At 50.7% G+C, this 67,948-nt stretch overlaps 5 protein-coding genes across 6 annotated transcripts in view; all 5 read left to right on the top strand.

The window, feature by feature from the left end:
- The window catches only part of LOC140606730 (keratin, type I cytoskeletal 42), an 11,441-nt gene extending 7,311 nt beyond the window's left edge, over nucleotides 1-4,130 (top strand). For both annotated transcript variants that reach the window (XM_072780514.1, XM_072780515.1), the window contains exons 5-10: nucleotides 1-82; nucleotides 1,216-1,377; nucleotides 1,977-2,102; nucleotides 2,363-2,583; nucleotides 3,648-3,697; nucleotides 3,821-4,130. The exon at nucleotides 1-82 is cut by the window's left edge and continues 75 nt beyond it. In XM_072780514.1, the coding sequence (XP_072636615.1) occupies nucleotides 1-82; nucleotides 1,216-1,377; nucleotides 1,977-2,102; nucleotides 2,363-2,583; nucleotides 3,648-3,697; nucleotides 3,821-3,918 (739 nt within the window). In that variant the 3' untranslated portion in view covers nucleotides 3,919-4,130. The remainder of the gene's footprint in view (nucleotides 83-1,215; nucleotides 1,378-1,976; nucleotides 2,103-2,362; nucleotides 2,584-3,647; nucleotides 3,698-3,820) is intronic.
- Nucleotides 4,131-5,944: 1,814 nt separating this feature from the next.
- On the top strand, nucleotides 5,945-11,060 carry KRT17 (keratin 17). Its single transcript, XM_072780517.1, has 8 exons — nucleotides 5,945-6,493; nucleotides 7,526-7,608; nucleotides 7,990-8,146; nucleotides 8,770-8,931; nucleotides 9,517-9,642; nucleotides 9,735-9,955; nucleotides 10,052-10,077; nucleotides 10,856-11,060. The coding sequence occupies exons 1-8, from the start codon at nucleotides 6,062-6,064 to the stop codon at nucleotides 10,948-10,950; spliced, it is 1,302 nt and encodes a 433-aa protein (XP_072636618.1). The 5' UTR covers nucleotides 5,945-6,061; the 3' UTR covers nucleotides 10,951-11,060.
- Nucleotides 11,061-17,395: 6,335 nt separating this feature from the next.
- KRT16 (keratin 16) lies at nucleotides 17,396-20,340 on the top strand. The gene is made up of 8 exons (XM_072782232.1): nucleotides 17,396-18,020; nucleotides 18,484-18,566; nucleotides 18,689-18,845; nucleotides 18,939-19,100; nucleotides 19,192-19,317; nucleotides 19,618-19,838; nucleotides 19,934-19,980; nucleotides 20,085-20,340. Exons 1-8 carry the CDS (start codon nucleotides 17,487-17,489, stop codon nucleotides 20,186-20,188), a joined length of 1,434 nt encoding a protein of 477 aa, XP_072638333.1. The 5' UTR covers nucleotides 17,396-17,486; the 3' UTR covers nucleotides 20,189-20,340.
- A 19,960-nt stretch (nucleotides 20,341-40,300) lies between these two features.
- KRT14 (keratin 14) lies at nucleotides 40,301-44,709 on the top strand. Its single transcript, XM_072780513.1, has 8 exons — nucleotides 40,301-40,934; nucleotides 42,168-42,250; nucleotides 42,804-42,960; nucleotides 43,112-43,273; nucleotides 43,369-43,494; nucleotides 43,586-43,806; nucleotides 43,902-43,948; nucleotides 44,453-44,709. Exons 1-8 carry the CDS (start codon nucleotides 40,380-40,382, stop codon nucleotides 44,548-44,550), a joined length of 1,449 nt encoding a protein of 482 aa, XP_072636614.1. The 5' UTR covers nucleotides 40,301-40,379; the 3' UTR covers nucleotides 44,551-44,709.
- Nucleotides 44,710-53,853: 9,144 nt separating this feature from the next.
- On the top strand, nucleotides 53,854-60,636 carry KRT9 (keratin 9). The gene is made up of 8 exons (XM_072782231.1): nucleotides 53,854-54,447; nucleotides 55,985-56,067; nucleotides 56,186-56,342; nucleotides 56,619-56,780; nucleotides 57,547-57,672; nucleotides 57,797-58,020; nucleotides 58,383-59,377; nucleotides 60,482-60,636. The coding sequence occupies exons 1-8, from the start codon at nucleotides 53,854-53,856 to the stop codon at nucleotides 60,499-60,501; spliced, it is 2,361 nt and encodes a 786-aa protein (XP_072638332.1). The 3' UTR covers nucleotides 60,502-60,636.
- Nucleotides 60,637-67,948: the final 7,312 nt, after the last annotated feature.

Raw genomic sequence — 67,948 nt, 5'->3', positions numbered from 1 at the left:
GACCTTGGCCAGAGCTGATCTGGAGATGCAGATCGAGAGCCTCAAGGAGGAGCTGGCTTACCTGAAGAAGAACCACGAGGAGGTGAGGCTGACCCTGGGGAATGCAGGAGAAACTCCTACAAGGAGCAAGGCTGGGATCCTCAAATCTTCTTGGGCCAGGGCCATACTCTCAATCCAGTTCCCATCTCTGGTGCGTTCCTGGTTCTGATCCTGAGACACCCTTGGAGGGGCCTGCATGAAGCCTGGAGGGCTCTCTCCCCTCAGAGATATTTCCCTTGTCCCTTGAGGCACAGCCTCTTGAGTGGTGGCAGTTAACTATCTAATGAGCAAATCAGCCTAAGAACATGCATGCTAATTACTCTAATTAATTGTAATAGTGATAGTCATAACAACAACCAAAATCTGCTCAGCACATTACAAGTGATTCATGGCAATTATCTCAGCTGATCCAGTGGCGCTGGGGGTAGGGAGCACTGTCCTCCCTTTACTGGTGAAGAAACAAGCTCAGAGAGGTTCAGAGATTTATCCAAAGCCACACAGGTCTACCTGACCCATATCCACACCCAGGCCACCACTTTGCCCCCTCTCCCACCTCCCTTTTTCAGAGGGTCTTGGGGCCCTGGGGACCCTAAGACTCAACCCAAGGATGGGGATCCCAGGCCCTATAGGGGGACAGCAGCTTCCTTCTCAGCTGACCTTTGGGCTGGCCTGAGATTAGGGGAACCTAATCTTAGAGTAGCAGGAACCCAGAAGATATCTCCACTTGGCTTTGAGGCTGGTCATAGGGATTGCATCCCCCCAGCAGATTAACATTTCCTAATGAGGTTTGGCTCCTCGTTGATACCAACATGGGGCTGCTTCCCCTGTGCCCATACTGTGTGGTTGGTGGTGGGGGATAAAGCAGGCAGTCAGGGTGGTGAGCAAGGCTGTCCTGGCTCATCCCCTGACATGTTGCGGAGTTGCCATCTCTCTTTGCCTCGCATACATTGGAACTGGGCAAAGTCCATCCCCGAGGACACGTTGAGGGAGATGGTCCATATTCACAACCCTGTGTGTTTGAGACAAGATCACATCTGCCTCCATCTTCAAGGGGAGGAGCCATTGAGCTGTTTGTGTCTGTCTGCCATCTGTGCCTGTCTCCCTGAGGCTGAGAAGGCAGGCCCTGGGGTCTCTCCCCCAATGGCCTTGGTGAGCTCCTGCTCTCCTCTTACCTAGGAAATGAATGCCCTGCGAGGCCAGGTGGGTGGGGATGTCAGCGTGGAGATGGACGCCGCCCCTGGTGTGGACCTGAGCCGCATCCTGAATGAGATGCGCGACCAGTATGAGAAGATGGCAGAGAAGAACCGCAAGGATGCCGAGGACTGGTTCTTTAGCAAGGTGGGTGGCCGTGTGTGAGCAAGTGTGCACATGTGTGCATGCATGTGCTGGGTGTTGGGTATGGGCTGGAAAACTTGTAGATCTACAGGCAGTCCCAGCTGGAAGGACCTTTGGAAACCAGTTGGACCTACTGCTCATGTCTGATGCATGATGTGAGGCTCAGGGAGGCCTCAGGCTCACACAAGCCATACTGCAGCTGGGGGAACAGATCCAGATCTCGTCATCCCTGTGTAGGGCTTCTCCCAGCACATTTGTAGGTGTGTGTGTGTTTGGATGAATAATTCATGCCTGTAGTAGATTCACACTGAGTAGCTACAGCGCCCAGGATGGTGACAGGCACAAAGAGAATTGAACCTGTCTTTGAGCCGTGCTCGGTAGGAGTATGGGATGCAAAGCAAGGTGCATCTGCTAAGTTCTAGGGTGGGCAGAGAGGGTGTCTGTGTGCAGGTGAGTCTGTAGCCCCACAAAGGCCAGGGAGAGGCAGGGGGTGGAGTGGGGTGGGAATTGGATCCAGCAGGTCAGGGCTCAGGGGCAGACCCTGTCCTCTGCCGCACCTCTGCAAGCCTTCTCAAGCCCCTGTGGCCCACCCTGCTTTTCAGACGGAGGAGCTGAACCGGGAGGTGGCCACCAACACCGAGGCTCTGCAGAGCAGCAGGACGGAGATCACGGAGCTCCGCCGCTCTGTGCAGAATCTGGAGATTGAGCTGCAGTCTCAGCTCAGCATGGTAGGGCCTTGACCCAACCCCCAACCCCGGCCTGTACCTGTCACGCCAGGGGGGGCTCAGCCTAGCAGACTTCCACTTGGAAAACTCGAATTCCCACCCACCCCCAGCCTGTCATTCACACTCAGTGACACGGGCCTCACCCTGCCCCATGGCACCAGCAGTACCCATGACCCCACACCGGTGAGTCCTCCTTCTGGGTCCTTGCCCTGGAGAAGGGCCCCAGCTTGGTCTCACCCAGCCACCTCTACTCTGGCCCGCAGAAAGCCTCGCTGGAGGGCAGCCTGGCGGAGACCGAGGCCCGCTATGGGGCCCAGCTGGCCCAGTTGCAGGGGCTCATTAGCAGCATCGAGCAGCAGCTGGGTGAGCTCCGCTGTGACATGGAGCGCCAGAACCAAGAGTACCAGGTCCTGCTGGATGTGAAGACGCGGCTGGAGCAGGAGATTGCCACCTACCGCCGCCTGCTGGAGGGCGAGGATGCCCAGTGAGTGGGGGCACTGGGGCACATGCTTGGTTCCGCTGGAGCCACTGCATCCAGACAGGGACATTTGTACTGAGGGGACAGCACAAATGGTGTAGGAGGTGTAGGAGGACAGGAGGTGTAGAGGTTTGCAGGAGGTGGAACTGAGAACACTGGCTGGTCCCACTGCTGAGGAACACTGAAGGCCAAATTAAAGCATCTAGACTAGATTGTGTGGAAAGTGGGGAGCCACGGAGGGATTTTGCACAGAGGAGAGTTTCTATCATCAAGATGTCTTAGAACATTCACTCTGGCTGCATCAGAGGGGCTCCAGTGGGGTCAGGGAGACCTGTCAGGAGGCTGGAGGGGGGAGTCAGGCCAGAGCAGCCCTACTGTAAGGCAGGGGTGGAAGGCAGGGAAAGGAAGGTGGTGTGTGAAGAGGATGTGTTATAGTTAAAAACAGCAGGGCTAGCTGTCTGAGCGTGGGAGCAAGCGTGGCTCGCTGGCAGCATGCAATACATGTTGAGTGAGCACATGAAGTAGTGGAGAACGATGACCCTGGGTTTCTGGTTTTGATGACTGTGTGGTTGGTGATGCCATTATCCGGGATAAAGAGCAAGGTGGGTGGAGCTGGGCAGGTAGATCAGGGCCCTAGGGTAAAGTGGCTGAGAATGTCCTGGAGTCTCCATGCTAAGTCACCCACCCCAGCTTTTTGCTCCCTGACGATAGTGAGGTCCATGTATAGTCTAACCACAGTCCTTCCTGCTTTAATAGAGTCTATCTGTTGGGCCCTTTGGGATATGGAAAAACCACTTACTCAGCTTCTCCTTGTAAATCCATGGTTAGCCACAAAGTACCTCTGGGCCCTCTTTTGGGGTGTCCCCTTTCCTTAGTCCTGCCTACTGGGCCTTGACATTTGACCCTTGTGGTTGCTAATCTTTTCCATGTATTCTCAGCTGTGAGTTCTCTCTGGTTTGCTGGGGACCTCTCTCCCATGGTCCCAGGCCTCCCTAGCTGCTCCTCCCCCAGGGGGCCAGGCTCCGTGCCAGCACCCCTGAACTGACGGGTCCCCCTTTCCCTCCCTGCAGTCTGGCCACCCAGTACTCCTCTTCCCTGATTTCACAGCCCACCCGGGAAGGTAAGAGCCTGCCCCATCTGGCCCAGAGGGAATGGGGAGAGACTGAAGACCCTTCTGTGGTGGGGGGACTAGGGGAGGGGCTCCAGCCTGAGGTTCTCTGTGGCCCCCCTCGTCCTCCCACAGCCACAGTGACCACCCGCCAGGTGCGCACCATCATGGAAGAAGTTCAGGACGGCAAGGTGGTCTCCTCCCGCGAGCAGGTCCACCGCTCCACCCACTGAAGCCCCTTCTGACCTGTGACAGCCTGGCCTTGAGGGTCATGGGGCAGCCATCGCCTTGGGCTCCCAGCATGCTACTGCCGCACCCTGAGTGCCCATCTGGGCCACCACCCAAGAGCTGTTGCCTTTCTGTAACTGTTTCCTGCAGCCCCTCACTGAGGGGGCCTCCTGGAATTGCCCTAGTGACTGCTATTAAAGCTTTGCCTGAAGTTCAATGCCTTGTGTAATTTGGTCTGATCATTGGCTTAGGGCAGTGTGTGCTGAGGGATTGGGGAGGAGGACAGCTTGTTAAGTGTTTGGGTGCCACTTGTCAGCTGCCGGTCCATTCTGCCCACATCATCCAGGCCTGGGACTCCTGGGAAGGCAAAAGAGAAGGCAGCAGATCGAGGGCAGAGGGTTGGGAGAGCCCATCAAGCTGGGACAGTTTCCAAGAATCAGCCTGTGGGTCCCTGAGGGTCCCCATGGATTGGTCCCTAGGAGGGCCCCATAGACTTTCAGGGGAGCCACACCTGTTACAGGGAACTCCCTGCCTCAGCCTGGGGTAGGTCTGGGTTTAAGATCAGAGGGAGAGGGGCTGAAAAGGGGGTTTTCCAAAGGTGTGGTCCAAGGTGTTGATGGATGAGAGGGGGTGGCAGTGGCACAGCTGCCAGCCCCGGAAACCAGCTCGTCCCAGTCAGGATGTGTGTGGGGCGGGGTTGCTCCTGTGCATGTGAGCGTGGGGGGCGTCCTGTTTGCTTTGGTGGCTTGGCAGCTCCTGGGCTGTTGGGGAATCTCTCTCAGCTGCTGGCTGGGGCTGTCTGGGCCTGTCTGGGAAGTGGAAGCCATCCGCATTCTAAGACATGAGCACATTCTATCCAGCAGGCCTGTCGGGACCCTGGGACCCAGGTGGGCAGGGAAGGGTGGGGCTGTGGGTGGCACAGGGCCAGTCTTGAAGGGCCTCATCAGGGACCTGGTGTGGGCCTCTGCGGGAGATGGGGGATGGGGGGGAATGCTGGCTGGGGGTTCCCAGGAAGACCCTTAGACAGTGTCCTCTACATTTCCAGTGGGCTCAGACTTGAGGTATATGCCCCTCACCTCACCCTGAGGCCTCTTCTGGCATAGGAGGACTAAGACGGGTGGCGGGCGACATGGCCCTCCCCGTTTTTTCCAGTCCCCTTTTACCAGGATGCTCTCCTGCCAGGCTGTCATGTCCCATCTATAGCCAAGCTCTTCTTTGCCCACCCTGGTCCAGGATACTTCCCTACAGGAGGATGGTGGGGGGAGATTAGAGAGGAGCCTGGGTCACCAGGGTTTCCAGGGATGGGGGTCAGTGTCAGAAAACCGGCCAGGTGGAATCACAGCTCCTGGAGTACTTCCTTGGTATCAGGGTTCTGCAGAGAGTGGGAGCAGTGTGCTGGGGCCCTGGGAGGAGTGTGGGTGCTGTGGAATAATGGGGACAAAGGATGCAGGAACCCTGCCAGCCCAGTTCTGCAGTTAGGTGGGGCAGTGGGGCACTGTCCCTCTCTGAGCCTCAGTTTCCTTATCTGTAAAATGGGGTGGTAAATTGAGGGTCATTGTATTGTGTGATGAGCCCAGGGGATTTAGGTCCAGTTTCCAAGGTGGGACAGGGTCTCAGTCTGTGTGTGTGTGTGTGTGTGTGTATGTGTGGTGGAGGAGAGCACCCTCAGGCTGGGGGCTACCTGGTTCCCCAACCAGTTTCCCCACCAGACACAGGGGCCAGGTGGGCTGAGCTGGGGTGGCAGCTGCCTGGGAGGGCCTGGTGACGGTGACGTCCTATCTCTCCTCTTCTCCGTATTAGGTCATGGGAAAGCATAGCTGGAGGGCCTGCCTGAATCACAGATGACAGGCTTGAGACCAGAGACACGCACATGCGTCTGCAGACACCCAGCACGAGGGTTCGGAGAAGGGAGGCACAGCCCCGATGGTGGGAGGGGAGGGGGCCCACAGCCACCTGGGAGCTGGCTGGCGGCCAGCAGTGATGAAAGCTCAGGGGAATGGAAACAGAGGAGCGATCCTGTTGTAATCGCTACGCCCACTTGGCGGCCTATAAAGGACGCGGGCGAGCCCCGGCAGCAGCACGCACCTTGGGTCTCCCTCCTCACCAGCCCTCTCGCTCTGTGCCTGCCTGCTGCCCGCTGCTGCCACCATGACCACCACTATCCGCCAGTTCACCTCCTCCAGCTCCATCAAGGGCTCCTCGGGGCTGGGGGGCGGCTCGTCCCGCACCTCCTGCCGGCTGTCTGGCAGCCTGGGTGCCGGCTCCTGCAGGCTGGGGTCTGCTGGGGGCCTGGGCAGTGTCCTGGGGGGCAGTGGCTATTCTAGCTGCTACAACTTCGGCTCTGGCAGTGCTTACGGTGGCAGCTTTGGAGGTGTTGATGGGCTGCTGGCGGGCGGGGAGAAGGCCACCATGCAGAACCTCAATGACCGCCTGGCCTCCTACCTGGACAAGGTGCGCGCCCTGGAGGAGGCCAATACCGAGCTGGAGGTGAAGATCCGCGACTGGTACCAGAAGCAGGCCCCGGGGCCTGCCCGCGACTACAGCCACTACTACCAGACTATTGAGGACCTGAAGAACAAGGTAGGGCCTGCTTGTGGGGCAGGGCCTGTAGGGCGTATGACTTTTCCTTCTCCATCTCCTCCCCTTGACTGTGGCCCAGAGTCAGCCTGGATGGCTGTCACAGGGTCTCAGGGAGCCCACCTTGGAGCCACTGTGTGGCATGTTCCCCTTTAAGGGGCAGCAGCTGGACCAGGGAAAAGCAGGCCTCGTGGAACTGCTTTGAGCCTTGGTTTCCCCATTGTGGGGCTTACTGCCACCACCTCAGGTAATTGGATAAGATGCGTGGATGCATGTAGAGTCTGGGCTCCGGGGGCTGCTGGATACGTGGGTACTTCTCTTCTTGAAGCAAGGGGGGTATTTTGGGCCATGGTGGGGTGAAGGCAGCTAGTGAGTTCCTGATGGCACCTGCTGGAGGAGGAGGTGGAGAGAGGGGGCGGGACCTCGGAAATTCCTCTGTGTGCCTTATTTGGTGATTTTTCTGGCTTCCCCATCCCTCCCACTGCCCCCCTCAAGAATAGGACTCAGCAAACCTCCAAGGGCAGAGCTGCCTGCTGGAGTCTGGGGTTGAGGCCTAGCCAGGGTCATGACTTCTGATTTGGAACTCTTCTTTGGTGAGGGGTCCTGTAGGGCCCCTTCTGAGGGAGCCTCTTAGGCACCATCTCCCCAACTGTAAAATGAGGGGATTGTTTACCTCTCCTCCACTTTTTGGGATTCTGGGACATCTACTGCCCCAGGGACCATTCTTGTCTCCCTCGTTGGGCACTCCCGTCTGTCCACCTGTTCTGATTGAGGGCAAACCCCAGCAAGGGGGTCCATGTGGGGGGAGGCAGGGTCCGGGAGGAGGAGAGGCAAGTTTTCGCCTATCAGACTCCTGCTGGCCCCGCCTCTGCCAATAATTGCTGCCCAGTAAAGGTGAGAGGCTGGGCAGGAAAGAAGCCTTCCTGGAGAAGGCAGCCACATCCTGGCCTCCGGGCAAGAAGATCCATCTCATAACCCTGGTCCCGGCTGAGCTCCTCCCCACCAATGACCTTATCACTCTCCTGTTCTCCCCAGATCCTCACGGCCACTGTGGACAATGCCAATATCCTGCTGCAGATCGACAATGCCCGCCTGGCTGCTGATGACTTCCGTACCAAGTGAGCCCTAGCCAGTGGGCTGGGGGGAACTGGGGCACCCCTCCTCACACTAGGACCACAGTTGCTGTGGGAAGGGTCAGGAGCTGGGGGTGGAGGAGTCCACCTCTTAGTCACAGATGTGGCAAATGCAGTAAATTCTGAAGGTCACTGGGCTTAGGCAGGGAGAAGGAGGAGAGAGAGGCAGGGGGCATAAGAGAGAGAAGCAGGAAGCCAAGAGTGGTGGTGGGGCTTTGCCTTACATGGTCCTATGGCCCTGGGGCTACAGTTTGGTTCCACTCCACCCCTCTGCCCCTATCAACCCTCACAAGCTCTTAGAGCCTTGGCCAGGACATGGACCTGCACCACCAAGCATCAAGACTAAGTCTCTGGTTCCTTTTGCAGGTTTGAGACGGAGCAGGCTCTGCGGGTGAGCGTGGAGGCTGACACCAACGGCCTGCGCAGGGTGCTGGATGAGCTGACCCTGTCCAGAGCTGACCTGGAGATGCAGATTGAGAACCTCAAGGAGGAGCTGGCTTACCTGCGGAAGAACCATGAGGAGGTGAGGTGGTAGGGCAGCAGGTCATAGAGGCTGCAGGGGGTCACAGGACTCTGGGGCTTTGCCAAGCCTGAGACCATGGGAAGAGCACAGAGCAGGTGCTCCAGGGCTGTTGCCTTATGGGGCTGCCCTGTCTGCGGAGCCATGATCCCCATGTAAGGTAGCCTCCTCCAAGTACCATCTTGCTTACCTGCTTCTGGGGATCCTCCCAGCGTCTGCAGAGGCCTCTTCTGCCCATCCTGGCCTCCCTCATGAGGACAAGGGATAGGTGAGGAGGTCTCTTTGCTTCAACTCAAGCCTTTGAACCTGGACCCTATGTGGGAATTTGGGAATTAGAGGGGATATTTTAAGGGTACAGGCCTAAAAATTAGATTTTATCTTTGGAGAACCCTTGGTCTAATGGAGGAGACATAGAACCTGTCCTCAGGGAACCCCCAGTCTGATGGTAGGGACAGAGCCCATACAGAGCAGATGAACAAGAGTCAGCAGGAGGGGCAGAGGGTAGAGGATAGGCAGAATGAAGGAGAGCTCCTTGGGAGGGGTCTGGAGAGCTTGCCTGGGAAGGTTTGGAAGTAAGAGATCAGGACAGGCCGAGTGCCCACACCCACAACCCTCTCCCCCCACAGGAGATGAATGCCCTGCGAGGCCAGGTGGGTGGTGAGATCAACGTGGAGATGGATGCAGCCCCCGGTGTGGACCTGAGCCGCATCCTGTCTGAGATGCGTGACCAGTACGAGAAAATGGCAGAGAAGAACCGCAAGGACGCCGAGGACTGGTTCTTCAGCAAGGTAGAGGCTGCAGCAGGCCAGAGGCCTCTCCCAGGGGGTGGGGAGCAAAGACCGAGTCCTGGCTTATGCCTAGTACCTGGCATCTTGGGGTGCTCTATCCTCAGTGAGCCACATGGATCCCAGGGGACCAGGGTCACCCATTGCATCAATAGGCTAGGAGCTTGGCCAGAGTTGGGATCTAGGGGTGGGAGGAGAGCCCCCCGCAGGAATAAAGACCCCAAGAGCTTCCAACTTTTCACGAGGTCAGGAACTGGCAGCAGGGGACTGGTTGATATCTTGGCTGGTCCTCAAGTTGCCTATTTTAGGGCCTTCTACTTGGAGGGACTAAAGATAAAGCTTCACATCATTTCAAAGGTTTCTCTCATTTCTGGAAGTGGGATGCCGGTGAGAAGGCACTGCTCCTACAGTCAAGTTTGGGAAGGGGCCCAGGGGAGGTCAGGAAGGTGATCACATCCAGGGGAGTTATGTGGAGTGAGGAGAGACTGGGATGCCCATTTGGGCCGAGCATATGGAGACCATGGGGGTCATCTGACTCAGAGAAGAGATCCCAAGCTAATGCTGCACTGTCCTGTGTCCTGTCTGCAGACAGAGGAGCTGAACCGCGAGGTGGCCACCAACAGCGAGCTGGTACAGAGCGGTAAGAGTGAGATTTCCGAACTCCGGCGCACTGTGCAGGCCTTGGAGATTGAGCTGCAGTCCCAGCTCAGCATGGTAGGGGAGCTGCTAAGCCTGGGGCACATCTGGGACCCTGGAGGGGGCACTGAGTATCCTTGGTGACCCCTGGTCCTCCTGCCTTCCTGCAGAAAGCATCCCTGGAAGGTAGCCTGGCTGAGACAGAGAACCGCTACTGCGTGCAGCTGTCCCAGATCCAGGGGCTGATCGGCAGTGTGGAGGAGCAGCTGGCCCAACTGCGCTGTGAGATGGAGCAGCAGAACCAGGAGTACAAGATCCTGCTGGATGTGAAGACAAGACTGGAGCAGGAGATCGCCACCTACCGCCGCCTGCTGGAGGGCGAGGACGCCCAGTGAGTTGGGGGTCAGGAGCCAGGGCTGTGGACCTGGGGTAGGGGTGGAAATCTCAGACCCAAATCTAATCTCCTCTCTGTTTTTTTTCCCCCCAGCCTGACTCAGTACAAGCCCAAAGAACGTAAGGATCTCGGTAGCTGAGGGTGGGGGTGCATGGGGCTGGCAACCCATCTGCATATTGTTGGGGAGGATTCCCAGGAGCTCCAGGAAATGATGGTTGATCCTTAGCAGGGGTGGGGGAAAGGACCTGTTAGGGTCCAGGGGGTTGATATTCAGGGGAATCAGATGAGGGGGCAGGACAGAGAGATGGTCCTTACCTAGAGATCCTAATCTGATGTGGAAGATGTGGTCCTAGCTCTGGAGACTCTCTTCCGACGGGGAGATTAGGGATGTGGTCTCATGGTCTTTGTTCTTGAGACCCTACAGATGCACAAAGGCAGCCTTGTCCCTGGGGTCTCTAGTCTGATGGGAGAAAGGGACATGTTCCTTGTCCTCCAGACCCTGGTCTGATGGGGAAGATAAGATCCTGGCCCTGGGTATCTAATCTAATGAGGGTGATGTGGATCTGGTTCTTGTCTTGGAGATCCCAGTCTGGTGATGGGGGAGACCAGAGACAGACTCCATTGGGAAGTGTCCAACCTCACAGAGGGACACAGTGGGTCAGGATCATACCACCCATCTGGGCGGCTGGATTCACACAGGCGCAACAGCACAGGGATGGGATGGAAGAGGGAGTGGCAAGAGCAGGAGGGACACAGGTCTGGATGTGGTATTGAGAGGCGAGTAGAGGCATGGACAGCAAGCAGCGGCGGAGAAAACAGCTGGTTCCACCCGGGGGGCTGGGGGCTGAGCCAGGGTCTCCTGGCCCCTGCCCACCTCCAAGTGTCTGTCTCGTACAGCCGTGACCACCCGCCAGGTGCGCACCATCGTGGAAGAAGTCCAGGACGGCAAGGTCATCTCCTCCCGGGAGCAGGTGCACCAGACCACCCGCTGAGAGCTCTGCCTTCCTGGTCAGCCGCTCAGAGTTCCCCTGCAGCCTCAGCTCCTGGCTTCGGTCCCTTTCCCATACCCCTCCGCCTGACCAATAAAGCTTGTTGACTCAGATATGGAATGTGTCCTGATTATGGCCACTGAGGTGGGCCCTAGCGAGCAATGGGTGAACTGGGGGAAATGAGGGCAGGAGAGGAGTCTGTGGACACAGACTATTGTTGACTTGGAGGTTAAGCGTCATCTAGGATCGTGGTAAAGAGTAGGTCTGGGCAGAGCTTGGGGAACCATTTGTATCTCCTAAGGGTCAGTGATCCTTGGGACAGTGGTCCAGGCAATACCAGAACCAGGGTGGGGCCAGCATATCTGGGAAGGTCTCGGGTGACCTCTTCTTGCTCTTCTTCTTCAAGGTAAGGGGGTCCATTACCTTGGGCAGTGTGGCTTTGCCTTGCTGAACTTCATTTCCTCATCTATAAATGGCCGAGGAGATGTCAGGTGGGAGCCGGAGTCCTAAAGGATGACACATCCAGTCAATTGCTCTGAGAGGGGGCAGGGGATGGGCAAGGATGGGAGTCAGGATCCTCCTGGAAAAGGCACGAGCATAGGGAAGGTGAGGAGGCAGGCTGGGTGGTTAGGGCTCAAGTTCCTTTGTGAGTCTCAAGAATCCCCCCAAGGGAATTTGGGGGCTTCCAGGGGTACTTCTATTTCCTCACCCCAGGACTATGGGTTGCAGACTCTGCTTCTAGAGAAGGCTGTGGGCCTCGGCAGGTGTGGGAGAAAGGGTGGGACTTACCTCAGGGATATTTCCTCAAATGGTCAGCCCGTTGTTCAGGATGGGGTGGAAAGGGGGCTGTGCCAGGGTAGGGCAGGGAGAAGCACCGCCTCCCTGGTAGCCTGGGAGAGGGGAAGGTGGGAGGAGCAGTCCTGCCCTAGCCACTCCCAGGACCCTCTGGGCCCCAGCCCTTTTCACTCTGGTGTCAGGCAATGGGCCAGTTGAGGAGGAGCCCCAATACCTGGAAGTCTTCCTTTGAGTAAATCTGGAAGCCACAGAGCAGGGCGAGCCTTCCCGGTTTTCTTCAGGAAATGAGGGTGGGTGGAAGGGGTTAATGAGAGGAAGGGCGCTCCCACCCCAATTCACTGACAGGTCAGGCTTCTGTTGTGGAATCAGACCAGGGCCCTCCTGGTGCCGGAGACTGAAGGTGGGGATCAGACCCTCATATGGGCCAGAGCCGCGAGACCTGGCGGGGTGCAGGGCTCGGGACTAGTGGTGGTTAGAGCATGGTCTATGAGGTGTCCAGGTGGGTGTGGGACTTTGGACAGGTCCCAGGCCTGCTCTGGACCTCAGAGACTTCAGTAACTGGGGAGGGAGATGAGCCCAGCTGATGGTCCTTCCAGCCCTGATCCCGGCGCGATGAGGACAGTGAGTTCCTTGCCTTTGGCAGGGACTGCTGGCTGGAGTCCAGAGCCCGTGTCTCAGAGGCAGCTGCAGTCACTCAGGGCAGCCTGGGAGTGTGGACTCCACTCGGCCAGCAGCTGGCGTCTCCCACCTGCCTGAGCAGCAGTAAAGGATGGAGGGCAGGGGGAGGCACTGTACCCACCAGGCCCCACTGCATTTCCAGCTACAACCAGAAGAACCAGCCCTGGGTTGAGGATGGCTCATTGAGAGAGTGATCTCATTTGTCGGAATGACAGTCCCAGGAAGTGGGGAGGGCCTGGGAAGAGGTGCCCCATATCCAAGAGTGTGGATAGGGACACTGAGGTTCCAAGGAACAGTGACTCAGCCCTTGTCTGGGTTGTGCTGGGAAGAGGAGATGAGAGTCTCACCTCCTGCTCTGCCCCCGGCTCTTAGGCAGGGGCCTTCTCTCTCTGCGGATTCTGGGGGCCCACCCCTACTGATGGCGTTAGTGAGGAGGGGTCACAGCGTGGGCGTGGCCAAAGATAGCTGGGACTTGGCTCTTCTGCCCAGGAAGAAGGTCCTGCCCACAAAGTGAGTGGGTGGGTGGCTCAGGAGGCCAGATGGAGAGAAGGCAGGTGCGGAGAGCTGGGCCAGTAGAGGCAGAGGTTGCCTGCTAAGGATGGGAGTCCCCAGGGGGTGGTCCTGGGCCCAGAGAGGGGAAGCCCCACTCTTTCCAAGAGTGCTCAACCCACACCTGGGTAGGTAGAGCCACAGGATGGTGTAGTGACTGGGGGCTGAGACCTGTGGTCCCTTTGGGGATGGTGTAGGGGAATTTTGGTGGCTGGAATTTTTTTGTCCAGGCACCCCAAGCCAACCCAGGTTGCTGGGGATGTGTGCCTGTGGCCAGACTGGGGGACCCAGCTGTGGGACTCCACGGTTCATCCATATCCACCCATTAGCCTGCACAAAATATTTCACCTCCATCAGGGAACCGGTCTATAACCGCCCTTGGCACTGCTTTACCCGCTCTCATGTGATGGACACACACACCTGATTTCCAGGCCCAGGCCAGGCCCAGCAGTAGCCAGGCCCTGTGACTCTTTCTCTGCCATGCCCACACCCTGAAAGTGTGACCAGGCAGTGCTTTCCATAAGGAGACCATGCGGCGGTAACCCTCTGTCCATGACACGGCATCACTCTGCGCTTCTGCACTGGCCCTGGGGGGAAGGAGGAGACACATGCCCTGGCCTGGCGGGACCCTGCAGGACCCAGTTTAGAGGTGGTGGGCACAGTGCTGAAGCTGACAGTACTCCTTCAGTCCTTATGCAGTGCGGTGGGGGTGGGGGTAGGAGGTTGAGGAGAACAGGGGGACTGGAGCCACCAGGCGCAGAACAAGGCTCTAACTGAACTTGATCTGGTTCTGCTGAGGGCCCCTGGGTGGTGCAGACCAGCATGATGGGCTGTGATAGTCCCCACCCTTGGAAAGGGGGCAGGAAACACACGTGAAATGAGAGGACCACCTGCCATCTGGCACTCACAGATTCACCCAGAGCCTGGGACCAATAGTGGGGCCAGAGCCCGGGCTGGGGACACCTGTTCATCCCCAGGGAGCCTGCCCCCTCCCTGCAGGCCCCCCGCACTCCATAGTGGCTTGGCCACACAGCATTGGGGTGGTTTATAAGTATGCCCCGAGGGCTTCTCTGTCTGGTTCTTTGTATCTGAGTGTCCAGTCCAGATCTAGCTCCTGCTTGCCTGACCCCAGGCCACTCTGTCCTGGCTCCATCGGGGATCTTCTCTTTCTTTACCCTGCCCTGAAGCCTGTGGTTCGGACTGCCACTGGGGGCTGGGGCCCTGCAACAGCCCCCTCTCACCCTTCAGTCTCCTTAGGGTCTCCCTACCTTTCCTTCCTCCCCCAGGCTGCCTCCTGCCTCCCAGCCTGGCTGGTCACCAGAATTTCCTGGGAGCTCATAAAATGTCCCTACGACCAGGCTTGTCCTGGGCTATGCTGAGACTGTGGGTCAGAGCAGGTCGGGAATCTGTATGAAGATCCTGGTGATCAGTCAGGTTGGGGAATCACTGCAAGTTGAGGCATGCCAATAATATTTCCCAGCCAACTCAGGTATGAGATGACCTCATACCTGAGATGGGGCGGGTGAAGGAGCAAAGAAAGAGGCCCCGGGTTGGGGGAAGGAAGCCACTGCCTGGAGGGATGCCAGTTTGGTGGGACTCTGTGCCCTGTGCCCACAGACCTAGCGATCCCAACTCTCAGCAACCTTGGGCAGGTTTGCCTCGCTGGCATGGAATAAATGTCCCCTGCTCTTCTCTGTCGGTTCAGATCTTCTGAGGCCCAGCTGGAGCCTCTCCTGATTACTCCCTCCTTTACTGCTGAGGCTCAGGGTCGGGTAATGCTCACCCAGCTGCATTCCTTGGGCCAAGCACCCCAGGGTTTCTTGCCACGTGGTGCCATATTCCAGGCCTTAGCTTTCTCTCTGGGATCAAATGGTAGGTTCCAAGGTCAGAGACTGTGTCATCATCTTCCCCCATCTTGCTCAGGCTGGGTGCTGGGCACACGGTGGTGGGTGCTTGGTCTGCCGTATTGCCTGAGTGGTTGGATGGGTTGGTCGGCAACTTCCTGTAGCTTCTCAGCCTCAGAGATGTGCGGCCATCAGTGTGGGGCCTGTGCGTGAGGCCACTCCGACTCCAGGAATGATGGCAAGGGGCAGAGCTCCAGCCAGAAGGGAGGGAGGTGGAGAGCATGCCGAGGCAGGGGAAGAGGAGCTCCCAGAGACCCCTGGGAGAGTCTGTGTGAACCTCAGGAACTGCACTGGAGCTGGGTTCAAGTTTCTGCTCCTCTGTTTCTGTACTCATCAACCTGGGACAAGTCTTTCTCTATCTCTGCTTGGTGGCCTTTGGCGGCCTCAAATGTGATTTTTAGTTCTGATGAGTCAGTCTGTAGTTGGACTGAAATCCAGACCCATCTGGACACCAGAGATGGCAGGGGTTTTGTTCAAGATTCTAGGACCCATTTTTGGGGGTTAGGAGAGGGGAGCATTGGGTCCTGTCTCCCAAGCCTGGCCCTGAAGGTGTGTGTTGGGCGCCAGCTCTGCTCAGACCTCTGGGCCCTGTTCCTACAAGCTGAGTGACTGACAGGGTGCGATGTGGCAGCAATAAAGTTCTGGTTATGCTGAGACAGAATTTCCTGTCCCTAGGTTCCAGTAGTATCACCCAGCAGTGCTCAGGCTGGGACAAGCCCTCTCTGGGCTCCTCTCAGGGCCACAGAGACACTTCACAGCAAGGACCGTGGCCAGCTCAGGGCACCCCGAGGAAGCTCCTGTTTGGGGGTTTAGATCCCCTCTAGCCCTCAGGCCCAGGTCATGCCCACTGTGGACAGAGCTCATTTCAGGCACTGTGGGGAGGTAGAAGAGAAGAGACATACTGGTCCCAGCCTGCAAGGCATCATGGGAAAGTGGAGACGTCCTGAGCCCAGGGTTCCAGTCTTGCCTCCACAATTTGAAACTGAGTGACTTTGGGCAAATCACCCCCTCACTCTGGTTCTCCCTCTCTCCTTCCCAGTTCACAGGGTTTATTCAAGACAATTATGCATGTTGGTGATACATGGATAAGGTGGTTCAGGATGGTGGGAAGGGCTCCGACTGGGCCAGCAGATAGGAAGGGGTTCAAGCCTCATCTCGCTGCTTGGCTGGGGTCCCACTTAACCTACCAGTTCCCCTGTCTGTGAACCTGTAGCAGGAATATTGGCCCTCACAGAATTGTGTGGCACACATACAGCATTCTATCCAATACCCAAGCATGGCAGGTGACAAGAGAGGTCACCTTCCCCCCGCCCCTTGACTGAATGAATGAAGCTGCCAAGCGCAGTCCAGCATCTGGGGACACTCGAAAGAAAACTTGAGAACAGAGCCCTGGATACAATGTGGGAACTTAGAGGGCTGTGGTGGGGTCAGAGGTCACACATGGCAGTAGTGGCAGGATGGAGACTCCTTCCCACCCCAGTTTATGGTGGGTGTCCATGATTAGGTAGGGATATGCACTGGGGGTGGGCTGCTCAAAAGGCAGGAGTGTTGGGGTACAGAGGAAAGGGCAAGGTTGTGGGAGGGAAGTGCCAGAGTGCAGAGGTAGGTGTGGGGAGGCAGGTAAGGGGGCAGCTGGCTGCAGAGGAAGGATGAGGAAGCTGAGGGGTAGAGCCACCACTGGAGAGGCACAAATGGGGTCCTGTGTACATGTTCCTCTGTGGCATGTCCTCCCCTTTTACAGATGAGAAAACCGAGGCCCAGAGGGGCTAAAGGGCTGGCTGCTATGCTACATAGCTTATAAGGGGCAGCGTGGGGAGCTGTCACCTATCTGGCCCAATGGTACACGCCTGAGTGACTGACTGGTACACAACACTTCTGAGGACCTGGGGTCTCAAAGGCAGCCTCTGAAGCTGGGATTGGATCCAATTAGGGAAAGAGAATCAGAGGATTTTTAGAACAAGAAAGGATTCTAAGATCACCCAGTCCAACCTTTGTCACTTTGCCGAGGGAAATCAGAAGCCCAGAGAGGGGAAGCAAGGGGCCTCGGGTCACGCAGCGAGCAAAGCAGAGCGAGACCATGAATCCAGCTCTGCTGTCCTGAGTCGGGCAGGTAGGATCCCCACAGCACATCCCGAGACAGCCCCAGGCTGGCTGTCCCGTGGGGCAGGGAGTCCTTCATGGGCTGACTCACTGCCTGGGGACGCAGGCGCCACAGAGCTGCTGGTGCCAAGGCCCCGCTGGCCCCTGAGGCTCCAGGAACAAGAGCCCGATTCCTGCCGCCCAGCCTGAGTCATGACCGACTCGCGTTTGTGTGTTTTTCTCTCGGCCCCACACCCCCAGAGCTGGGTGGGAACTCCAAGCAGCACCCAGCAAAGTGAGTCGACCCCGGGCTGAATAATCCTGATCCGGAGTGGGGAGTTGGACGGGACCTGGCGTGATGAAATCCAGAGGGGAGCCCGCAAGTCAGCAGATGGGAGGCCCCGCCTGCCCTGGTGCATATAAAGGTTCCTGGGAGTTGAGCAGCCCCAGCATCCTCCCAGCCTTCCTGAGCACCTTTCTCTCCTCTCTGCTCGCTCGCTCACTCACTCACTCGCTCACCTCCTTCCCGGCACCATGACCTCCTGCAGCCGCCAGTTCACCTCCTCCAGCTCCATGAAGGGCTCCTGCGGCATCGGGGGCGGCTCCAGCCGCATGTCCTCTGTCCTGGCTGGAGGGGCCTGCCGGGCCCCCAGTGCCTACGGGGGCCTGTCGGTCTCCACCTCCCGCTACTCCTCCGGGGGGGCCTGCGGCCTGGGGGGCGGCTATGGCGGCGGCTTCAGCAGCAGCAGCAGCTTTGGTGGGGGCCTGGGTAGCGGCTTTGGTGGAGGATACGGTGGTGGCCTTGGTGCTGGCTTCGGTGCTGGCTTCGGTGCTGGCTTTGGTGCTGGATTTGGTGGTGGTGATGGCGGCCTCCTCTCTGGCAATGAGAAGATCACCATGCAGAACCTCAACGACCGCCTGGCCTCCTACCTGGACAAGGTGCGTGCCCTGGAGGAGGCCAACACTGAGCTGGAGGTGAAGATCCGCGACTGGTACCAGAGGCAGCGGCCCAGTGAGGCCAAGGACTACAGCCCCTACTTCAAGACCATTGAGGACCTGAGGAACAAGGTGTGTGGGCCAGGTGGGCGGCACTGGGGGGTGGAGCATGGAGAGGTCACGACTGCAGTGGCTCTTAGAGAACCACTTTCTAGCATCTTTATTTTACAAACAGGAAGATTGAGCCCACCTTGGGGAAGTGGCCAAAGGCAACTCAGAATTGGTGGCAGAGGGTCCCTTTTCAGCATCTAGGTTTCTGAGCTGGGACTGGAGCCCTGAGGCTCTTATTCCCTGCAAGTGTGCTTTGTACCCTCAGCTTCTCTCAGCCTGGGGTGGAGGATGGGGTGATAGGAGACTGGGGTGCGTCCCTCACATCTGGGTGGAAAAGACACCCAGGCTGGCTGGGGGAGCATAGGGCCTGACCTGCTAGCCAAGTGACCCTCCCATTTGGGGAGATACCTTTCTCCCCTCTCTGCTCTTCCCCCTTGAGCAGCTGTCTTGACTAACCAGGCCTGTCCTTCTACCCTCTCTGTAGATCATCACAGCCACCATCGAGAATGCTCAGCCCATTCTGCAGATTGACAATGCCAGGCTGGCAGCTGATGACTTTAGGACCAAGTGAGCAACTATGGTGGTGGGCTGAATGTGGCGTAAAGGGCGGGAGGCAAGCAGTGGGGTCGTTGGTCTTCCCTCAGAAGCCTCACAGATGGTACCTGATGCCTTGACTTCTGTCCTGCCAGGTATGAGCACGAGCTGACCCTGCGCCAGAGCGTGGAAGCCGACATCAACGGCCTGCGCCGGGTGCTGGACGAGCTGACCCTGTCCAGGACTGATTTGGAGATGCAGATCGAAGGCCTGAAGGAGGAGCTGGCTTACCTGAGGAAGAACCATGAGGAGGTGAGGTTGCTGCTGGCGTTGGCAGTGGGAAGCTGGTTCAGGGGCCAGGAAAAGGGTCCGCTGAGCTGACCACCTCCTGCCATCCCTTCCTAGGAGATGCTTGCTCTGCGGGGTCAGACTGGTGGGGACGTCAGCGTGGAGATGGACGCCGCCCCTGGCGTGGATCTGAGCCGCATCCTGAACGAGATGCGTGACCAGTACGAGCAGATGGCGGAGAAGAACCGCAGAGACGCGGAGGCCTGGTTCCTGAGCAAGGTGGGGCCCAGGTCCTCAGCCCTCCTGCAGGACTTCCCAGCTGGGGAGCAGCTCAGGAACGCCTCACACCTGCTCTTCTTTCCAATCGCAGACCGAGGAACTGAACAAAGAAGTGGTCTCTAATAGCGAATTGCTGCAGAGTGGCCGCAGTGAGGTGACTGAGCTCCGGAGGACGCTCCAGGGCCTGGAGATTGAACTGCAGTCCCAGCTCAGCATGGTACGAAGGACCCCACCCAGCCCCAGTCCCCAAGTCACCAGTAATGGCCACAGCCCTGTAACCCTGCTGCAATAAGTTCTGCCTCTCTTATCCCATAGCAGGATGGGAGGGATCATTATACCCATTACATAGACACAGAAATTAAGGCCCAGCACAGTAGAATAACTTTTTTCCACATTGTCTGGCTCATCAGTAGTCCAGCTGGGGTCAAAATCCATGTACCTCTCGGGAAAGATGCCCAGAGGTCTGAGGGGACAATAGCGACCACCTCTGTTGACTCTTTCTTTCTCCCACCCACAGAAAGCATCCCTGGAGAGCAGCCTGGAGGAGACCAAAGGCCGCTACTGCATGCAGCTGTCCCAGATCCAGGGGCTGATCGGCAACGTGGAGGAGCAGCTGGCCCAGCTGCGCTGTGAGATGGAACAGCAGAGCCAGGAGTACCAGGTGCTGCTGGATGTGAAGACAAGGCTGGAGCAGGAGATCGCCACCTACCGCCGCCTGCTGGAGGGCGAGGATGCCCAGTGCGTGCCCCCTCTTACCCTCCTGCCCCCACAGAACCTGCGGCCCCACCGTTGCTCCCAGCACATCTAACTGTTCTGCCTTTTCTCCCCCACAGCCTCTCCTCCCAGCAAGCATCCAGCCATTCCTATTCTTCCCACAATGGTAAGGCTCCTGAGGCTCTTCGGTGCCTCAGAGACCCCCAGCCCTCCCTCTGTGAGGCTTCTTAGCTCCAGAGCCCTTCTCATGCCCTCTCCTCTCTCCCACAGTCTTCTCCTCCTCCTCCTCATCCTCCTCTGGCCTCCAGACTCGGCCCATCCTCAAGGAGCAGGGCTCTTCCAGCTTCAGCCAGGGCCAGAGCTCCAAGCACTGAGCTGCCTGTTCCAGAGCCTCCTGCCCGCCTACCGGCCCCAACCTCCTGAAGGCCTGGGCCACGGCCCTGCTCTCCCAGCGCGGTTTCCAGCTGTCTCCCCTCCCCCTCCGCTGGTGGTGGGCTAATAAAGCTGACTTTCTGGTTGATGCAAACCTGTGCGATCTCTGTTTTTGAACTAGTGGGAGGGGGTTGAAGGTGTCTCCCAGGGACCCTCTGGGATGTCTCAGAAGCACTGGTAGGGTCTTCCTAGAAGAACCTTCTACTAGTGAGGGTGTGGGAGGTGGGACACAGGATGGGAAGGAGCTCCCTTGTGTCGACAACCACTCTGTGAGGAGGGTGTGGTCAGGCCTGTTTTGGAACAGAGACAACCCTGCCTTTCAGAGAGGTTAAGTAACTTGCATAAAGTCATGCAGATAGTAAGAGGTGTGACAATGGTTCACACTGGGTCTGTCTGGTTATGAAGACCATGACTTTTTTTTTTAATGCCACTCTCTCTTTTTAGGTATTTTAACCCTAAGACTCCAAGGCTTGAGCTCTTTACCCTTTGGCACCTTACACTTGCCCAAGTTCTGTGTTGGATGGTGGGAAAGAGAGCTTTCTGCCACGGGGATGGGCTCCATGGTTAGAACTGAAGTTTCTTCTCCAAACCTGCTCCTCATCACCCCTTAGTAGACCCTTCTTTCTCATCCCCCTTGGGCAGGGGACTGAGTACTGTGGAGTTCCCTAGGAAACATCTGTCTCTCATGTCCTCCTCTTTATCTCCACACAACCACCCCTGCATTCAAACTTGCTACCTCTCTCCCTACAACTGGGTACAGCCCCCTAGGTAGGCCTTTTGCTGTTCATTTCTCACATTTCTGCCTGATGGCCTTTCTAGCAATAATATGGTCAAGATCAAGAACAAGGACATCAATCAGGACTCCTCTGGTTAACTTTTCCATTTCTCCTCTGATGCTCAGCCCTCTGTCTCAACCTGCTTTGGTGCTTTCCCACCCTGCCCTCTTCTGCCCCCAAGAGCCAACCATCCTGTCCCACACCTCTCACTTGCTATGGGTGCCTTCTATATTAAAAAAAATTAATTAACAGAAGTTATTCATGTATCATATTCATGTATCAGCCTTTTTATGAAAAAGAGCTATCCCCAGGCTGTGTCACATGCCTCTCTTCCCATCTCCCATTTTCAGCTCTTAGCTGTTACTTTTGGCATTTGCCTTATTTCTAAATCATAGGCTTATACTACCATTTCTTAATTGTTTTTTTCAATTTTAGTTTTTTTTAAGATTTTATTATTTATTTTGGGAGAGAGAGAGAGAATTATGAGAGCGTCTTGGGGTGGAAGAGGTAGAGGGAGAGTGAGAGAGTGAATCTCAAACAGACTCCACACTGAGCCCAGAGCCCAATTCGGGGATTGATCCCATGATACTGGGATCATGACTTGAGCTGAAAACCAAGATGCTCAGCCATCAGAGCCACCCAGGTGTCCTTCTATTTTAATTTTTAATTGCTTGACTTCCTGCTGTGGAGGAGGGAGGGTCAGCTCTTTTTTACAGTATTACCCCTCCCTTCTTCTTCCTATCCTCTCAATGTATCCATATTTCACTAGTTACTTTTACATCATGACAATTTAACTATTCTTTATAGTCAAAAATATTTTATACTGTATTATATTTCTTGGGAATAAATATCTTTTTGAATTTGTTGAGGTTTTCTATGTACCTCTCCTAAATGTATTCCCTCGTTCAGTGCCAGAAGTATAGATCTCCTAAAATGTTAAATCACTGAGTATTCCATTAGTTTTATCTTCTTGAGAATATTTCTCTGGAGCCCATTGTCCTGCTCCAGCATGTTCTTGGTGCTATCTGTGCCACCTGTCATCCTGAATCTTCCTTTACTCTCCTCTTGGATATCCCTTCTTTCTGCATTGCTTCCATCTTTCTGGATCCCATGTCTCCCCTTTTCTTTTTCTTCTTTCTTCATTTTAGTGAAAAACATCCTCTGGCAGTTTCCTGAGACAGGATTCATAGACTTTTCATATCTGAAAACATCATTAGTCTACTCTCATTCTTGACTGATAGTTTGGCTGGGTATGCAATTCCAGGGTGCAAATAATTTTCCCTCAGCACTTTGAAGGTATTGTGTCACTATTTTCTGGCTTCCAGTTTTGCTACTGAGAAGTCTAATGTTGCTTTGATTCTAGACCTTTTATGCTATCTGATTCCCACCCCTTTCCCCAGAGCTTTTAGGCTCTTCTCTTTCTCTCTGCAGGCTGCAGTATCACTTGTCCTGCCTCAGTGTGGCTGTGTTGGCTCTGTTGGGCACTTGGCAGAATCTTTCAGTGTAGAAATTCATGTTCTTCAGAAAATTTCCAAGAAATTTTCTATTTATTTCCTCATTTCCTCCATTTTCTCTCTCTCTGGAACTCCTCTTTTTCCTATGTAGTTCATTCTATTTTTCATCTAACTTCTCTTTTTTTTGACGTCCTGAGATTTTCCTAAACTTTACCACTTAATCTTATTATTTAATTTTTTTTTATTTATGATAGGCACACACACAGAGAGAGAGAGGCAGAGACACAGGCAGAGGGAGAAGCAGGCTCCATGCACCGGGAGCCTGATGTGGGATTCGATCCCGGGTCTCCAGGATCGCGCCCTGGGCCAAAGGCAGGCGCCAAACCGCTGCACCACCCAGGGATCCCTTATTATTTAATTATTTAATTTTTAAAACATTTTCAGTACCCTATAGCTCCGGATACTTTTTTTTTTTAAGGCTTTATTTCAGTTTTCTCTTAGCTACCTTTTTCCTGGTTTGTCCTGTCTCTTTCCTTTATGCCAGAGGCTTCCCTCCAATGTCTGTGGTTCTTGGTCATCAGTTAATATTTAAGAGTAAGTCACTAAGAAGGTGATTGGAATGTGAGTGTGTGTGTACTGCAGGGGGACTTTTCCCTTGGTGAGGCTCACTATAGAATAATCTAGTGGAGAATATGCTGTTTTATTGGAGGATCTCAAATGTCAGTATCTGTAGGCATTTTCTCTTGGGTAGGGTCTTCCTCAAGAAAAACGCCTCTAATTTCCTGCTTGGCTTGCAAAAAGCTACCAGTTTTAGGAAGTTATGTGGGGGAAGGGGATGGAGTGGGTCTCAGTCTCAATTATCTGAGTTAAGTCAGTTTATTACCCCACACTTAGCTGTGCTTCATCCCTCAGGGTTTAGTCCCTCTGAGTAAATTCTCCAGAGTACCCCTCTAGTTTCTTCTGAGGTAAAGGAGGAGTGGTTGGCATCTGGCAGGATTGGGGTAGAAAGGAGCTCTGAAAATATCTCTGCTTTTTATACAGACATTTGACCCATTTATCCTTCTATTTCTATTCCACTTGCCCTCATTTTCAGAAGTACTTGGTGCCTCCTATTCCAGAGGCTTCCCAAGGTCCTGCTTGCTTCTGGCTTCTCCCTGGGAAATACCACAATTACTTTTTTGTTTGTTTTCTAAATTCCAAAATTTTGTTACTGTGATCCCTTCTCCTGTTCTCTTTGTCCAATACAGGTTTTATCTTACACTAATTTTAGGGGTGCTTATAGGGGTGGTGATAAATGACACATTTAACCTCCAGTGTCATATGAAGTCCCTACTTCACATGGCAAAATATTTTTCATCTTTCAAGGCTGTCAAGCCTGATTCATCACTCTGTAATGCATAATCATTGTTGGTTGTTCAGCAAACATGTCTCCTTTCTTATGGTCAACAATCCTGTCTTCTGGGCCATAAGTGAGCTTATGATTCAGATTGGACCCTAAATCCCAATACCCAAAGGCAACCACTAATAACATTTTGATGAGTTTCTTTCATATATATATTATAGGTCTATTTGTCTACCTACCCATCTGTCTATCTACAATGACACTATATCATTTTGTATTCAGTTTTTATTAATATTTTAAGAGAAGCATTTCTCTGTGTTATTAAAAGTGTTATACATTTCAATGCTGTTTCTACTGGTTTTTGTTGTTGCAAATTAAAATAATAAAGAAATAACATCTTTCTGCATAAAGCTTTTACAAATATTTTACATTATTTCCTTAGGGTTGATTCCCAGAAGTATAATTACTAGGTGAGAAGATAACAAATATTTTAAGGGTCTTGACTTGAAAAAAAAAAAGGGACTTGACTTGCACTGTCAAATTGATTTAAAGAAAAGTGGTACCAATTTACATATTTTGCCAGCCTATTTCAAAACTGCTCACCAACTTTGAGTACTATCTTTCAAAGATCTCTTTTATTAATTAATTCATCTGTCACTTTTAAAGCTGACCTTATGAAAGGACCCTCACACAGAGAGAGTCCTGGCCTGGGTTGCTAAAACCTCTTGGGCTGGAACACATGCTTATGAGTTGTTCAGTAACGAGTTGTCAGAGTAGAGGATGCAGAATGCCCTCTAACTAACAAAGTTGTCCATGCCCAAGTCTTCACGATGAGTATCACCCATCAGTGAATCTTCTGGAAGCTCCATGAGAAAGGCCTCCATTTGACAGATGGGGAAACTGAGGGCCCAACTAATTAAGGGGAAAAAAAATTTGTAAGGGTCTGGTATCTTAGCTAGTTATAAAACTACCTGAGCGCAGGAAGCGTGTTTCTGCCTTTCATTGTTGTATCCTGTGGAAACAAAACACAAACTCCTTTTTAAAAGATGATTATCAAGGCAGAAATGTGAGTTTCTGTTTCACTGGGGGAACTAGCTTTTCCATCTGGAAATGTCTTACTGCTTGGCTTCCCCAAGCTAAGATTCAAGTCCCAAATCAGACATCAACTTGCTCTTGTCTGGCCTTTCTAACTTCCTAAGATCTTGGCCCTGAGATGAGGAGGTTGAGTGCTACCGAATGTTCCTTGTAGCTTTATTTTGAACACACCCTTAGATTCTTTATGCTTGAGTTAGTGTCAAAGTTTGTGAAATATTGTTTTAGATAATTGCATAAAGAGCTAAAACAATGGCTGGAGTGAGAATTAATGATAGCCCATAAAGTGTATCTGCTGATGTAAATAAATGAGTAGTAAGCTCATCAGGTTTTGCCTTCTTTGGGCCCATTGTTTCTGAAGGCTATAAAAAACATGGTGTCACTCCTAGTGTCTGAGATAAGCCATTTCTTATGTTTGCCTTCCCACCTCTGAGGCTTGTTGTTTAAGACCTTCTGACAGCTCCCTGAGACATCAACACAAATGAAGCTTTTTGTTTTGCTGGTCTGTGCAACCCTCAGACAGCACCCAGTGCATTTGGTATACTCAGTAAGGATTTGTGGAATCAGGCCTTGGGTCTGGGGTAGAGACCTTACCTCCTTCAGGTTTCCATGGAATCTTCTCAGAAACAAGCTTGCTTTCTTTCTTTCTTTCTTTCTTTCTTTCTTTCTTTCTTTCTTCTTTCTTCTTTCTTTCTTTTTTATTTCTGGTTTTATTTATTTGAGAGAGAGCATGTGAATGAGCAGGGAGGAGCAGCTGAGGATGCAGGGCTCGATCCCAGGACTCTGAGATCATGACCTGAGCAGAAGGCAGATGCTTAACCCACTGAGCAACCCAGCCATCCCAGAAGCAAATTTCTTGAGGATAGACTTCTCTGGATTCCATGTGCCCCTTGGCAGGTTGGCACGAGGCAGCCACCATGGTAGGTGTTGATGAGCTGCATGGAAGAGAAAGCGTCTTCCTGAGTCGTTGAAGGATGGGAGCTTGATCTTGCAAAAGCTGATACACTGAGACAGGAGAGTGCTTTATATGGCCCTTCCTCTGATGTGTTCTGTGCCCACTGTCATGGGTGGATGGAGCTCTGCATCTCCCTTTCCCCAACAGTCCAGGACCCCTGCAGGGCTTTGAGCAGGTCAAGGGGTGTTAAAGTAAAGATGTCAGCTATTTAGAAAAGAGAGTCCATTTCTGACTTAACTCCCTGTGAACACATTGCTGGAGTCTGGGGTCCCTTTCTGTCCTACAACTGATTATATTGTTACACATAAAACTGGTAGCTTTTATTTGGCATATGAATCATGTGACAATGTAAACAGAAATATAAAAAACAAACACATTCATCCATGGTTCTGTCCCTAGAATTTTTCTTCTCTTAGGCTCCTTTCTGGCTTCATTATGTGTGAGTACATGTCAAAGATGATTTTCAAATGATCAAAGGGCTTTATTATTAAGTGAATAAACTGATAGAAATAAGAGACCAGTGTAAAAGGACATAAGTGCAAGAATATCTGTTATTGCGTTATTTACAGTGACCAAAAAGGGAAAACAAAGTGATTACTCATTGGTAGTATGTAGCTGAGTAAATAAGGATCCACTCATACAATGGAATGTTAAGCAGCCACCACAATCCATAAATTGGAGCTATGTCAGCTGGCAAGATGAGATTCTTCAGGGTATTGGGGAAAGGGAAATAAATGCACGATACAGAACAGCACAGGTAGTATATTGATCTCACGTGTATGAATAAATAAATGAGGAAAATATCAGTTCAGAAAAAAAAACATAGAAAATTTGGTAAATTAATTTTACTGGCAGTTATATTGAGTTGAAAAATGGTGCTTGGCCCACTGGTTAGGTCAAAATTATTGAACTAATTGTTTTTTTTTTTTTTTTTTTAATTTTTTTTTTTAATTTTTATTTATTTATGATAGTCACAGAGAGAGAGAGAGGCAGAGACACAGGCAGAGGGAGAAGCAGGCTCCATGCACCGGGAGCCCGACGTGGGATTCGATCCCGGGTCTCCAGGATCGCGCCCTGGGCCAAAGGCAGGCGCCAAACCGCTGCGCCACCCAGGGATCCCGAACTAATTGTTTATAGAGACATAGTTTCACTAAGCTTTACTGTCCCCTATTTATGTAAATGCATATGTGTACATATATATACAAGCACCAAAAATATGAAAAGGTATATATGTTTTTTTTTTTTGAAAAGGTACATATGTTATTAACATGGGTTACCTTGGGGGTAGAATGGGAGGCCAAGGGGGTGTAGGGGATAGTAGAGGGAAAGAAGAGATACAAGAAAATAGGAAAGCAAAAAAAGACTGTACCCACTTTCATTTTTTTTGTATATTTTTTTATTGGAGTTTGATTTGCCAACATACAGTATAACACCCAGTGCTCATCCTGTCAAGTGCCCCCCTCAGTGCCTGTCACCCAGTCACCCTGTCCCCCCCACTCACCTTCCTTAAACCACCCCTTGTTTGTTTCCCAGAGATAGGAGTCTCTCATGTTCTGTCTCCCTCTCTGATATTTCCCACTCATTTATCTTCTTTCCCCTTTATTCCCTTTCACTATTTTCTATATTCCCCAAATGAATGAGACCATTTAATGTTTGTCCTTCTCTGACTGATTTACTTCACTCAGCATAATAAACTCCAGTTCCATCCACGTCAAAGCAAATGGTGGGTTTTGTTGTTTCTAATGGCTGAGTAATAGTCCATTGTATACATAGACCACATCTTCTTTACCCATTCATCTGTCGATGGACACCGAGGCTCCTTCCACAGTTTGGCTATTGTGGACATTGCTGCTATAAACGTTGTGTACCCACTTTCATATATAACGATAGAATTGTGTCTGTGCATATATGAACAAAGAAAATAAATAAAAAATTTAAAGACCATAAAATCAGTTCATTTTTTGAATCCCACATCAACTTCCTAGTTAAAAACATGGGTGCCTGGCTGACTCAGTCAGAAGAGCCTGCAACTTTTGATCTTGGCGTTGTGAGTTCAGGCCCCACATTCAGTGTAGAGATTACTTAAAATAAATAAACTTAAAAAAAAAAGAACTAAAAAACCTATATTGCACACACCAATATCCTGGACTGTCAGTTTTATATTACCACGTAATAGATTCTTTTTTCCTTTTTTACCATTTTAATAATTTTTAAGTGTTGAGTTCTGTAGTGTTAAATATATTCACAAAATTATACAACAGATCTAAGCTCTATACTCTCTATATCCCAATTCCCTTTTCTCCCTTGCCCCAGCCCTTGCTAATAAACTTTCTACTTTGTTTCTATGCTTCTGCCTACTTTAGGTACTTGAAGAGTGGAGTCACACAATATTAATCCTTTTCATGACTGCCTTATTTAACATAATGTAATGTCCTTAGAGTTCATCTGTGTTGTAGCATGTGATACTATCTAATAGACTTTATTTATTTATTTTTAAAGATTTATCTATTTATTCATGAGAGAGAGAGAGAGAGAGAGAGGCAGAGACATAGGCAGAGGGAGAAGCAGGCTCCATGCCGGGAGCCCGATGCGGGACTCGATCCCAGGACTCCAGGACCGTATCTTGGGCCAAAGGCAGGTGCTAAACTGCGAGCCACCCAGGGATCCCCATCCAATAGACTTTAAATTAACTTTTAATTTAGATAAAAATATGACTACATAAATCAAAAGTGATAACCAAAAGGGGGGAAAAACCCTAAAGTTAAATTGTAGTCCCTTGCAGAAGGTAATGTGGAATAGTGAAATGAGGCAAGAGGTCAACCAGGGGTTGAACCTGGAGTATGGTCCCTTCATCCCTGAATTTCGGCTCCTTCTTCTGTGAATTTAGGGTATTAGTATCTACCTGAAGAGGACCAGTTATTACCTTTGATTCTTGTGGCTAGGATGGGAGCAGGCAGTTGTGTCCTGTCTCCTAAGGATGAGTGGGATCAAATGTCTCCTTCCTGCCCACTTTCTGCTAAGACTCCTTGTTATGTCCCTGCACCATACTCATCTCATTTTACAGGTGGCGAGACTGAGACTCAGGGAGGCTGAGCGACCTGCTTAAGGGTGCATGACTAGTAGGTAAGCTATCAGAATTGGTAGGTACACTTTCAGGTAAGTTGCTACCTCTATGTTGATCTTTCAGATGAGCAGATTCCTGGCCTCACTGGACTTGATCAAGGTTGCAGAGAGGGCGAGTTCCTGCGAGAGTGAAGTGAACTCAGCCTTCATCGACTAAGAGGTTACTCTGGGCTAGGAGTTGTGTTGGACTTAGGGTGGGTGGTGCCTATGGTGGCCAACTTCTTCTTTGTCAGCCCCTCTCCGACCCCTCCTCCTCCCCCCCTAGGTGATGGTAGGGTATTTACAGAGTGGAAATAGTAAATGTTACAAATCAGGCCCATATTTGTTGTGTTTTATTGATTGTCTAGACTTGAGAAAAACTAGACTTATGATTTAAAGAAAAATTGTTAAAAATAATGACGATTAATCTTAAAAGTGTGTCGTGTCTCTAGCTGTTGCATAGTTAATAGCAAAAACTATAAGAAAGTAAGCTTTCTGTATTTTATTTTATTTTATTTTATTTTTTGCTTTCTGTATTTCAAATCTGCAATCTGGTTCAGCAAAGCAGACACTTGTTTCAATGATGAATGGCTCAAGTTAGGGCATATGTCTGTGCTGCTTCTCTTTTTTTTTTTATTTATTTATGATAGTCACAGAGAGAGAGGCAGAGACACAGGCAGAGGGAGAAGCAGGCTCCATGCACCGGGAGCCCGACGTGGGATTCGATCCCGGGTCTCCAGGATCGTGCCCTGGGCCAAAGGCAGGCGCTAAACCACTGCACCACCCAGGGATCCCTGTGCTGCTTCTCTTTGATCTTCCTCTCAACATAAACAAAAATTTCAACTAGTATTCATGTCAGAACTATACTTGCTTGTCGATTGCCACTACAGGTTGCAAGAGGTGGCAAAAATCAATGAAAGCATTCTATGGAGATCTATGGAATTTACAATAAAGAATACTCTTCTTATTTGTAAGTTAAGTGCTATATATCTTTTATATTAGTACAATTTATAGTATTTGTTATATTATTATAATGTCTGTAAGATAATATATTTTATATATTAGTAAAATATATTCTATACAACATATATATTTCCCCTCTTGGGTGCCTTGGTTTGGGTTCCAGAAGCAGACCCTTTTTTTTTAAAAATAAATTAATTTTTTATTGGAGTTCAATTTACCAACATACAGAATAACACCCAGTGCTCATCCCGTCAAGTGCCCCCCTCAGTGCCTGTCACCCATTCATCCCCACCCCCCGCCTTCCTCCCCTTCCACCACCCCTAGTTCGTTTCCCTGAGTTAGGAGTCTTTTTCTTCTCCCTTCCCTTATATTCCCTTTCACCAGAAGCAGACCCTTAAACAAAAACTCAAGTGCAAGAAGTACCCTTGGATGGAGTCTCATGAAACATCATTAGGGAATGGGTAGGTGAGATGGGGAAAGGGAGGAAGCTAATAAGGGATGTATGATCAAACAAGTGAACACTGTGAACCACTGTAGTCTAATTCTTAGGGACACTGAAAAATAAGAACCTCAGAGTTCCTCCCAGAGGACAAGGGAGTTGAGGTATTTACCCTCATCCTGATAGGTTGAGGGAGCTCTCAGGCAGGGGAGTGGTGTTAACTCTCCAGCACTACAGCCTGCCCTGTGCACAGGCACGATGGGCTCTGATGGCCAGAGAAGGTCCAGGTCTCTGGTGCTGACAGTTGGAAGTCTGGCCAGTAAGTGCCCAGGAGAAGTGGCTGGAGATTGGTGCTTACAGGTGGCATGCTGTGATGCTGCCAGTGTTAGAGAACCTGGCTTTATGGAGCACCTCAGTACCTTTGAGACACCTCCATATTCAGTGGCAGCTGGGAGGTGCCTGGCTCTTGGGGAATGAGGCTCAATGGAGCTTCCCTACCTTTAGTTCTCTATGTCTATGAGTTGGACACAGTAACACCTTCCCCAGGGGGCTTCATAAGATTAAATGAGAGTATCACTATCAGTATTCAGGGTCTAGCATAGTGTCTGACAGAGCAAGACTCAGTGAATAGAAACCTCTTTGCATCCTTCAGAATCTCTGAAGAAAGATCCTTCTCAGCTCTCAGAAGTTAGAAGACATTTGTGTCTCTGGACAGGCAGACAGGCCTCCTTGTTAGTGAAGTTTCATATCCATTATGTTTTCCTTTTTGTCTTGGCTGCTGGGAAACCCAGACAGATGTCAGGTATAGGCAGCCTCTCCCTTTTTTTTTTTTTTTTAAAGATTTTATTTATTTACTCATGAGACACACACACACACAGAGGCAGAGACACAGGCAGAGGCAGAGGAAGAAGCAGGCTCCATGCAGGGAGCCCGATATGGGACTCGATCCTGGGTCTCTAGGATCACACCCTGGGCTGAAGGCGGATGCTTAACTGCTGAGCCACCTGGGCATCCCAGACAGCCTCTTCCGTATAGTTTGGTGGTGGACACACATGGGGTAGCTGCTTCACTTGTAAAGATTGGAGCCACGTCTGTGTCTTCCTTCTTCTAATACCAGATCTCTTTTCCTTGGTCATGGATAGAGGACTAGTATGCCTGCTGGGTTGGTCATGTAAGATTCTAGCCACTATCCGTATCAGTCCTCCCTGAGATTTGTCAAATTTGAGCTGATCCTCTCAGGCCTTGAGACTGAAGGGTGAGTGCAGGGCTGCCTCAGCTATGGCTGCAGCCTCATGGGGGTGGCTGGTCTGTGCAGGTGAAGTCAGGAGGCAGATCAAGGCAGGTGTGTGTGTGTGTATGCGTGTGTTTCTGTGCATGTGTTGGGGCAGGAGGGGAGAGTGGGAGAGAACAATGAGTCAATGAATTGCCTCTTTTTGAAACGAATTCAAGTTACTTCTATTGCTTGCAATCAAAACATGTTTATCAGTATACCTTATTACCTAATTTTGATTTGTCTTTGGCCCTTGCTGGATATTTTCAGTTTTATTATACATGTGTGTTTTGTCATAAGCTGATCCAGCTCTCTGTTTTGGAAATGAGTGACATAGAAATAGTGTGTGTACGTGTGTGTGCGCGTGCGTGTGGGCACTCAGATGTCGCCCCCATTGCACCAATAGCCAGGGCTGGGAGGAGAAGAACCAGGCCTTGGGTGATGCTGAGTGGCTAATGGGGCTTCCCTGACCTTGAGACCTCATTGGAATACCTGAACTGCTCCTTCCTTGTCCCCTTCTCTCCCAGTCCCTCTTCAGAATGTGGGCCTCACAGGAGCTCCCATGCCTTCTCCCCTCACACCCAAACCATCCTGCTGACTCTTCCCCAACAGGGCTTCCGGGCCTGCCCATTCCCATCCGCTCCACCCTAGCTGGGCCCTCACAGACTCAGCAGCTCATCATCTGTGTCTGCTGGCCTCAGCAGCTCTCCTGAGGCCTCCCTCCTCCTGCCACTCCACTGTCCAGCACTATCCTAGACCCCTCTTTGTTCTTTGACTCTTGTTGCCTGAGTTTTGACACTGTTCTCCATTTGAGCTTACCCCCTACCCCCATTGGTCAAGCTCTAGGGCTTACTTTAAGAGAACTTTTTGCCAAACATGTTCTCTGTGCCAAGTACCATGTTGGCCACTTGCCATGAATAATCTGGTCCTCTCAATAGTCCTGTGACATGGGAACTGCTATGTCCATTTGATAGGAAATAGGCTGGGGGAGCTGCAGTGACTTGTCCAAGGTCACATGGCTGGTCAATGGGGGAGCTCAGCCTGGAACCCTGATCTGACTGATTTGGGAGGCCCTGGGCCTTCCCCAGTCCCATGTGATGGCTCAGTCTGGGGGAGGGCAGGACGGCACTGAGAATGCCACCTGACTTCTGTCTGCTGGAGGTCCGTTTCTTTCTACTTGAGAGGCTGGAACTGCAAGGGGACCACTTTCTTTTCCCTTCCCTGCCCATATTTCAGGACTCCTGACGCAGCCATTCCAGCTCAGGTGCTGACTTTCCTCTCGACTCACCGCTGGCACTGGAGTTCCCACAGCCACGCCCCTGCCTGGGAATGCCCTCTCCCCACTCCACCCATGCAGGGCTCTTCTTTCTTTCAAAACCTGAGTCAAAGGCACCCTTTCCAAGAAGTCTTCTATGTACTACCCACCCCACCTGGTGGCTCCTCAGCTCTGGGCTCCCCTCAGACAGTAGAGAAAGTTCTACACCCATTTACCCTCCCCCATCAGGTTGGACATCCCCAAGGACAAGGGCTGTGTCTCCCCCATCAGGCTGGAGCAATTACAGTAAATTGAATGCCAAGCACCTACTATGTGAGAGATACTTTGTGACCCTCTCAGGCAGTAAGGTAAGCTCTCCTGAGAGGTGGGACACATCACAGAGGCTGTGGGAAGGTTGAGAAGGGGAAAGCCAGGTGATCCAAAGTGATGGGGTAGGGCTTCCTGGCAGAGGAGAGGTCTGAGCCATCCCCGTCCCTTACTTGGATAATGGCAAGGCAACATCTTCCTGGTTTTCCCTTTTCCCAAAGTATGTTCAACATGGAGGCCAGAGGGCCTTTGTGAAACACACCTAACAATGTCACTCCCTTGTGTAGAAGCTTTGTCCCCCTAGTGTTGTTACGATAAGGTCTATGATCCTCAACTCCACGTGTATCCCCAGCCGCTGTTCTCAGTTTTGTCAGGCAGTGCAGCTGTGTACAGCAGCAACTCTTAGATACTGCACTTTCCTCAGTTGCATGCCACTGAGTCTTTGCTCAGGTGAGCAAATGGAATGTCCTCCCTCACTTCCTTTCTTGCTCAGTATCTATTCATTGTCAAGGTTCAGCTAAGTTGAGAACTCCCATAGGATGCTTGCCCACCCTGGGATGGGTGAGATGACTGCCTTTCCTGTTTTCCATCCATCCTTTGCACACGTTTCCACCCACCATCTATCCACCTTCCATTCTTCTATTTCCATCCATTTTCCTTCCTTTCAACCTTCCATCCATCCATCTGCCCAACTACCGGCCCATCCATCCATCCATCCATCCACCCATCCACTTATCCATCCATCCATCCATCCATCCCATGCATCCTTTCACATTTCCTTACTATCTTCTTATTCCCCCTCTTCTCCTTCCCTCCCACTCTTCTCCTTCCCTTTAGTTCATCTTTCATCTACTTTCTGCCACACATATTTTAAATCTGTGTGTTGAACTAAAGCTTGGCCTTAAATAACATGAAGAATTTAGGCAGGAAGAGAGGAGAGAAGTGGCAATTCAGGCAGAGGCTGGAGAATGGGTGGGGACATAGTGGTTGGTGACGGGACTGGAATGTTGGGAGTGAAGCTCAGTTTTCAGTGGGCATTATGGGTAATTGGCTAGAAAAGGTAAGTCTTACTTTGCCGAAATAGATAGCAAATAGATGGCTAGTGAACCTGTCTGTTGCTGGACTTTGGCTACCTAATTTCATGTTCTTAACAACCTAAATTGTGATTCTGGGGTATAGGCACAGCTCTTTTCACCCTACATATTCTCAACCTGCCTACCTCAGATTTCTGGGAGGCACTTGTTAAACAATTTGCACTTGCAAATCAATCCCTGCTGTGGGACTTTGGACATGACCCTTTCCCTCTTGGGGCTTCAGTGTTCCTATCTGTAAAGTTAGGAGTCTGGTTTAAATGATCCCTGAGACCCTTTTTGGCTCTGAGTTTCAGGGATCTTTTATCAGAAGGGGACATGTCATTGAAAAGTGAAGCTCAGAGCCAGGCAGAGCTGGGACTGAATCCTGGCTGAATGGCTTTCTCTCTGTGGACCTTGGGAATTACCTCAACCTCTGAGCCTCCTGCATCTATAATGTGGAACAGTCAATTTCTGTCCTGTTGTCTTTAGCAGCTGGCAGGTACAGACAAGGCCATGGACACTGAAACACTTGGCTTGGCCCATCTGTTGTGTCAGTGCGGCTCTCACAAGGACAAGGCCCAGATGGGCAGGCTGGCCTGGGAAACAAGTGGGTGGCAGACCTTTCTAGGGGAATGGGGACTCAGGGCCTCGGGGAGGTGCCCCAGGCTCCCAGTAGCCTCCTGTGTCTGCAATCCTACCTGTCAGCCTGCTCACTGTCCCCATGCTAGCTCAGCCTTTCTGGAGGCAGAAATTGAGCTCCAGGTCAGCTCAGGCTCCAGTATGTCATTACTAGAAGTGACAGCCCTCAGCTCTAGGAGACATTACCCTTGCTATAGGCAGACAGATGGCTGGGACATGGTGGGGAAAGGGATGGGCCAAGTGAAAGGGGTGGACAGGGAAGGGTGTGGAGGGACAGGGAAGGAAGGGCAAGGGATACAGAACTCTGATAAGAGGAGAGAAGAAGCCTAGCCCATGGCAGAGGTCTGAAAATCACTAAGAGGGCTCTAACTAGGCAATTCTATGACTTTCTCTGGACCTCAGACTTCCTACCAGTGATATGAGGAAGACTGTGACTGTTGCCTTCTTTCCTCCAGGTTGGTGGGGGTCTAAGAAAAGACTCTGGACATCAATGATTACAGAAATAGTTGGTATGTCTTTTTCTTTTTAAGATTTTATTTATTTATTCATGAGAGATGCAGAGAGAGAGGCAGAGATGTGGGCAGAGGGAGAAGCAGGTTCCATGCAGAGTGTGATGTGGGACTCGATCCTAGGACCCCTGGATCACGATCTGAGTCAAAGGCAGACTCTCAACCACTGAGCCACCCAGGCACCCCAGTTGGTATGTCTTTAAGGACAGTGGCCTGGGAGCGTCTTAGGGTACAGAGAAGATTTGAGGAGGCCCAGTCTGGGTTTAGGGCTGGAAGAGAGAGGAAATAAGAGTTCTTTCTTGGGCCTGGACTCCCTTCCCCAAAGTGTTTCCTAAAAGCCACAATTCTTTGAGGAGTCCAAGGCAAATGACACTCTCAAGCTCACTGGGTATCAAGTGCTCTTTGCCACTGCTAATGGATGCAGAATTAGTGCCAAAAAAAAAAAAAAAAGTTGAAGAGAAACAGTATGGTTGCACAGTCTCAAACTATCCTTTTCAAGGTATTTATTAATTTCAATGGGAAAAATAGTAATGCTACAATGGAGAAATCCACAAACAGTACCTTGGCCAATGGACAGCAATAAGACCCATTCCATATACGTCTACTATACCTGAGATGATGCACTGGACAAGGACACATAATTTCTGTGGTTTTCTTGCCACAATCTGATGATGAGAAAAATATGAGGAAAACCCAAACTGAGGGATATTCTACAAAATAGCTGACTAAGCCTCTTCCAAACTGTCAAGGTCATGAAAGAAAAGGATGGACTAAGGAGCTGTCACAGGCAGGGAGAGACCAAGCTGACCTGACAACCAATGAAATATGGGATCCCACAACAGAAAGGGACATTAAGGTCAATGTTAATTTATTTGTTTTGATAATTGAACAATGGTTATGTACCATGACCATAATGGGGAAGCTGGGTGAAAGTTGCACATGAATTCTCTGTACTATTTTCGCAACTTTTTCTATGATTTCAGAAGAAAAATTTAAAAACAAAAATAAAAAAGGGCTCTCTCCCAGAGCAATTTTCTATGTATAAAGGGCCCAGAGAAATTGGGTGGTGGGAAGTGTGGCCCGGACTCCTGAGAATTCTGTCTCTCTGCTGCCCCATCCCCTAGTACCTTTCTTCGTGGAGCTACCAGCTGCCCCTAGAAGCCTTCCAGACTGGCCCTGCCCACATCTTGTTACAGTCATGCCTCCACCAACTGTTCACCACCTCCCCCCCTGCAATGTGGATAGCTCCTGGTCTGTCACACGTGTTGTGGGTTGAACAGTATCTCCTGCAAAGTCACGTCCACTGGAACCTTGGAATTTGTGACCTTATTTAGAAATAGGGTCTCTGTAGATGTCATTATGGTGAGAATTGAGATCACACTGGGTTAGGGTGAGCGCTGAACCCAATGAGTGTCCTTAAAAGAGGCAGAAAAGGACACACAGAGAGAAAGACTGAGACATAAAGGGCCATGTGAAGATGGGGAGGCAGAGTTTAGAGTTTTGTTGCCACAGACCAAGGAATTCAGGGAGCCACCAGAAGCTGGAAGAGATAAGTAAGCGCTGTCCCCTAGAGCCTTCAGAGGGAGTGTGGCCCTGACGACACCTTGATTTTGGGCTTCTGACCTCCAGAACAGTGAGAGAATATACTTCTATTGTTTTAACCCACAACATTTGTGGTGATTTGTTACGGCAGTCCCAGTAAACTAATACATATGGATTGCACTTTTTGTTGTTGTTGTTGTTTTTTAAAGATTTTATTTATTTATTCATGAAAGACAGAGAGAGGGATCCCTGGGTGGCGCAGCAGTTTAGCGCCTGCCTTTGGCCCAGGGTGCGATCCTGGAGGCCCGGGATTGAATCCCACGTTGGGCTCCCGGTGCATGGAGCCTGCTTCTCCCTCTGCCTGTGTCTCTGCCTCTCTCTCTCTCTCTGTGACTATCATAAATAAATAAAAATTAAAAAAAAAAAGAAAGACAGAGAGAGAGAGAGAGAGAGAGAATGGAGAGAGAGGGAGAGGCAGAGACACAGGGAGGGAGGGAGAAACAGGCTCCCTGCAGGGAGCCCGACCTGGGAATCGATCTGGGTCTCCAGGATCATGTCCTGGACTGAAGGTGGCGCTAACCCGCTGAGCCAGCCGGACTGCCTGGATTGCACTTTTCTTAAGTTTGTCCGCATCTTAAGTAATTTTGATGTGTGTCCTCTTTCTCCTTGCAGGCTGCGGGCTTCCTAAGGGCAGAGACTGTCTCTTTTATTATACTGGGCTCTGGGGACAGGGGCAGGGCCTCTCTCCTTGGACTGGGATGCCACAAGGTCCCCTCCTTCTTTAGGAACCCATCCCCTGGTGCCCAGCCCATCCTCAGAACACAATGCAGGCTCTGTGGGGGGCTGCCTGGCTCTGCTGCCTCACCTGTTTGCATTGGCATTGGTCACCTCCTGCAGGCTGGCAGGGAGACTTACCAACCACAAGAGACACCGCCCTAGGCTCCTCTTTTCCCCTCTCCTTCTTGGGGCAGCTGGACTGAAGGTTAGGTACTGGGGTCCACATAAAGCCTTCTAGGAGTCCAGGGCCCAGCAGACAAGCATCAGCCCATTAATCCCTACTGCCCTCGAAAGCTACTTCTCCTCACAATGTTGTGAGCACCAGACTAGACCATTTGTGCCTGGTTCTATATCTGTAAGGATTAGTCTCAGGATCTGGGCCAGAGTTCTAATCCTGAGTGCTGGCAGGAGGGGGTTGGGGGGGGATCAGACTTATATCCCATGTTGGGGTTCCAGGGTCTGTAGGGGTGAAGAAAAGTACCCAGGCAAAGTTCTCTTCTTAGATTGTGTGTATGAGTTCATATGTCATTGGTTCCCTACCCTCTTTACTTTTAGTTTTTCCTTGGAGGCTGTCAAGGAAGAAGCCTCTTTTGGGTTCCACTGAATCAGGGTAGAGGGTAGAAGAGGAGAGCTTTTCCTGTGTCCTGTGCTCTAGGGATTTTATCCATGGTTTCCTGCAATGGAGGGAGATAGGGGGGTGGGCAGCACAGAGAAAGCTGGTGTTGGGCTCTGTCCCCTCTCCTGCTCCCCAGGTCCCTGATGCTGCATTTTTCTCTGGTAAGTGCCCCCTCTGCCCCACCCAACAGCAAAATGCCTCCTAACACATGCATCTGTCCCTCAGCCAAAATCCCTGCTACCTCTCACTGGGGAAGTTGTAGGGCTGGGCCGGGGTGGGGGAGCATCCTCTGGAAGGAGATTAGAGTGTCTGTCAGGGGCGGGTGGGGCAAGGTGGGGCCCTTACTTACTCACATCCTTGAGAGTCCTTGGGCGGCAGATTTGGGGAGCCCACAGCCTCCAGTGTCTGTCTCAGCATTGTCTCCCAAGCTCCTAAGCCCTGGTGAGGGGGTGCTTTCTGGTGTCTGCTTTGGTGGCAGTCGGGGTTGGGGGAGAAGGAGGTTTTGCTTCCTTTGTGGAAGCAGTTGATCCTAGGAAGAGCGTTGGAGCCTCCAGCGGGGGCTGTTGGGGCCTGTCTGGGGAGATGGGACGCGTCAGACAGCCCCAGACACGACTGCATTCCTCCCAACATGCCTGCTGGGGTCTGTAGAGCTGAGGGGCTGGCTGGCGGGTGGGCGGGGTGTGGCTGGAGGGGGTGTGGCTTTGGAGGTTGTCTGGGAGACGTGGGGCAGCTGAGGGCCCCGATATACAAATATCCAAGGCAGAGCCAAGTGGACCCCTGGAAATGTCCCCTGAACCTCAATGTTTCAGGAGTCAGGATCCCCCCTCAAGTCCACTCCCAGTGTCTGCATCCCCCCCGAAATGCCCTGGGCCAGCTCATAAGGGTGCCTGGGCCAGCTCTTCCACTGCAGAGAGACACCTGGGGCTAGAAGGAAAAAGGCCTTCCTGTCCTGTTCCAGGGGTGTTGCTCCACCGTCTTTGGGCCCAGACTAGCATACAATGCTAACCAGACTTTGCGCCACACTTGGCTTACAAAACCCTTTCGCGTATACTACCACTTTAGATTCTCAGAGCTGACTCTGCATTAGGCAGGGCAGATGATATTTATCCCCACTTTACAGATGAGTAAACTGAGGCAGCATAGGGTTACATAGCAGAGCCAGGATGCCATCTGACTCGGCTTTTTCACCACGGCTCTGGCTGTGCCTGTGATGCCACCTGCTCTTGGCCACCTGCTCTTGGCCACCCAATGCCACGGGCCCACCCACAGGTGTGTGGAAGATCTCGGACGCTGTGCCCAGGGCTGGGGAAAGCTGCCTGGATTTCCCTTTAATGGGGGTGTCAGGGTGGAAGCCTGAGCCACCTGACTGGCGGGGCATGTTTCAGGGATGTGACAGGCTTCTCAGCACAGCCTAAGAGGTCAGATCTGAGAGACCCCCGAGAGCTGCTGGTCTCTTTATAGATGATCTTGCTGAGGGGGCATCCCTGTGCCTCATGTAACCTTGCCACGCTGGCATTTCTGCAGCCAGGTACCACCTGGAGTGATGGGCTTCCTCTAGGTGGATGTCAAAGGCCCACCTCGTTAATGGGAAACTGACAGGTCACCAGGTTTACGGGGCAGAGGCCCTCCTCGCTGCCACCTGGCCGAGCCTAGCATGCAGGCTCCTGATGGCTGTGGCTCCCAGGGCCAGATGGGAAAGTGTAGCCTGCAGGCCCACACCTCCTATGTGAATCACGCCTGGCGGGACAAGAAACCAAAAACACCCCAAACAATGAGTTTCCAGTAAAATATGACAGACGTGATGAGGCGGGGGAGGGGAGGGATCTGACAGGGAGTTGGCACTGGCCTGTAAGTGATGAAAGCCAAGGGGAATGGAAAGTGCCAGTCCCGCCCCCTACTCAGGAGTATAAAGCACCCACATCCTATTCCAACTTACCTGAGCACCTTTCTCTCCTCTGCTCGCTCGCTCACTCACTCACTCGCTCACCTCCTTCCCGGCACCATGACCTCCTGCAGCCGCCAGTTCACCTCCTCCAGCTCCATGAAGGGCTCCTGCGGCATCGGGGGCGGCTCCAGCCGCATGTCCTCTGTCCTGGCTGGAGGGGCCTGCCGGGCCCCCAGTGCCTACGGGGGCCTGTCGGTCTCCACCTCCCGCTACTCCTCCGGGGGGGCCTGCGGCCTGGGGGGCGGCTATGGCGGCGGCTTCAGCAGCAGCAGCAGCTTTGGTGGGGGCCTGGGTAGCGGCTTTGGTGGAGGATACGGTGGTGGCCTTGGTGCTGGCTTCGGGGGTGGCCTTGGTGCTGGCTTCGGGGGTGGCCTTGGTGCTGGCTTTGGGGGTGGCTTCGGTGGTGGTGACGGGCTCCTGGTGGGCAGCGAGAAGGTGACCATGCAGAACCTCAACGACCGCCTGGCCTCCTACCTGGACAAGGTGCGTGCCCTGGAGGAGGCCAACACCGACCTGGAGGTGAAGATCCGTGACTGGTACCAGAGGCAGCGGCCCGCTGAGACCAAGGACTACAGCCCCTACTTCAAGACCATCGAGGACCTGAGGAACAAGGTGTGTGGATTGGGCAGTAGGACTTGCCATTCCAGCTACTTCACTCCGGAGCAAGAAATGCCTCAGGCCGCTGGCATCTTTATATTCCTAGACAGGGCAGATTCCAACCCAGATCCCTTCTGCTCCAGACACGTCCGGGAGGGCTGGTGGGTCCCCGGCCTCGCTCATGCCCTTCTGGGCTCCAGACCTCAGACCATGTGAGACTAGGGATTCCTACCTTTACATTTCATGGAGGAAGAAGTCAAAGCTTTGAGAGGTGCTGTGACCTGCTCAAGGCCACACAGCAAATCAATGGCAGCGCTGAGGCTAGAACCTTGTGCCCACTTGCTCATACAGGAGGCAGCTACCTGTTCCCCAGCACAGGGGAGGAGCAAGGCTGTAACGGGAGCAGACTAGACACTCAAACCACTCATTAGCTCATTAGTCTGGGCTGTGGTAGCTGCCGCCCATGAGCCCCGGCACTGGCCCCTCCCCACAGCCAGGGGGTTCGCAAAAACCCCAGAGACAATCAGTGGCGATCCACTTTACACGCCCTGTGCAGGAGGGAGACTGGGGGACTTGTGTCACCTGATTCCAGCCCCACCCTCACCCCCTGCTCCAACCTTACCCTGGGATTCCCCCTACACACACACACTGATCCTGCTTTTCTTGGTGTCTGGTTCTGATGCCTCTTGTGGATTAGGTAAATTAGATGATGAAGGAGGTGAACTCCAGCCAATCCAGGATTCGATCTTTGTTCTTCTTCTGTCTCTTCTTCTATCATCTCCTGTGCTGGCTTGGGTCTCCTCTTTTGGGAAAGCCCCACCTGAGATCCCATGCTCTTGTGGGCTTGGAAAGGAATGGGTGAAGACTGGCAGGGCTGGCTTGTGCCTAAAGAGGAAAATTCAGACCAGGGAGGGAGTCTTGAGAACCTTAGGTCACCCCTCTACTCTGTAGGTAGGGAAACTGAGGCCCTGCAGTTCATCAGTGGTAGAACCAGGACCCACAACTCCAGGGCTTTGGGTTCCAAGGCCAGGGCTCTTTCTATCCATTTTCCTGACCAGGAGTCAGCAAAGCCCTGGGTCAAAGCTGGACTACTGAAATTTGTCCTTTAGACTGTTGTGGCAAAGGCTTTTGGGAGAAGGGGGGACTCAGGTGAGAGCAGGAAAGCAAAGGCCTGATGTACACAGGCTGCAGTAAAGTCAGGCTAGTGATGTCCATTTGTCTGATGACCTGCATCCTTTCCACTTGCAGATCCTCACGGCCACTGTGGACAATGCTAACGTCCTCCTGCAGATTGACAATGCCCGTCTGGCTGCTGACGACTTCCGTACCAAGTGAGTTTGCAGTGTTGTTTCAGGATGTCCAATCCCCCCAGGGTGGGGCATTTTTGGGTTCCCTAACAGAGCTGATAAGTTGCCAGGACGGCCACGTGAAAACCCCTTGAGGTGCTTGTAAAAATACAAGGTTCTTGGGCCCCACCCTTGGAGTTCTGATTCAGTTATTTTTAACAGGCTGCCTGAGTGATTCTGATCCACAGCCAGGTTTGGGTGCCATTGCTTTAGGGAGAGGTGTTCCCTACTTCCCCACCTGCCCTCGAAGTGCAGGAGGCAGTCACATTTGGAAGCCTGTGTGCTATTGGTTGTGAGACCAGAAGCATCTCCCCTCCCTTAATTCTACAGCATGAGGAATTGCCTTATTCCCTGGCCCCAGGAATGTTCAGATCTGAGCTATCAATGGGTGCTGTGTTCAACCATGTTATTTTCAAGACTGACTCCCTAAACCACTCACAGGGTGCTGGCTATGGGAAGAAGCAGCAGGGGGCAGAGAACAAAGCCTTCAATGTGGCCAGGATGGGTGTCTCATTCTTTTTCTCTTGGGTCATTCCAGGTACGAGACCGAGCTGAACCTGCGCATGAGCGTGGAGGCCGACACAAATGGCCTGCGCCGGGTGCTGGATGAGCTGACTCTGTCCAGAGCTGACCTGGAGATGCAGATTGAGACCCTGAAGGAGGAGTTGGCCTACTTGAAGAAGAACCACGAGGAGGTGAGAGCTGGCATAGAAGATGAGCTGGGAGGAAGGGATGGAATTGAGCTGGGGGAGGGCAATGCTCAGGCCAGGAACACCTCTGACTTGGGAACCCCAACTGGCCTCCAGAGTGAGGCTCGTGACTGTGGATTGTGCTTTGGTTGTGCAGGAAATGAACGCTCTGAGAGGCCAGGTGGGCGGAGATGTCAACGTGGAGATGGACGCCGCCCCTGGTGTGGACCTGAGCCGCATCCTGAACGAGATGCGCGACCAGTACGAGAAGATGGCAGAGAAGAACCGCAAGGATGCCGAAGACTGGTTCTTCAGCAAGGTGGGTATCATCCTGGGTGGAAGGGACCCAGGAGACCCACTTTCCAGGAACTTCTGCTGTGAATGTTTTTTTTTCTTTTCTTTTCTTTTCTGCAGACAGAGGAGCTGAACCGCGAGGTGGCCACCAACAGCGAGCTGGTACAAAGTGGCAAGAGCGAGATTTCCGAGCTCCGGCGCACTGTGCAGAACCTGGAGATCGAGCTGCAGTCCCAGCTCAGCATGGTAGGGGAACTGCTAGGCTTGCATTGGACTCAGGACTAGGAGGGAGGGAGTGACTACCCTCACTGATCCCTGATCTTTCCCTCCCTCACAGAAAGCATCATTGGAGAACAGCCTGGAGGAGACCAAAGGCCGCTACTGCATGCAGCTGGCCCAGATCCAGGACCTGATTGGCAACGTGGAGGAGCAGCTGGCCCAGCTACGCTGCGAGATGGAGCAGCAGAACCAGGAATACAAGATCCTGCTGGACGTGAAGACAAGGCTGGAGCAGGAGATCGCCACCTACCGCCGCCTGCTGGAGGGCGAGGATGCCCAGTGAGTGCACTGCCCTCTAACCCAGTCCTGCCCCCTCACTATTCACCTGTTCTACCCTATATGTCTAATGATCTTGCCCTTTTCTGTCTTCATAGCCTCTCATCCTCCCAGTTCTCCTCTGGCTCTCAGTCCTCCAGAGATGGTAAGACCTTCCTCCTCCTCAAGCCTGAACTCATCATCACCTCCTGTCTCCCAGCAGGTCTAAGGAGGTGGCTTTTTGAGGGGTTGAGCTAGAGTTTTCTCATCCAGGATTCCTTATAAACCTTCTTGAGTAGATGAAGCCATTTTTCTAAATCTTCCTTAGCATTAGGAGCTAGTGGCTTCCACTTTTTACTTCTGTCACCTGGTACCCCACAGTTTAGGTGGTCAGCACCACGGACAGGGCCCCACGCACCATTTCCTGTGAATACCAGTCCACTTGGGTTGATCTGGACAGAACCAGTCTGGTCTGAGTTCTTAGGAGCCCAGTCTGAGGACACAGACTCTGTCCCTGACCTTAGGGAACTCTAGTCTGAAAAAAATGTCTTGATGGTATCAGTGCTGGGATAAGAGCAGTGAGTGAAGTGATAATCAGGGGAGAGAGCAGCAGGGAGATAGTTCACTGCCTATCCACTGTTGGTAACACCCTCTCTCTCCTTTTCCCCAGTGACCTCCTCCAGTCGCCAGATCCGCACCAAGGTCATGGATGTGCACGATGGCAAGGTGGTGTCCACCCACGAGCAGGTTCTTCGCACCAAGAACTGAGGCTGCTCGGCGTTGCTCAGGCCTAGGAGGCTCCCCTATGTGGAACAGATCTCACTGAGGAATCCCCTCTCTTGCCCCCCAAGCACTCCACACTTGAGTCCTGCCTCATCCTTGTCCCCTCCTGGCAATCAATAAAGCTTTATTATCTCAGTTGCACAACTCCCGCCTCTGCCTGGTCATTGTTAGGAGTGGGGGTGGGGAGAGAGCGGGGGAAGTATCTCTTTGGAGCTTGTCAAAACACCTGGCTGTGGCCTCTGGGATTGGGAGAAAGGGCTGGAGGCGGACTGGGCTCAGGTCCTGGGATACATTCCAAACATACTGATAGATGTGTGTCCTAGGTCATTTGTAGTGTCTCCAAGGGCATGGAGGAACATTCATTCACTCACTCACTCACTCACTTGTTCACGTACTCATTTATTCATTAGTTTATTTATTCACTTGCCAATATTATTGAGTGCCTGTGGCAGGTTAAAGATTTTTTTTAAAAGATTTTTTTTATTTATTTATTTATTTATTTATTTATTTATTTATTTATGAGAGAGAGAGAGAGAGGGAGAGAGGGAGAGAGAGAGAGGCAGAGACACAGGCAGAGGGAGAAGCAGGCTCCATGCAGGGAGCCAGGCATGGGACTTGATCCCGGGTCTCCAGGATCATGCCCTAGGCCTAAGGCAGGCGCTCAACCGCTGAGCCACCCAGGGATCCCAAGATTTTTAAAAACAATTTGGTCATCAGGGATTTCTTTGAGAATATATTGAAAGTTATAGATCTTCTCTCCTCCCCCAGCCCAATAAGCACACACCCATTTGCACATAACTCATGAGGTTCATGGGTCCCCTAAAGCTCGTCAGTGGAGGTCCACAAACCCAGTAGGAGCTCATACTTTACTGAGAGGTTGTCTCCCTCCATCCCACCTGCTTTTGCCTCTAGAGCTGGGGCTGATCCTGTCTGCTATAAGTTGACATTAGCACAGGTTCATTATCATCTCCAAGCCTCAGTTTCCATGTCTGTAAAGTGGGCACAATGACACTACCTATCTCATGGGTGTTTTGTGAGGATTTGCTGGAAGAATGCATGAAGGCCACTAGCACAGTGCTTGGCACAGTGCAGGCTCAGGGCATGACAGTGACTTATACTGGATGAGCTACCTCTCATGGGTGGAGATTCTCCATCTATGATTAGGGCAGTTTTAAAGGCTTAGGGAACAGATTGACTGGATTCTAACTCTGGCTCTGTTCTATGTTAGTTCTGTGATCTTGAAGAGTCTCACTTTCCCCACTTATCTAGTAGGCATGGTGAACACAACTTCTTAGAATTAATATGGGAATCCAGTAAGTGAATGCACATTAAGAACCAGATCGTAGGTTGTAGGAGACTTCTCTGGTGGAAAGTGTCTTCATTCTGTAAGGGGCTGGAAAAGGAAGAAGAAGGAGAGGATCTCACCTGAGTGCATAGTGAAGATTCCAGAGGTGGGTAGGGACCATTGCCTCCAGCTAGGAAAGAGTTGACTAGTCACTGTGTCAATTTCAAGAGCTCATTCATTGGGCTCTGTGAATGAAATTGCTAGGGGGGAGACAAGGATGGGACTGGGGTTAAAGAAACACTTAGTTCTTGAGGGCAAGGGATATAAAAGCCTGGACTTTGGAATTAGACACCCAGGGTTGGAGTTGTGGCTTACACATTTGACTAGCCTGGAAGAATTTGGAAAAGATCCTCTTTTACAAAATGGGAAATGAAAACCCTTACCACATAAGGTCAATGGTAGATTGAATGATCTCACTCAGACCAAGAGTTTAGCATTCTGGTTGGCACATTGTTGTTGCTCTATAAATGGTATAATAAGAGGGTGAATTATTAGGAATTGGAATGAAATGATGTTGGTTTCTTCTCTTCACCTCATCTTCACCCCAGGGAAGAGAGGCCTGCTTTGTGTTCCTGAAACTCTGTGATGTTTTTTCCCCTGAGTTTTGGCATTAAGAAGGGTTTATCTGGGATGATCTCTGGGGGAGGATGCTCCATTCTGGAGATGAATGATTAGTTTTGGAGGTATGAAGGGACAACTCAGGGAGGAGGGAGTTTGAAGGACTTTCCTTGGATACTGGGAAGGGATGGTTTTGTGGCCCTAAGAATGATAGGACTCTGGTGCAGAGGGCCACATGATATCCCTAGGGATGCTGAACCCTAGGGACTGGTGTTTCTAACTGGCCAATGAACTCATGTGTGATAGGATTCTGGGGAGTTGTTCACATTTGGGAGGCCACATGGACCTGGAAAAAGAGCAAAGCTTATCAGCAGTCATCCATGAGAAATACTGAAGTCTAGAATGTTCTGAACTGTGTAAGAAGGCATCATTCTGCTGTGGAGGTGGTGGCAGATGAAAGCTTCCAGCCCCCAAAGATCTGATTTAGAGCAATATAGCATGTGAGATTTTTTTCTAGACTTGAGTGTGGTGTGGTGAGCTTCCCCTCCTCTTGACTGGTTGCCATTTTTCTTTAAAGGAAATATAGGGTGAGTGGGCTCGCTTGATGGTAAAGATGGCAGCTGGAGGCCACCTGACTGAAAGCAGGTTCCGTAGTGGGAGGAGAGGAACTCAAACAGTGGGCCTTGAGGGGCTTCCACCCTGTCTGGGCCCTAGAGGAAAAAAGCAGGCAGGGCTGCCATACCAGAGTCCCACATGGAGTCCACCTCTCTCCGAGGTCCCCTATCACCATACTGCGCTGGGAAGAATGGAGTCAACACTGTGGGTCCTGCTGCTGACCAGTGCTCTTGTTCACAAGGCCTGGGACCACAAGAACCCACCCAAGGACCCAGGCCAGCCACTCTGAGGATGGCAAGACTGCCTCCCCCACCGCCACCCCCAGATCTGAATGATAGGAAACCAGGAAAGTGACTCCACAGCACAGTCTAGTGGAGGCAGAAGGAATTGCCTCTGGGAGGCCTGGGGCAGGTCACATGGCCTCTCTGGCTCCTCTTCTGGCCTAAGCAATTTGGTAGGAGTGATCCTCTCTTCCTGCCCTCTTGGAGTACAGAAGGGCAGTGCGGGAAGAGTGTGGGAGACAGCTCCTCCAACCTCTTCAACTTGGGGGAACAGTGGCCTGCTCTAAGTCATACAGACTGAAAGTGGACCAGGTGCTCTGGTGTCTGGTCCTTGACCAGGCTTGTGCTTCATTCCTGCTGTGTTCTCTCTCAGGGATGAGATGAGGCTGAGAGCCTCACGGGACAATAATGATTTTTTTTCCTAGCTGACTCTGAGGTTTTTGTGTTATGGGATGGACCCACCTTGAAATACTGGGTCCTCTTCAGTTTTGGGGACCCTTTTTATTGTGAGAGGAACTCAACTTTGTCCAGGGAACTTTATGGGCCCAAGTGGCACATCGCCCTGTGGTTACCTGATCTGGTGAAAGGCTCTTCCTCAAGGCCACTGATGACCTGGTTTGGGTAATGTAGCCAACTAGTCCTACAGGTTAGTGTCAGAGGGGGCAGGTCCTGATGTCCTGGCCTGGCCCAACTCATTGAGCTTGGATGCTGCCACAGAGGGGACAAGGGGATGCTAGGGAGTTCCAGGGCAATGGTCTGGCCTTGGGAAGACAGGATAAGCACCAGCAGCTCCTCTTTTTCCCTTTGCTGGGCCAATAATTTCCTGCTGGGGCTTCCTTGTGTGGTACCGTCAGCTGTAGGGCCAGGCCTGGGAAAGGAAGCCTTTTCCTTTGAGGTACCCTTATGAACTCTGAGACGTCCTGGCATGTGAGAAAGGGTAAAAACAGACACAAAGAGATATAAACAAATGCATATAGATAGACAGAGTGAGACACAGGGAGACAAGATAGTGAAGGCGTTGGGCTAGGACTAGGCAGCGAGGATCACTCATTCATTTATTCATTCATTCACACTTATTTATTGAAATTTACTCTTTCATGTGTGGAGGAACATGGGGGTGCATTGAGCCAGCCTGAAACAAGGAGAAAGGCCAAGTGAGGAGGAAGGTAGAGAGGGCCCCAGAAGTCATGTGAGGCTGGGGGTGGAGAGAGGGAACCCCAAGCCTTGTGCCCATCTTAGCTCCCATTCACTGCAGGACAAACCCTGTTCTATCTTCTGTTTGTTTAGCTCTGTGACTGTGGCCAAGACACTTAGCCTCTCTGAGCCTCAATTTAGTCATTTTTAAAATGATTTAAAAATGAGTATCTACTTCACTAAACAATTGTGAGGATTAAATACGGCAGGGCAGGCAAAGCAATGGTGTTCTTGTCTGGAGCCCTAGAGGTCCCTTGATGGAAGAAATCATGATCCTCCAACCTTCATGTGACCTCCTCTCCAATCCCACTGAGCGCAGGTCCTCGATCTTACTAGGGACTCAACAGACCAGAGGAGTAGACTGGTAACAAGAGAGAGGGCTGAGAACCCAAGTTGTCCAAAGGGTTCCAGGGGAAGTTAGGGAGATGGTACATTGCCAGTGACAAGAAAATGTCCCGCTAGGCGCTGGACCCACATAAGTAGTTTTACATTAGCTCTTTTAAGCCTCACCATCAGCTCTTCAGCCACACTGGCTTTTTGTCTTTGCAGTCACATTGTTCCTTCTCACCTCAGGATATTTGTACATGTTCTCTATGCCTTCTCAAGGATACTCCTACTCACTCTTCACTGAAGTGTCTTTTTCCCAAGGAGACCCTCCCCGATCTCTCAGATGGGGCTACACCTTTGTCATATGCTCCCCATTTCCCTACCAATAGCACTCACCCTAGTTTTGAATTATACATTTATTCTTGAGGGTCTGTTTTATCCCATAACTGCCCAAGAAGGTAGGGGCTATGTCTGGCTTGCTCACCACTTTCTCCCCAGCACTCAGGACAATGCCTGGAATATAGTAAGTACTCAAGAAAAGAGGAATCCAAACTCACAATGAGGAAATTGAGATTCAGTGAGGGGAAGCAACTTTCCCCAAATGAGTGGAAGAACTTGGTTTTAGACTCAGACCCGTCTGGCTCCAAAAGTTGGTGTGCTGAGCCTCTTTGCTAGGTATGTCTTCGCACCCTTGCCCAGAGTCCCTGGTGTCATGGGGTCTAAGTCTGGCTAAGTAGGGTGGTGGCAGGTGCCTGACATGTGAGGAAAGAAGTGTTGGCAAACAGGTGAAGGTGCCTGGCCCTGAGCCCATGGGCAGTCCCTGCCTAGCTAGATGGGTAATGGAGGCGCCGGCCCACTGGCCCACGCCTGCCTCCCAGAACAGCCATGCATGATGACTCAGGGTGCTCCCTGGGCCCCACCTGGGGCTCAGTGACACAGCAAGTATGGGCTGCAAGCGGCTGGTTGCAGGCAAGCAGCAGGGCTCCTGTGGCTGGGGAATGGCTATCCTTGTCCCCTGCCCCCTGCCCTTTGCCGACACCATGTAGGTGTCTCTCCTCTGTTCGCCTAGTTGGAGCGGCCCCTTCTGTCCCACTCCTCTTGCTGTGCAGGCAGGGCCTGTGGATGCAGGCTGCAGCCTTGCCCATGGGGCTGCAAGGGCAGTGTGGATCCTCTCCGGGTCTCAGGCACCAGGGTGTCCTGAGCTGATGTGTGCTGCACCTCACTCATGTGCTGGAGGCTTCTGGCAGGAGGTGTTCAAGTAGGATTCAGAGGGCAGGGCCGGAGCCCTATGAGGGTAGGAGCGTGAGCCATGTCATACAGCCCTGAAGAAATCAGTTACTCTGCCCAGGGCTTGGTGAGCCTCCCCTATCCCTAAACTTGAAGGGATGGCACCCAGGGACCACCAGAGGAGGGCCTCATTTCTGGCCACTGCAAGAAATGCTTGGCCTTGGAAGTAGGGCTCAATGTGGAGAGGACTGACAGAGGACTGCAGGGCCACACATGGGGAGTAGCTGGGCATTTGTTCAGAGACCCCTCCAGATGAGGCCTGATGCACGCACTGTATTTATGGCCCCTGACACTGTGTATGGGAGGGCTTCTCATGAGGAGACTGAGGCCAGGCCCCAGGGTAGGGAGGATGGGGCTAAGAGGCAGCCCCTGCTCTGTCCATCCCACTGCTTCCCTGAGCCCCAGTGAGGAGTGCTGGATGGAGAGAGCAGAGAGAGAGAGAGAGAGAGAGAGAGAGAGAGAGAGAGAAAGCTCAGGAGAGGGTAGCAAGCATTGGAGCAGATGTGCAGGGACAGCCAGATGTGGGAGAAAGGCCTGACCTCTTAGCACTCAGGGAGGCTGGCAGTGACTAGGATTTCCTTGTGCAGGTAGAAAATTGGCCCCATAAGTCCGAAATTTGGGGGACAGCCAGATATGATAGTCTGCCTGGAGCACATGACCTCTTAAGTCCTCACCATACTGGCACCCTGGGAGATGGGCATCCCCACGGGCAGCCCAGCCTTCCTGGGTAGCTGCAATGGAATTCTGAGAATTGCCACCTCTGCTCTGAGCTTCAGGGGGTTAGGGCCAGCTGGAGGGTGGTGAGTTGAGGAGGTGGCAGGGGTTGGAGGGCTTGGGACCAGGCCTGGAAATGGGCTCTCTCATAAGAGTCAGCTGGGTAGAGGTACCCCAGCTGGGAGCTTCTGGTCAGGCAGGCAGGTCTCAACTGCCCTGACAGAGTCAGACCCAGATGTTTAGGACACCCCCCCACCAGCCCCGAACATGAATGCATTTGCAGAGAATGCACGTACAGGGCCCCAGAGATGCTGCTCTGCTGGCTCTTGCTTCCCCTGCTCACCCCAGCTCTGCCAACTCCTCCTCTATTCGGCTAGGGTACCCGAGACCTGGGGTTTACACACTGGGGTGGCAAAATCACCCAGAGATCAGGGGAGGGAGTAAAGAAAGATAAAGTCTTCCTAAATCTCCGATCACATTGCAGGCAGGTGCTGGGCTCACCAGCAGAGCTCGGCAGGAACCTGGGAAAGGTATTACCAACAACATGCTTGCCACCAACCTTGATCTAAGGGTTTCCCTGTGCATTAGGCATTCACAAAATGCCTTCAAGATTTTGTGTACTACCTGTTCAATTTTGTATTTGACATTTAATATTTGATATTAATATTGTGTACTACCATTTAAGTAGTTACTGCATTTGGGTACATCAGCTAAATGTCATGTCAACAAATACATGTTTATGAAGGAAATCCTATACCACCGTATTACTACCAAAAAAAGAAAATGAGAATCACTGGTCAGAAAAAGAAGGAAATAATAGAAATAAATACTTCACTTCTAACTAGATGCTGTTGCTTTCTACAGGTTCTGTGCCCAAGGCCAGCTTTGGTTTGTGAAATGGCGATTGGCAACTAGGGAGGTATGTTGAAGGGGCTGTCGGGTCCACCTGAGATTTTTCTCCTTGACTGACCAGAAGATTGAGAAATAGATAAAGGAATATTTTTCTCACCAAGTGACTCAATATTATTTAACAGAGTCTCCATGTGTCGCCCAAAAGCATCTCAAGAAATGTTGGTCCTTTATGAAGCCTGAACAACCTGTAGCTACAGCCCAGAGGTCATTGCCTTTTCCAGAAACTGTTACCAACCACCTGGCATCTCTTCTCACCTTTAGCTATTAGCCTGTCCTACTTGGAATGATTGGTTATCCTTCTTTTATTCTGTATGCGTTGGACAAGGCATGGTGTTGGGCACTGGGATGAGTATAAGATGAGCAATGGAGCAAAGTGCAAAGCCAGAGGAAGAGGACACAGGAAGGCTTCATGGAGGAGGGGGGCACACAGATGGGTCACCAGAGATAAGGAGGAGTCTCTGGGTAGAAAAGATGGAGAAATGTTTGAATTGGAGCAAGCCAGAAGCCCTGAGCATTATCTGAGGTTTGGAGGGTGTTTGGGAGTATTGCAGGATTTGGTTAGTGGGTCTGGGGAATGATGGCAGATAGGGCCAGAATGGAAAGATTGATATGGGCCTTGAGTGCCAAGAAGGTAGACCTTATGTTGGATGTGAAGGGAAGTGACTGGAAGTGATGTGGTCACACCCAGGTTTGGAAAGACCACTTTGGCTGCTGCATGAAGGAGAAGTCAGAATTGAGAAAAGCAGGAAGAGCAGCTATGAGCTGATGGCAAATCCAGGTGAGGGCAGAGTCCAGAGGGCTTCTGGGATTGAGTGATCAGAGGCAGTCAAACCATTTCTCCAGCACTTCTTGTGTGTCTCTTCCTAGGAGACCAGCACACCCTTAACATCATCCTTTTACAGAGAAAAGAGTAGAAGCACCGAGTATATAACTTGCCAAAATCACACAGCTCGTGAGTGGGGAGCAGGGGTTGACTCTGGTAGTCTGGCGCCAGAGGGACCCCACCCCTGCCCCGGCCCCGCTGCCAGCCTCCTCACCTCTGTCTTCTGGCTTTGTTCACCAGAACATGCTTCTGTCTTTCCATCTGGAGCAGGGGGCTTGCAAATTCCAGGAGGACTGGAAAAGCCACACATCTCTGTATCCCTCCCGGGACTCAGGAAAGGCTAGGCCAGCAACCAAGGTCAATTCCATACCTGGGCTGGGTTCCTGCTGGGCTCCTGATGAAGGACCAGGACAGTTGAGCCCCTTGCCTTCCCGCCCAAAGGTCAGTCAACATCAGCACCACTTTATTTCTTCAGCCTTCCTCTCTGCATCCTTCGCATGAACCCTACTTTCTGTTTCCAAGCCCTGGTAGGCATGTTGCTTTGTCACCATTGTGGCCTTTGTGTCATGCCACTTGTCTCCTTCATCAACCTGGAGTCTCTGAGAGCCAGGACAGGGCTCCCCAGCAGACTGGGGCTCTGAGAGGGCAGGGGCTGGGCTTCCCACCCTCACTGGTAGCTTTCTGTGGGCAGAGGCGGTGCTTCCCCCATCCTTCAAATAACTCCTTAGTACTCCAGTCCTCGTTCACCCACAGTGGGCACAAGGTGGGAGCAGCAAGGGGCGCAGACAATGATAATCACCAATGGGAGAGATGACTCTACTCCTGGGAGTTTCTATCCCAGAGGGGCTAAGTCTCAGCTAAGTCTCTGCTGTTGGGCCAGCTGGAGACCAAACTCTAGGATCTAGGTCACCCCCTTGGCAGCAGAGCTGATTTATGGTGCCCCTGACAGCCTAATATCACCAAATTACCCCACACAATGGAGAGAGGCTGGGCTGCCTCCTGGCAGTCGCTAAAGGACGCTGAGCCTGGGGCAGCCCTGCCGCCTTCTGATCCCAGACCTCCTTTGGGTCTGTGAGAGAGGGGGCTGGTGCAGACAGAGGCACACCCAGGCATGCCATCATCAACTGGGGGTATAAGTAGGAAGCCTTGGGGACAGCTCTGTACCCTGCACTCGGGAGCCAGTAGCACTCGGACGACTACTTCCTGTCCCACAAGCTGCAACAGAGCCAGCCATGAATTGCAGACAGTTCTTGTCCTCCCACTGCAGCCGTGACAGCTCTGGGGGTGGTGGGGGCAGCAAGATGTTCTCCTGCAACCGCAGCAGCTTTTCAGGGGCTAGTGGAGGAGGGGGCCGATTCAGCTCTTCTAGGAGCTTCGGAGGGGGCAGCTCTGGGGCCTGTGGGAGGGGAGGTGGTGGCAGTTTTGGCTCTAGCTACGGTGGAGGATCTGGGGGCGGTTTTAGTGCTGGTAGCTTTGGGGGACATTCTAGGGGCTTCAGTGGTGGTTCTGGAGGAGGCTTTGGCGGTGGATTTGGAGGAGGCTTTGGGGGCTTTAGTGGTGGTTCTGGAGGAGGCTTTGGGGGGCCTGGGGGATTTGGCAGTGGCTTTGATAGTGGTGCTGGTGGTATTCTGGGTGCTGATGAGAAGACCACCATGCAGGACCTCAATTCCCGGCTGGCCTCCTACTTGGATAAGGTGCAGGCACTGGAGGATGCCAACAAGGAACTGGAGAGTAAGATCCGGGAGTGGTATGACAAGCAGGGGTCTAGGACCTTCCATAGGGATTACTCCCCCTACTATGACACTATTGAAGACCTCAAGAACCAGGTAGGTGGGGAAACTCTGACCCCTCTCTCCTGGTCTCTCTGCCTCACACTCTCACACACACACATACACATACACTCACATGGTTTATCTTCCAAAAAAGTCAGATGCTAGACTCTAGGCTTAGATCATCGTCAAGGAATCCATTTTTTAAAGAAACATTATACTTTCATCAGAAACAGAGTTTGTTTGGTTCTTGATGGCACCAGAGCTGGGACTTTGGCCTGTGCTCTAGGCTTTAATCACCATGTTCCCAACTTTCAGAGTATGAGCAGAGCGGTGAAGAGGCTTAGATTAACATGGGTGAGCCTGAGACTGGATGTGGGGGTCTCCTTTTGGAGCCTGGCCAAGAGGTAGTGGGGTAGTGGGGAGGGAATAGAGATGGGGGCACTCCCGTTTATGAGCCAGGGATGTGGTCCTGGGTCTGTCATCAGTTCACTATGTGACCTTGGGAAACCTGATGCCCTCTCTGGACCTGTTCTATGCATTTAATACAGAGGATGGGCAGACCAGCTCTTAGGTCTCTGCTGGTTTAAAACTTCTGTAATCATGCAAAAAAGAGGTAAGAGAGCTACTGCCCCAAATTGGTAGATCATATGGCTCAAGGGAGGAGAAAATCTGTTCCTGTTTCTCCTCTCACTCCCTAAGAATTTAAAGCAGAAAAACTAGAAGCTGTATCTATTCCTTCCTACCTCTCCTGGGCTCCTATAGAGGCCTGTCTTGATCTTTCCAGTTTTGTTGGACCTAGGTACACATGCTAGTTGTTTAAATGATAACAGGATCTAGAACTCTGGGGATGGAAGTAATCTATCCACGTTTCCATCTCCCCACACGCTGCCTCCATATACCAATCCTCTCACCATCCATCCATATATCAACTCATCTATCCATCCACATGTCCATCTATCCATTTATTCATTCATTCACTCAATTTAATGAATAATTGCCTTCCATGTTGCCCGTGGCAGACATAGTGATGTATCAGACTTGGTCTCTGTCTTGAGGAGCTCACAGTCTAGCTATAGTTTGCTGTTCCCACCTATCTCCCTTGCATTTACAACTTCTGCTAAACAGCCTCTAGATATCCTGTTTCTTCTATCCCACACCTTTCCCGTCTACTTTATCCATGTGTAATCCTAGCTATCCTTCAGGGATCAATTCTATTGTTACCTCCTCCCTGAAGTCTTTCTTACAGTGCCATAGCCATATGTCATCTCTCCTTTCCTTGAGCTCTTCTATGATACTTTGGATGTGGTAGTTGACTGTGGGTTCCCTGAGGAGCAATATCTCATTGATGTCTAGACCTCACAGTGTTTGTTGTAGTAAATCTTCAAATATTTGTTGAATGAACACTGAACATCCTTGCTGAAGCCTGTGAGAGGTCTGTGCTGTGTACCAGCTTTTGGAAGCTCCTTCTACCTCTTAAGCATCTTCCTGGATGGGGTTCTCATCTCTTATGGCTTTGCCTGGCTTCTTGCCCTGCTAGCAATGAGTCATAGAAAAGGAGCATGAGTTCCATGCCATCTCCTCTTTTTCTTAGATTGTGAACATCACAGCGGACAACAATAAGACCCTCCTGGATCTTGACAACACTCGAATGACATTGGATGACATCAGGATGAAGTGAGCCCTGCTCCCACTCCCTATGCTGTCATCAATCTTCCTCCACCCCCTAGTGCTCTGAAAGTCCCTTTGGGACTGGTGTCCTCTTGCTTATTCCCTACCTGTGGCTGTTCTGCAGGTGTGATATAGAGAACAACTTGCGACTAGCAGTGAATGCTGACATCAATGGCTTGCGGAAGGTGCTGGATGACCTGACCATGCAAAAGTCTGACCTGGAGATGCACTATGAGTCTCTGCAGGAGGAACTGATTGCCCTCAAGAAGAATCACGAGGATGTACGGTCCTGGCTTCTTATGGCTTATTGAGAAAAAGGAGGAACAGAAGTTGCAGAGACAGTGAAGGGATAGCTATGGGCACTGCCTGGGTGACACCCTTTTCCTGACTTTTGAGGACACTCCCAGTGCCTCCTTAGGAGTGTCTATGGTGGTGGTTGGGCTTTGCCTTCACAACTGTGCCTCCTTTTTGTATCTCTGAGGAAGCAGAGGGGGACGGCTAAGACCTGGTGGAGAGGATCCCATCCTTTGACCTCATATCTCCTTGGTTCCTGGCAGGAGATGAGCCAGCTGACTGGACAGAACTCTGGAGATGTCAATGTGGAGATGAATGCTGCTCCTGGCAGAGATCTCACCAAGATCCTCAATGACATGCGTGAGGAGTATGAGCGAATCAGTGCTAAGAATCGTAAGGACATTGAGGAGCAATATGAGACTCAGGTGAGCAGAATGGGCTGCCCATTCAACATTCTCTTTCTCTTCCATAGATCTCTCCATTCCTCCACCCCATCTCTCTATTCCCCCATCCCTCCATCTCTTAGTCCAGCTGTTATCTATCCATCTTCATTCATTAACCACAAACACAATTATTAAGTAGCTTGTCAGTGCCAGGTTTTATGTGAAGTCCTGATGTCCCAGAGATGAGCCAAAATGAGACTGCTGTCCTCAAGAGGGTCATTACATATGTGAACAGTTTGTTACATACTGAACATTTACTTTCAATTATCTATTACATTTGTGAATACATATGTGAACAAAGGCCGAGCATGAACAACTCATGTAAGGCTATGTGCCATCAGAATCTAGTAGAGGTACATGGTGTGCCTCTCATGCCACACGGAACCTCCCTGGGCCTCCAATGCCTAGCATAGACCATAGCCCCTGGCCTATGAGAGCATGATCTGTGGTGTGTGTGTGTGTGTGTGTGTGTGTGTGTGTGTGTGTGTTTGGGGGTCAATTTGAAATAAGGTTAGAAAGGTGGTTTGGGGACAAGTGTGAAGAGTCTTGAAGCCTTGCTAAGAGGGAATGCTAAGTTGAGAGAATTGGATCACCTTGGCTGGCTAGCAGACCCAGAACTCAGGATGATTTGTCCTTAGTTTTGTCTCACTCTTGGCTACAGAGGCAAAGGTCCTGGTGAGTGGGGCAGAACTTTTCCCATTGCAGCCTCTGGTCCAGCCTGATTCTCACTGAGTTCTTGGGTTTTCAGATGAGCCAAATGGAGCAGGAAGTGATGAGTAGTGGCCAGGAGATGGAGTCCAACCACAAGGAGGTGACCCAGCTCCGGCACAGCATCCAGGAGATGGAGATTGAGCTGCAGTCTCAGCTCAGCAAGGTTGGTAGTTCTGCTCTAGAACCTCTTCCAGGATGGGGCACTGAAGGTGTGGTATGATCCCTAGGAGTGGGAAGGGAAGAGCTATGATGTAGCATCCCTCTTATAGCCTCTTCCTCCCTCCTAGAAATCGGCCTTGGAGAAGTCCTTGGAGGACACCAAGAACCACTACTGTGGCCAGCTGCAGCAGTTGCAGGAGCAGATCAGGAGCCTGGAGGGCCAGATCACTGAGATCCGGGGAGAAATTGAGTGCCAGAATCAGGAATATAGCCTTCTGCTCAACATCAAGACACGGCTGGAGCAGGAAATTAAGACCTACCGCAGTCTCCTTGAGGGTGGCCAGGAGGACTTGTAGGTTCCCCAGGACTCTGTGGAATCCCTGTAATTTCTAAGTCCCTGGCACCATATTGTCCCTGGTGTCTGGGGAAGTTCCTGTACACAAGGGTTCTGATGGGTTGGGGACTTCTTCATCCTAGGAGAACCTCAAAGGCTTTGGAAAAGGAGGTTGGTAACAAAGAGAGAAGGGACTAGTCCTTACTCCAGGGAGAGGGAGGCTCTCCTCTTAAACTGTGGTGCCAGCCCAGCCTGTTCTCTGCCTTGGAGAAGGAAAACTTAGAGAGACTCACATTTGGGTCTTGACTCTGTCCAGATCCACCCTTGAATATGTATGTAGGGTCATTCATTTTTCTCTCTGTGTTATCTTTCCTTCTCAGCGAATCTCATGAATCTGGACAAAGTCATTTTGGAAGTGGCGGAAGTAGACAGCAAGGTGGAATTGGAGGCAGTCATGGAAGAGGATCCAGGGGAGGAAGTGGTGGCAGCTATGGTGGAGGAAGTAGTTCTGGAGGAGGGAGTGGAGGCAGCCATGGAGGAGGAAGTGGTGGCAGCTATGGTGGAGGAAGTAGTTCTGGAGGAGGAAGTGGAGGCAGGGGAGGAAGTGGAGGCAGCTATGGAGGAGGAAGTGGATCTGGAGGAGGAAGTAGTGGCAGCTATGGTGGAGGAAGTAGTTCTGGAGGAGGGAGTGGAGGCAGCCATGGAGGAGGAAGTGGTGGCAGCTATGGTGGAGGAAGTAGTTCTGGAGGAGGAAGTGGAGGCAGGGGAGGAAGTGGAGGCAGCTATGGAGGAGGAAGTGGTTCTGGAGGAGGAAGAGGTGGTGGCTGTGAAGAAGGAAGTGGATCTGGAGGAAGAAGTGGTGGCAGCTATGGAGGAGGAAGTGGATCTGGAGGAGGAAGTAGTGGCAGCTATGGTGGAGGAAGTAGTTCTGGAGGAGGAAGTGGTGGCAGCTATGGTGGAGGAAGTAGTTCTGGAGGAGGGAGTGGAGGCAAGGGAGGAAGTGGAGGCAGCTATAGTGGAGGAAGTAGTTCTGGAGGAGGAAGTGGTGGCAGCTATGGTGGAGGAAGTAGTTCTGGAAGAGGAAGTGGAGGCAGGGGAGGAAGTGCAGGCAGCTATGGAGGAGGAAGTGGTTCTGGAGGAGGAAGAGGTGGTGGCTGTGAAGAAGGAAGTGGATCTGGAGGAAGAAGTGGTGGCAGCTATGGAGGAGGAAGTGGATCTGGAGGAAGAAGTGGTGGCAGCTATGGAGGAGGAAGTGGATCTGGAGGAGGAAGTGGTGGCAGCTACGGAGGAGGAAGTGGATCAAAAGGTGGAAGTGGAAGATCATCTCAGGTCCAGTCCTCTTCCTCCAAATCTGGTGAATGTGATGATACACAAGGTAAGGGACAATTCTAGCTTGTGGGGTCAGGGAGGCACAGATGTTAAGCTGTCAAGGTACCACCCCTTTTTGATTATCTTTGAGCTTTTCTGGGGAATGCATATTCTGAAGAGTACTAGATTTTAGGGAGGTCACTAGTGAGGTGTCTGACTTGCCCTTGTTTCTGAATTATCATTAATTTTTATTGAGCTTTGGGTGAGGATAGAACAAAATCTACACATGGCCTGAGTCTCAATGGCATAGGAGATGGGTTGGGAGTTGTGCGTTATCTTACATACTTCCCACCACATCCTAAAGGTGGGTATTGTTATTATACCCATTTTGGAGATAAGGAAAATGAGTTTCAGAGAAGACATGTAGCTTATTCAAGATCATACAAAAAATAAATGAGGGACTCAGCTCTGTGGGTCTTCACAGCCAGCACTTTTAATCATCACGAGGATGGGGAGATCTGGATCAGCAACAGTTCAAGTAGAAATGAGGTTCAGGTGTTGTTGTCAGTGGTTAGCTCATACAAGTCAGTTATCTGGTGCAACCGTCTAAAAGGGCATATACTGAACACAATAATCTCAATGTAGGAGAGTCACACAGTGAAGTGGTCTCCAGCTCAGAGAAAGTTTCCCCTTGTGTATGCTGAAATTTATAAAACAAGAATTTAATATGAAATTGTAGTAAAAGTCTGGATAACACAACTGGGAATGTTTAGGTCCAAGAAGCCTTCAAGTGCACGGGAGCTGTCCTTCTTTGGGTGGGTGGTGTGATTTTTGTGTGTCAAGTGGCACTGCACTGCAGGGCCATGGATGTGCATGTATGGGCTGGGGCCATCCTTGCCTCAATATCTAAGAAATTTACTAATAGATCTGTTGAATGGAGGAGGGACCAGGCTCATGAGCCTTCATCTTCAGAAATGGGAGAGTATCTGTTAGGGCTGCAGGACAGCTTTAGGAATGAGATGGAGGCCACTGGGATCCCAAGGTTCTTCCAACTATTTGAGCTCCAATCTTCTTGCTCCCAGTTTGTCCACCTTTCTTTAAGTCCCAGTCTCCCTGTCTCTTGTTCTAGGTTCTCTCTTCACACTCTTACTTCTCTTCTGTCTCTCCACAGGCTACCACATTCAATACTAGAGCTCCTGTAAACTCTCCTGGCCCTGCCCCAGCCAAGTATTCTCCAGACAGGCAGCCCCCAGATGAAGCCTGCTCATTGTCTTCTGGCATCAGAAATAGCTGGCCACAAGGCCCAGAGCTCATGTGGAACTGGGCTGAGTGGGCATGTGTACCTCTGGCCGCCCATGGGCTCCCTCCCTTGGGAGGGTTGGGGAGATCTCTCTTAAACTGTTTGGTCTGGGGTTGACCCCATTCCCTGCCCCATCTCAAGTTTCTAATAAAGCTTTCCTACTGCAAATCAAACTTGGACTTTGACCCATTTGTTCTTTGGGATTAAGAAGGGACAGAAAGGAGGTGAAGGGAGAATCAAATGAATGTACTCTGTGTGTTGGTTAGGTTTTCTATCAGTTGACTTTTGCTTGTAACAAAGCAACCCACAATTTAGTGGCTTAAAATGACAACTATTTATTTAGCTTGTGATTTTGCATTTGGCAGTTTAGTCTGGGCAGTTCTATTTTCCTGCATGCATCTATGGTCAGCTGCAAATTGGTTAGTGGCTCTGCCTCTGGGGCTTGGCTACATGCTGTTTGAAGGTGCTGGGTGTGAATGAGATACATGACTCTCATCCTCCAGCTGGCTAGCTCAAGCAAGTGTCCCAAGATAATGAGTAGAAGTATGCAGTCTCTTGAGGCTTAGGCTCAGAGTAGTCACTTTGGCTGCATCTTGCTGTCCAAAGCAAATCCTAACCTTGGTCAGATTCAGGAGCAGAGGAAATAGATTCTCCTTGATGGGAGGAGCTACAAAGTCACATGGCAAGGACGTGGATATAGAGAGGGCCATAACTGAGGCCAGTTTGTGCCAACAATCTGCCACAGTCTACTAGCAGGTCATGTGCTAGTTACAGAGGAAAACAAGACAAAAAAAAACAATGTGGTTTTGCTTTGGAAAATTTCATAGATGGTAAAAAATATAGCACAAATAAAATGCTCTAAGCCACAGTAATGAATATTCCATAAGACAGCAGCCAACAATGTTCTCCAAGGATTCTGATTGGGCCTGATACAAAGCTCCTTGTCCTGACTAGGGACAGATGGCCCCTCAGCCTATGTTCCGGGTTTTACAGCTGCATATCAAAACTTCCCAAAGCTTAGAGGCTTAAAAGAACAATGATGACATCTCAATCACATAAGCTCTTTAAAAGGAAAGAGTTTTCTCTGGCTGGTTATAGAAGAGGAAGTCTGAGAGACACCTGAGTGGCTTAGTGGTTGAGCGTCTGTCTTTGGCTCAGGGTGTGATTCCAGAGTCCCGGGATCGAGTCCCGCATCGCGCTCCCTGCATGGATCCTGCTTCTCCCTCTGCCTGTGTCTCTACCTCTCTCTCTGTGTCTCTCATGAGTAAATAAATAAAATCTTTAAAAAAAAAAAGAGGAAGTCTGAGATTTGAAGCACAAGATTTTGATATGCCACTTCTGGCTTGAATATGAAAGGTGCATGTGGCAAGAAATGTGGGTGGCCTCTAGCAGCTGAGAGCCACCAAGAAAAAGAGAATCTCAGCCCTCCAGTTGCAAAGAACTGAATTTTTCCAAGTAAGAAAGAGTTTGGAAGCAGATTTCTCACCAGAGTCTCCAGATAAGAACTCAGACTGGTAGACACCTTAATTTCAGCCTTGTGAAACAGAGAACATTTCATAGAGAACCCAGTCACACCTGCAGAGCTGTGAACTAATATATGGGTGCTACCTTAAGCTTCTACATTTGCAGTAATTTATTAAGCAGAAATAGAAAACAAGTACAAACCTCATCTCAAGATGGAGGAGTGTCAATGTCACATTGAAGATTGGTATGTGGGGAAAAAAAGGAAGACTGGCATGTGGAGTGGTATATATTGATCTTTGGAAAACACAATTTGCCATGGATTGGCCAAATTATTGGGGGAGAGGTTACATAAGCATAAACTTAGGGCAGTAAGTGGCACAGAAGCTCAGGAGAACTTGAGATCCTGGGATTTATGGAGATGGAAGTTGAATCTGGCTCTACCAGATTGGTGGAGTGGTGAGAGTTTTTGCTTCTTTCCTTAGTGCTCCACCCCTTACTGCACAGCTGACTACTGTGTTATCTGATTCTCTTCCTGCTACTAGCTGTCTTCCTCTCCTACCACTTTATAGCTTCTCTCTTCTTCTACTTGGAGAACTATCCATCTTGAGTCAGAGGCTCCCCAAGGGAGAAGCTAGAAACTTGCTTTCCCAACCTCCCTTGCAGCAGGGGCAGGAGCACGTGACACAGCTCTGCCAAGCAGGTGCTCCCACACAAGACTGATTTGAATGTGAAGGAAGCAGTGGGTGGAATCTAATATGGCAGGAACAGAGCTGGGGCAGAGACACACAGTTTATCGAGGCTACAGTAATGGTAGCTCTGCAGGGATATGCAGTGCCCAACATCAACAGTTTGACCTGAAGTTCCGTGCCCAGTGGCAATGGCAGAGGCATCTTCCTGGCACAATCCTTTAGAGTGATGTGGGCAATATTTCTGGTTGCCCATACCCCAAATCTGATTCTCTGCATACCCTGGGAATGATGTACTGCTTTCACTGTAGATGAAAGCAAAGATATTCTGTTATCCTTTGCTTGTTGGGATAAAGAAAAAAAGAGTTTTCCATGTCAGAGACCAGGGACTAAGATGGTCTAGTTTAGTAAGTAGACCAAATCTGGATCATTGATTGCTATTGGAATACCCATGTGATAAATTGTAAAATAATCATATCCTAATATCTGTCTGTATTTCACACAGGGAAAACAGCAAGTTAATTGGGAAGTGATCAGAGCCAACAACCTGAATTTATCAAATCTTTTCTGTGGTACTTAATCTCTGTCACTCTCCTAGAGGTGTACTGTTATTGGCTCTTCTTATCACAATAATGCTTACTCTATGGATCAGGGAGCCATTTACTGGTTGTATCTATTCCACTTCAGACACTAGGAAATAACCATAAGATGGGTCCAGTGCACTACGAGTTCACAAGAAGTAGACTTAAATCAAAACTCCATTTGCTATCTTATTCTTTGTATTGATCAGATTCTCAGTTGCAACCAACAAAGGCTACTCTTTCTATTTTATTTATTTATTTTAAAAGATTTTATTTATTTATTCATGAGAGACACAGAGAAAGAGAGAGAGAGAGGCAGAGACACAGGCAGAGGGAGAAGCAGGCTCCACGCAGGGAGCCTGACATGGGACTTGATCCTGGGTCTCCAGGAACACACTCCGGGCCGAAGGCAGGCACTAAACTGCTGAACCACCCAGGGATCCCCTACTCATTCCATTATAACAAGTAAGGGATTTATAAGAGTTCTAGATAACTTGAAGAATCTTTAGGAGGGCTGGAGAAACAAAAATCAAGGCTGAATTTCTAACATCTTCCAAAATGACACAGCAGAATCAATCTGCCAAGGGAGTTGCTGCCTCTGGTATGAGTAGAAGTTTCCAAGTCAGGATGCAGCCTGCTAAATTAAGAAAAAGTGTCCAGGGCAGCCCGAGTGGCTCGGCAGTTTAGCACCGCCTTAGGCCCAGGGTGTGATCCTGGAGACCTGGGATCAAGTCCCATGTTGGGCTCCCTGCATGGAGGCTGCTTCTTCCTCTGCCTGTGTCTCTGCCTCTCTCTCTCTGTGTTTCTCATGAATAAATAAATAAAATCTTAAAAAAAAAAAAAAGAAAAAGTGTCCATAGCTAAGGACTTCAGAGCCATACTGTCTCTGCCATCATGCCAGCAAACTGGATGCCCCAAGAAGAGCCCATTTCCTCAGATACCTCCCTTCTAAATTAAGGCTCACATGGTGCAGAACCTCATTTTAGTGGCAAAGGAGCCTGGGAAATGTAGTTTTTGGGTGTACCTGGGAAAGAATAGTAATCAAATGACAGATATAATATATACCGACATAAACTTCCAGTTTAACTGATAAACCACAGTGTTGTTTTGCTAACCTCCAATTTTCAGAGATTAAAGTTAGTGTGTGGCCAGTGTCCAATAACCCACGCAAATCTGGGTATTTCTCTTCCCCCTACTCTTGCAAATGCCCACAGGTTCCTATGGGGAAGATTTGGAGGTAGACTTACAGTATGTGCTTATGATGTTTTTGCAAAGTCCTTCCTCAAGGATACCTGGACTTCCCTTTATTCAAAGTCCTCTGCATCTCTGAGCTAGTTCTGGTTTTGGAATAGATGAGTCTGTCATTCTCTATTATGGGGCTTAAGACAGGACTCTTTTTGACCTCAAGTTTTCTTTTTGGAGTGTGGGATAGGGAATTGGGGCACTTGTGGAAGACCCACTTGCTCATATGAGTTTCACATCCTTCTAGTGAGCATTCCTGTACTCTAAAGGCTGATAATCTTAGACCTATCTTTCCCAGACTCCCCTACAGCTATGGCTGTAGGTGCAACTTAGTTTTTCCCAGTCACATATGCTTTTGTGGGAGTCAAGTGGTGAGAGGTCTAGAGTGGGGAATGTTTATGCTGGTATGTATCTACTAGGTACTATATGGTCCTGGGGTCAACAGATCTGGTTCTGGCTTACAGATTCCCAAGCTTTCTGATTGTGGCCAACCAAGAGTTCCCTTGAGGGCTGGTTCTATGGTGTTGATCTGAGAGCTATCTCCGAAGGCCCAGTCTAGAGTCTGCTCCTCCAGCCTTCTTATCATTTTGTAAGCACCTAATGTTCTGTATTAAATTCCTTTCTGTTAAAAAAGAGAGATTTGTTTTCTGTTACTTAAAATGGAATCCTGACTGAATCAAGACCTTGGTGGGCTACTATATTTTGGTCTTAGAGGCCCATGACCAACTGACCATAATCATAGATCCTTACAGATTCTATCATTCTACCTACTATTCTAGCCTCCAGCATTAAAATACCCCTATTTTTCCTCTGCTACTTAGAATCCTATTGTTATTGAAATAGGGATCTTCATTCAGTGGTAGCATCTCTCACCCACATCCTCAGAGAACCCTGCTACTGTGCTTTTCAGAGATGCTGTGCTCCCTCTTGTCTAGGTATTTCTTAATTGCCAGAGTCTACACAATGTCTTCTGGGCTTTTATAGTTGGAGAATCATTGAATGAGTTCCACACGATAATTCTACTCCAACATTTCTGTTTCCATAATTGACTGCTTTCCTTCTTTGTTACAACAGGAATTTTCTGGAAACTCAATTTTATTTTGTATAAGCCGCCATTGAGTTCAGTGTCTGCCACCCAACTGAACAAATAATTAGATCCACTCCCAGATACTCAAGCGAGTAGCTGTACTGTGAATCTCTGGGGAATGTCTCCATGTTGATTAATTCAGCTTGATCAAACATTAGAATCAATTCTCAAACCCAGTCTTCTCATTTCTGCTGGTACAGATTAGCAACATCTTGAAATTCTCCTGATGAGTAACCCTTTCTCTCTAAGCTTTAACTTTATAAAGTACTTTCTCTTCCAGAGATAGGACTTATTTACAATTTTGGCGGCAATAAAGGGTGGTAGGGTAGAGTATGAGGATGATTTGGAGTTCAGAGTACTGTAAGTCAGTGAAATTCTCTATATATTTCCACTCCAGTTCTGTGAGTGCCCCTGTTTTTAGATCAGTGGTCTAATTTTTATACAGGAGACTTGGCAAGTTTGTGATTTCAACTGATGATGTGACATGGCAACTTGGGGAATTCTTTTGAGATGAACTCTTAGCTACCTCAGCCTCATAAGTACAGGAGATAAGAGACCTTTTTAGGGTAGCCTTGGAAAGTCCTTGGTCTTCTAACTGCCCATAAAGTCCAGAACTTAGGAATTTGAGCACACTACACTTTCTCTAGGCTCTCCAGTACTATTAGAAGAAACTAGACAACCCCTAACTCACTCGTCACTGCCTCTGTGGGCTTCCAGAGCTCTCTATTTTAATAATAGTTGGGTTTACACTGGCCCATGTAGGCCAGATACCATTCTGATTCACATGTTATTCCTTCAACAACACTTATGGAGTAAAAAATGTATTACATTCCTTCTATGCCAGGTACTGTTCATGAACAAAAGAGGCAAAGATTCCTACCTACCCAGAGCTTACATTACAGGTAGGGGGAGGGGAAAACAGTAAGTATAATACATAAATAAATTATGAGGATATATTTTAAGGTGGTACGTGCAAAGAGAAGTAGGGAATGGTGAGGGAGATTGGACTGCTGTGGTAGGTAGGGAGGGAAGGATGGCAAGGTTAAATAAGATGGCTAAGGTCAGGGTCATCAAGAAGGTGAAATATAAGCAATGACCTGAAAGAATGAGGGAGGTAGGCAGGCAGGTACATGGTAGGAGATCAATCTGGGCACAGGGCATGGTGATGTGAAGATCCTAAGATGGGAAGGGAACATATTTGATATGTTCAAGGATGAGTAAGGAGGCCAAAATAGTTGGAATAGAGGGAGTGAAGGAATAAGCAGTGGAAGGTGTTGCCAGAGAGGTAAGGCAAGGCTACATCACACAGGGATTTGTGGGGGTACTCTAAAGAACTTGGCTTTGATGCTCAGTGAAATGAGGAGCCACTGAAGGCACAGTTGAAAGCAGAGGACTCCAAGATGGCAGATGGCAGAGGACAGAAGGAGCCTGGATGCCCGAGTTCATAGTTTGGAGGGGAGCTTTCAGGAGAGGTGCCCAATCATGTTGTTCCTTATGTGAGCAAGTGACAAACATTCATCACATTAAGCCAGTGAGATTTTTGAGGTCCTTAACAGCAGCCAACATTGATAAATCCGACTAACACACAGGGTTTCTAGGAGAGGTGTAGCACCACCTAAGTGATATCTTAAAAGGATCTCTTTGGCTGCTGTTTGGTAAGCCATTGAGGGACCATGGGTAGAAGCAGAGAGACCAGTTTGGAGGGAGGTAATGCAGGTGAGGGACTGTGGCACTCAAAATGGAGATGGTCAGGTCAGTTGGTCCTGGACATAACTTGAAGGTGGCTCCAACAGGATTCTTGAATGATTGCATGTTGGTAGAAAAAAAGGGCATCTAGGATGTCTCTGAATCTCTGGTCTGAGCAACTGGATGAGAGGAGTTGTCATTCACTGAGATGGAAAGGCTCTGAGTGGAAGCGTTGGGGTGGAGGATGAGTCACTTTGGGACCGCTGAATTACAAGGTCTGTTAACACTGTTATGGGTTGAGTTATGTCTCCTCAAATCTGTATATTGAAGCCTTGTCCCTTATTATCTCAGAAGGTGACTGCATTTGGAGATATGGCCTTTAAAGTGCTAATTAAGTTAAAGCGAAACCATTAAGGTGGACCCTAATCTACTCTGACTGGCATCATTATATAAAGAGAAAGTTTGGATGCCAAAGGGAGACAGCAGAGGTGTGCTCTCATACAGGAAAGATCATGGGATGACACAGCAAGAAGGTGGCCATCAGTAAGCTAAGGAGAGAGGCCTCAGAAGAAGCCAAACCCATGACACCTTA

Source organism: Canis lupus, chromosome 16 (assembly GCF_048164855.1).
Source record: "Canis lupus baileyi chromosome 16, mCanLup2.hap1, whole genome shotgun sequence".
In the NCBI taxonomy this organism is placed as follows: Eukaryota; Metazoa; Chordata; class Mammalia; order Carnivora; family Canidae; genus Canis; species Canis lupus.
The sequence above is the reverse complement of the archived record's forward strand: the minus strand, read 5'-3'. Positions and strand labels throughout refer to the sequence as shown.

What these genes read in the sequence shown, in the direction of transcription:
- KRT17 (XM_072780517.1), top strand. Translation starts at nt 6,062, where the DNA reads ATGACCACCACTATCCGCCAGTTCACCTCCTCCAGCTCCATCAAGGGC. An exon ending in TTGAGGACCTGAAGAACAAG is followed by an intron (nt 6,494 to 7,525) that starts GTAGGGCCTGCT and finishes TGTTCTCCCCAG; the next exon opens with ATCCTCACGGCCACTGTGGA. An exon ending in TCAGTACAAGCCCAAAGAAC is followed by an intron (nt 10,078 to 10,855) that starts GTAAGGATCTCG and finishes TGTCTCGTACAG; the next exon opens with CCGTGACCACCCGCCAGGTG.
- KRT16 (XM_072782232.1), top strand. Translation starts at nt 17,487, where the DNA reads ATGACCTCCTGCAGCCGCCAGTTCACCTCCTCCAGCTCCATGAAGGGC. An exon ending in TGAGGAAGAACCATGAGGAG is followed by an intron (nt 18,846 to 18,938) that starts GTGAGGTTGCTG and finishes ATCCCTTCCTAG; the next exon opens with GAGATGCTTGCTCTGCGGGG. An exon ending in CTGGAGGGCGAGGATGCCCA is followed by an intron (nt 19,839 to 19,933) that starts GTGCGTGCCCCC and finishes TCTCCCCCACAG; the next exon opens with CCTCTCCTCCCAGCAAGCAT.
- KRT14 (XM_072780513.1), top strand. Translation starts at nt 40,380, where the DNA reads ATGACCTCCTGCAGCCGCCAGTTCACCTCCTCCAGCTCCATGAAGGGC. An exon ending in TGAAGAAGAACCACGAGGAG is followed by an intron (nt 42,961 to 43,111) that starts GTGAGAGCTGGC and finishes TTGGTTGTGCAG; the next exon opens with GAAATGAACGCTCTGAGAGG. An exon ending in CTCTCAGTCCTCCAGAGATG is followed by an intron (nt 43,949 to 44,452) that starts GTAAGACCTTCC and finishes CCTTTTCCCCAG; the next exon opens with TGACCTCCTCCAGTCGCCAG.
- KRT9 (XM_072782231.1), top strand. Translation starts at nt 53,854, where the DNA reads ATGAATTGCAGACAGTTCTTGTCCTCCCACTGCAGCCGTGACAGCTCT. An exon ending in GAGGGTGGCCAGGAGGACTT is followed by an intron (nt 58,021 to 58,382) that starts GTAGGTTCCCCA and finishes TTTCCTTCTCAG; the next exon opens with CGAATCTCATGAATCTGGAC. An exon ending in TGAATGTGATGATACACAAG is followed by an intron (nt 59,378 to 60,481) that starts GTAAGGGACAAT and finishes GTCTCTCCACAG; the next exon opens with GCTACCACATTCAATACTAG.